We start from the raw sequence: 72,089 nt of genomic DNA, 5'->3' as shown, positions 1-72,089 counted from the left end.
CCATTAATTGATAGTCAAGATGGAATAAAAGAAAACATATCTAAATTGCAAGATCAAGCTGATAAACTTGCACTCACTTTTTCAAATTATTATCCTGAAGCAAATAGAGAGATAATGATAACTGAAACTAAAGAACTATTACCATCTCATGAAGAAAATAAAAGTATGAGGCTAGGAAAAATTACAACAGATTATCTAAGAATGTATGCTAATAGTAAAAAATCTACAGATACTACATTTAGAATACATTCTAAAGATGATATATTTTATATTGGAAAAAAACCAATACATATTAATGATAATGATATAACTATTGATGATGAAACATATTATGGTACTCCTGGTTTTTGGGAGTTAATAGTAAAGTTTAATCCTGAAAAGAATTTATAAACTGAAGATGATCTTAAAAAATATAGAGATATATTAATACTGACAGATTACTTCAGACAATTACTTCTGAAAACCCATACAAACCAAAGTCGTCTCGTACTGGAAAATACAGAGAAATAACAGCTCCTATTTAGAGAGATTTAAATAAGAAGCGTAAATCAAAAGGAAAAGGAGTAGGGAAAAAAATACAAGCTATAATTCTTCCTAGTGACCCTAATGCATTAATTGAAAAGCTTAAATTACGTATAGCTGCATGGAAAACAGGTAACGCTGGAGCAAGAAATGAAGCTGTTGCAATTTGTGATGAATTATTAAGACAAGGTATAATAGACGGTTCACATTATAAATTAATACAAAATAATTATAATATATCATTGCATATAAAATATAATATATAGTACATAAAAAAAATGCTAATTGTTAATAATAAGAGATATATAAAGAAACATGCTATTGGAGGAAGTGGTATATTCGAAAGTATAAAAGATTTATTTAAACGAATAAAAGCGTCAAATGTAACAAGAGTATCATCAGCTACGGTGAAGAAGTTGGCTGCTACTGATATAGGAAAAACTGCAATAACTGCTGCTAAATCAGCAGGAAAAGAACTATCAACATCAGCGATAGAAGCTGCTAGAAATGCTGCAGTTGAAAAGGGAGAATAAATAATTGATAAAACATCTTTAAAAATAGTTTCACAACCTGTTATTAATAAAAAAAGTTGATGAAATAATTTCAAATTTGGTTGCATCTAATGATCTAATGAAATCTGGATCTAAAGATCTAAAAAATAATGCAGATGAGGTAACAACAAATATAAATAAAATAATGATGGGGTCTGCAATAAGATCAGTAAAAAAAGTATCAAATAAAAATGCTATAAGAATAGAAGATCTAGTTAAAAAAGGACGCGGCCTTCGACTTGCGTAGGGTCTCAATGAGCTATGGCTTAGCTAAATTACATTTACGCGTAGACTTGTTAAATTTTTTATATAATTTTTAAGAATTGTCAATCAAAAAAAATAATTTTTATATTGCATATAAAAAAATAAAATGACAACTTCCGAAGTATTAAATTTTACAGAAAAGCCAATTGTACATAATGGAATTGAAAGATTTGAGAAATATCAAAATGAACCAATTAATGGTGCAAATTTAAATTCTGGAGAAATAAAAATCAACATTGAACAAAAAGATTTCTTCACACTTCCATCTAAGGCTTATCTCTTATTTGAAGGATAACTTGTTAAAGCTGATGGAACAGCTTATGCTAATGCAGATGCAGTGGCGCTTACAAATAATGGTATTATGCATTTATTCAGACAAATAAAATACGAATTATCAAACCAAATTATAGAAACTGTTTTTTACCCAGGTCAAGCAACTACAATGTTAGGAATGCTTAAACACTCAAATGACTTTCAAGTATCGCAAGGATTAAATCAATTGTGGTATAAAGACAATACAGCAACAGCAGTACTTGCTGATAACCAAGGGTTTGCAACAAGACAAGGATACCTAATTCAGAAACCAACTACAAAAGGAACATAATCATTTCGCGTACCTTTATGGCACATTTTTGGATTCTGTGATGATTACAAAAAAGTTACTTATGGACTTAAACATACAATAACTCTTGTAAGACAAAGTGATGATGACGTAATTTTAAAGCTTGCTGGTGTAGCTGCAGGAAAAGTTAATCTTAATAAAATATCGTTGTTTATGCCACATGTGTTACCAGCAGATGTAGAAAGGTTTAAACTTTAATGAACAAATCGAAAAAAAAGTGAAACTTTCATAAAGTTTTCGAGCGCGTCAGTGTGATATTTTAGCTGTTACACAAGCTAATTCATTTTCTTGGGGGTTGAGCGTAAAGTCATCTCCTAATAACTCAAGATACATTATTGTCGGATTTCAAACAAGTAAGAGTGGAGATCAAAGTGCTAATCCTTTAACATTCGATCATAGTGACTTGAAAAATATGTACATTTTGCTTAATAATCAAGAAAGATATCCTGCTGTTGATTATAACTTGTCATTCCCAAATCAGCAAATTTCAAGAGTTTATTTAGAAGCAGCTTTGTTTAATGAAAATTTTTATGTAACGACTGAAATGATCGCACAATGCAATATGACTTCTTCTGACTATAAAGATTTAACCCACTCTTTGTTTTTAATATTAGCAATCAAGCAGAAAGATTAATATCATCAACAATAGATGCAAAAATTATAGCAACATTTAATACAGCTGTTTCAGCAGGTACTATGGTATAAGCTGTTGTATTATCTCCTAGAGTGATAGAACTTCAATCCGACGGGAATATGGTATAAGCTGTTGGGTACTTCAATCCGACGGGTACTATGGTATAAGCTGTTGTATTATCTCATAGAGTGATAGAACTTCAATCCTACGGGAATAAATTGAATTTTGTTTATTAAATTTTTGTAAATTAAATTTTTTTGAAAATTAATTAAATTTTTTTCTTTATATAATAAAAATGTATTATACAAGAGAAAACTTGCAGAAGTTGTTAAAAGAAAATAACATTTGACAAACATCTAAAAATTATGTCACATTGTTAATGATTGCTGTAGATAATGGGTTGACAAATAAAGAATCAATCATGTCAAAAGCAACAGAAGCAAAAGACAAGTTGGAAGACCTAGAATACATCCAGTAAAAGAAGAGAAAAAAGAAATAGATCCAAAATATGAAAGATTAAAAACAATTAAGAAAAAACCAGTCACTATTAAATTAACAAACATAGAAACAGGAGAAGAAACAGTATATAAATCCTTATATTGTGCTATGCGTGGAACTGGGCATGGATATAGATATCTTGAATTGCGTGATGGGAAGATTGATAATGGTTATTAAGATTGAAATATTAAATTATGAAAAATTAAACTTTGAAAAATTAAAAAAAAAAAATCTTGATATATAAAAAATGGGATATAATAAAAATCCAAATGCGATTGAAATATTAAAAAACAATTTAGATAAAGTTAATTGGTGGCAATTATCTAAAAATCCAAATGCAATTGAACTGTTAAAAGTTAATTTAGATAAAGTAAACTGGCGGCGAATATCTTCAATTCCAAATGCAATTGAACTATTAAAAGATAATTTAGATAAAGTAAACTGGGATAATATATCTGAAAATCCAAATGCAATTGAACTGTTAAAAAACAATTTAGATAAAGTTAATTGGTCTAGAAATCCAAATGCGAATAAAATATTAAAAAACAATTTAGATAAAGTAGATTGGTATTGTTTATCTTCAAATCCAAATGCAATTGAAATATTAAAAGATAATTTAGATAAAGTTAATTGAATTATGTTATCTCAAAATCCAAATGGAATTGTAATATTAAAAGATAATTTAGATAAAGTAAAATGGGAATGGTTATTTAAAAATCAAAATGCGATCTTTGAACATCAATAAATCCAAATACACTTTGTTCCATCGTCTTCATAAAAAACAAGATATTATATTAAAACTTCCTGATCTTTTTATTGATAACGCATTATTAAAAAGAGAGCAATCAATAAAATTTTTAGGTGTGGTTCTGGATGAAAATTTAACCTGGAGGGACCACATAGGTCTAATTGAAAATAAATTATCAAAAAATATAGGTGTTCTGTATAAAGCCAAGCAGTTTTTAAATCTATCTTGTTTAAAAACTTATATTTTTCTTTAATTCATTGCTACTTAAATTATGCAAACTTTGCTTGGTGCAGCATAAACGCAACAAAAGTAAAAAAACTGTTTAGTAAACAAAAACAGGCTTTAAGGATAATTAAAAACGTAGACCGTTTCTCTCACACTCAAACATTATTTAATAAACTTAATATTCTAAATGTATATAAACTAAACCTTTACCATATTCTTATCTTCATGTTTAAACTTGATAAAAAAATATCACCAATGTTATTTAATTCACTTTTTGAAAAAATAAACCACATATACCCTACCAGATTTTCAAAAAACAATTACATTCAATCCAAAACACATTATTCAGCAACCAAATTCTCAATTGCTAACCGAGGTCCTAAGCTGTGGAATACAATATTAAATAATGAGCTGAAATCTAATTATTCTTTAAACCAGTTTAAAACAAAACTTAAGCAATTACTGATGATACATGAAAATGAATTAAAGTTCTTCTAAAAAGCTTTTTAAACTAGCAAACAAAAACAAAAATTAACCTACTAATTACTCTTTAATATTATATTTAATATTCTAAACAATAGCCTGCTATTGTAAATGTATTTCTTATCTTATAAGTTTTGAATTTACAAACGATTTTTTTAAGTTTTATTATATGAAATACTAATTACTAAAACTATATTGTAAAATTTTATAATTTTAATTTTTATTAAAAAAAGTTATTGTAATATCATCTTATTTTACTAATCAGTTCTTAAATATAAATACTCTTTGAATTACTAAATATTTTAAACGTTATATATTTTATTTTTTGCATTTTGTTAAAACATTTTATTTGATGAATATGCATTTTTTTGGGGGGGGGGGCTTAATGATAAGATGAATTTTGTCTTCTTCAAGCCCCAGTCATGTAAATATTTGTTTTTATAAATTACGAGTGTAAATTATTTTCAATCGGCAAATACAATACTAAAAAAAAAAAAAAAAAAAAAAAAATTGAATTATTATCTTACATATATAAAAATTCTTATGGATACTGAGTATCTACTTGATGATCCTAATCCAGATAAAACATCTTCAGAAATTTTGACTCCAACACATTTTGTATATAGAACATTGACAATTACAAAAGAGCAAGAGATTGCAAAATATCGAAATATTACTTATTATTGTAAAATACGAGGATGGGGATGCATTTAAATTTCATATGAAACTTTACATATGAAATATTGACAAGAAAAAATATTATGAAAAGTGATATAAAGAAATTTTTTCTATAAAAAAAGTCTTGAATATATAAAAATGAAATATAAAACGGTAAAAGAATTAAAACAAATTGCTAAAGAGCGAAACATTAAATATTATTCTAGAATGAGAAAAAAAGAATTATTAGAAGCGTTATCGCACACACTGATGCAATCAGTCGAACAGACGGATAAGAAGTATCTACTAGATGATCCTATTCCAGATATATCATCTTCAATTTTAACTCCTACACCTTAAATTGCAACTAATACATCAGTATCTAAAAAAGAATCGAACAATTCCATTGCAAATTGGATTATGTCTTTTGTTCTTGATAAAATTAAAATATCAGCTAATGAAAAGATTGAAGCATTAAAATCTAAAGTAGTTGAGTTGTATAATAAGTTTTACAAAAAACCAGTAGAATTTAAAATAAATTAAGTAGAATTTAAATAAGTTTTACAAAAAACAAGTTTTAAATTAAATTTAAAAAGAATTTAAATTAAAGAAATCAGCTATAAAAAATGTAGCAAAACAATTTACAGTGAAAGGGATAGAAGGGATAGAAGGGATAGAAGGCATAGAAGGTTACGATGCTTTATCTTTCATAAATGCTGCTAAAAATAGCGCCATTAAAGTACTAAACGAAAATAGATATTCAAAGGTTTATATAGCTCTCACTTGTGTAATGAAGCGTACTGATATTAAAACAGAAGAAACTATAATCACATCGGCTCCATTTAAACGAGTAATCAGGTTGTATTAGAAACAACAGATTTAGATGAGTTTAATGAAATATCAAAGCAGAAAATTTTAGAATCATTATCATTATATCAACAAGCAGGATCAGGTTGGAGTTTTGTTTCAGTTGAAAAGATGGATATAAATATTATTGAGTATAATCCTATTAAAGCTAAATCATATATTCCACTTGATAAAAATTTAGCAACTAAAAAAGCAACAATTAATTTAAAGAATGAAGATAATCAATGTTTTAAGTGGTGCGTCACAAGAGCATTAAATCCAATAGATAATCATCCTGAAAGAGTAGATAAAGAGCTTAAATATTGAAAAGATAAACTGGGATAAAATAGACTTTCCAGTATCATTAAATCAAATTACACAATTTGAGAAGAACAATCAAGATATCAGTGTCAATGTATATGGTTATGAAAATTCATAAGTTCATATTTTGAACGTATCAAAGAATAGTGATCGCAAACATTTAATATATTTACTATTAATATTAAATAGTGAAACTAATTCTTATGGATCCGAAGGATCTAATCATTACTGCTTAATAAAAAATTTAGGCAGATTACTTTCATCACAAACATCTAGACAAAATAGTAATGTGTATTATTGTAGAAATTGTTTGTTAGGTTTTAATTCTGAAGAATAATTATCTAATCATATAACGTATTGTGAAACACATGATTCAGTACGTATCGAACTTCCACCACCAAATTCAACAATGCAATTTACTAGCCACAATAAATCAATGAGAGTTCCGTTTGTAGTATATGCAGAATTTGAATCTTATACTAAACAATATCAGAAACATATTCCAAGTTCATCCTGTTACTATATTAAATGTTTTGATGAAAGTTTTTATCAAAGCAGTCCAGTCACAGTTGCTGCAAGTAGTGAAACTGATGATGTTGCACAAATTTTTGTTGATAGTTTACAAGAAGATATCATAAAAATTTGTGGTATGATTAAATTTCCAAAAAAAATGATATTTACTACTGAAAATAAGCATGATTTTAATGCAGCAACAGAATGTCACATTTGTAGAGAAAAACTTGGAAAAGATAAAGTACGTGACCATTGTCATATTACTGGAAAATTAAAAGTGCGGTTCATTAAAATTGTAACTTAAATTATAAAATTCCAGAATTCTTTCTAGTACCATTTCATAATTTATCTGGCTATGATTCTCACTTATTTATAAAGAAATGCTCAGGAGGAAAATTGAGTTGTATTCCAAACAATGAAGAAAAGTATATTAGCTTTTCTAGAGAAATTAAAATCGATGAGTATATTAAAGAGGGAAAGAAATTTGAAGTTAAACGTGAACTTCGTTTCTTAGATAGTTAAAGATTTATGCCTTCTAGTTTAGATGCTTTATCAAATAATTTAGCAAAAGACCAGTGCAAAAATATCGGAAAATTATATTCAAAGAAAAAATTAGATATATTACTCAGAAAAGGTGTGTATACTCATATGATTGGGTTGATTCTATTAATAGATTTAATGAGACACAATTACCACCAAAAGAATCATTCTTTTCAAAATTAAACGACGAAGATATTAGTGATGATGATTACTCACATGCACAAAATGTATGGAATGAGTTTAATTGCAAAACATTAGATATTATCATGACTTGTACAATGTTTCATGCTTTTACTAGCTGACGTCTTTGAAAATTTTAGAGATGTTTGTATGAAATGTTATAAATTAGATCCTGCTTGGTATTGTACATCACCAGGATAAGCTTGGGATGCCGCATTGAAGATAACAAAAATAAAATTAGAATTGCTAAGTGATTACGATATGATACTAATGATAAAGAAAGGTATAAGAGGTGGAATTAACATGATATCGAATAGATTAGGAACATCTAATAATAAGTACATGGGTGATGAGTATGATCAAAGCAAACTTTTAACATTCATACAATATTTAGATGCTAATAATTTATATGGATGGGGGATGAGTAAACCACTTCCAACACATGGTTTTAAATAGATGGATGAAAATGAAATAGAAAACTAGAAATCAATTTCATGTATACTAGAGGTAGATTTAGATTAACCTGAATATCTACATGATGAACATAACGATTATCCACTTGCACCTTAAAGGATATATATTGATAAAGTTGAAAACTTGCCTAACTTGAATAATAAGAAAAAGTATATAGTACATTATGAAAATCTAAAACTTTATGAAAGATTAGGATTAAAGATTACTAAAATTCATAGAGGCATAAAGTTTGAAGAAAGAGCATGGCTCAATGAAAACATTGAACTAAATACAAACCTTAGAACTAAAGCAACGAATGATTTTAAAAAAGAGTTTTTTAAACTCATGAACAATTCAGTATTTGGAAAAACAATGGAGAATGTTGAAAACAGAGTTGATATTAGATTAGTAACAGACAGAAATGAAGCTATTAAGTTAGCATCAAAACCGAACTTTGAAAGTAGAACAATATTTGATGAAAACTTAATCGCAATTCATATGAAAAGAACAAAATTAAAATATGCTAAACCAATTTACTTAGGAATGTGTATATTAGATTTGAGCAAAACTCTAATGTATGAATTTCATTATGATTACATAAAGAAAAAATATGCTGATCGAGCAAAACCAATACTCACAGATACAGATTCTTTAGCATACGAAACTAAAACAGAAGACTTTTATTCCGATATTTCTAAAGATATTGAAAGCAAATTTGATACAAGTGAGTTTAACCCAAAACACCCAGCAATTAATAATGTAGGCTTTAAAGTTAGTGTTAATAAGTAAGTAATGGGAATGTTTAAAGATAAGACTGGAGGAGCACAAATTGAAGAATTTGTACGACTCAGATCAAAGTTGTATTCTTACAAAGTACACGGAAAAGATAACAAAAAATGTAAAGGAGTAAAGAAAAATGTTGTTAAAAAGTATATAACACATGAAGATTACAAACATTGTTTATTAAGTAAGAGGAATTATATTAGGAAAATGAATGTAATAAGATCCCATTTACATGAACTTTACACAGAAGAGATCAATAAAATAGCATTAAGCGCAGAAGATTATAAAAGAGTTATTTTAGAACATGGCATACACCCATTAGCATACGAACACTACAAACTAAAAGAAAATGATATATAGGTCAAACAGGCAAAAAGGTAAATAAAGAAGTCAAAGATCCCATTGGGTGGAAGCAGCAAAAAAACTAAAAATAAAACATTTTAGAGGTGTATTTGTAAGAGATTACCTAATTCTTATGGATCCAAAGGATCTAAAAATACACAAAGAAAAGAATGTGGAATTTTAAATACAGGAGATTCAAGTACACAGGGATTTCACTGGATTTGCTGATACAAAGACGAAGATAAAAAACTAAGTTTCGACTCTTATGGACTACCACCGCCGGTTAAAATTTTTAATTATTTAAAAAGTCCTGTTCATTATAATAGTGAAAAAGCTCAATTTGGAAATACCTCATTCTGTGGACACTAGTGTTTATATGTTTAAAAAAAACTAGATGAAGCATTCCATATAAGGCCGGATTTGAGATTTGTAGAGATAGAGAATAGAGTTCGAAGTAAGAAAGTGACGAGCTCGATAAAGAGATGCATCCTTAGCAGATGCTAGTTTTGCAACTGATTTGATATATGGTTTCCAAGAAAGATTGGAAGTAAGAGTTATTCCTAGAAGATGAAGAGTAGATGACTCATCAAGTACATCACCGTTCATAAATATAGGAAGATCTAATTTATTGCGATAACGATTAGCTGAAAAAAATTGATTTTTATCTGAATTAAAGTTCACCAGCCACAGTGAGCCCCATGCTGTAGCAGAAAAAAGATCATTTTCAAGGTCAAATGCCCCTCCAAGCAATTAGAGAGTGTTGGTTTCTTGTCACGACAAGAATAAATGGTAGTATCATCAGCAAACAATGCCACCTTAGATGTGAGAATATCTGAAAGATCGTTAATGTAAATTAAAAAGAGTATTGGGCCAAGGATAGAACCTTGAGGATCCCCTGAAGTTACAGAAAAGGAAGAATAGTGCTGTCCATCGAGGACGACTTTTATACTACGGTTGGAAAAGAAGGATTCAACAATCATAAAGAAAGCTTATGGAGAAGATCAGCATGCTAAACTTTATCAAAAGCTTTTAAAATGTCAAGAGCGATGGTCTTAACCTCTCCACCTTTATCTAATGCACGATAAAACCTATCAGATATTACTGTTAGCAAATCAGCTGTAGAACGAGAAGATCGAAATCCATATTGATGGTCAGAAAGTAAGTTATTAGATTCAAGATGAGAAACTAAGTGTTTGTTAATTAAAGATTCAAAAACCTTGCTTATGATAGGAAGAAGACTAATGAGACGGTAGTTAGACGAATCAGATCGCTCCTTAGAATTTTTGAAGATGGGGATAACAGATGCCGCTTTCCAGTAGGCTGGAAAACAAGACTCTGATAAGCACTTGTTGAATAGTTTTGGGAGTATAGATGACAGCTCCGGAGAACACTTCTGCAAGACAATAATAGGTATGTTGTCTGGGCCACAAGCTGTAGAAGAGTCTAGGCAGGAAATCACTTTAGATGCAGAAACTGGAGTGATATGAATGTCAAGCGATGGATCAACCTGTTTGTTGGCAATATCAGGTAGAACGCGACTAGTGGAAGAGATGACATTGATGAAAAGTTTTTAGCAAACAATTCAGCTCTGTCTTTAGATGAGGTGACAAAGTCTGAACCATTCAAGATAGGTAAAATTAAAGATGTGCCCTTATTATTGCTATTAGTAAAGAATCTCCGGAAGTCACGAGAGCCTAAATTTTGAGATTAGATACGAAATTTCATGACCTGAGAATAGCGGGTTTTTGGCGTTATACAAAACCCTTTCACAATTGTTTCTAGCAATAATAAACAGACGTCTGTTTTCTAGAGAATTGTTTTGCTAATAAATATGGATATAACGGTTTCAATTGGCAATTGCAGCTGCACAGTGTGGGGAAACCAGGGAGAAGAGTGAGGCTTGACCTGGATTCGTAGAGAGGGAATAAAAGATTCCATGCCAGCCTGAATCCACGAAGTTATGTAAGAAGCACATTTGTCGACAGGAAGATGAAAGATTTTTACCCAAGGGCCATCAAGAAGAAAATCACGGAAAGAATCTCATTCAGCTTTACTGTAGTTGTTAGAGGTTCGATAATAGGGGGATTCAGGTGATAAAGAAAAATGAAATATTAGTTTTAGAGAGATCAAACTGTGATCAGAAGCACCTAAGGGTGAATGTGGAGAAACTGAGCACTGACTAGGATCGGAAACAAGACATAAGTCGAGTAGAGAAGGTAAATGATTCTGATTGTATGGAAAGCGAGTTGGAAAGTTGATTATTTAAGTTAGGGATTGAGAAAGGCAAAAGTTGTGGGCTTTAATGCCTGCAGACTCAGTGACACTAGAGCTAAGCCATTCAGAGTGGTGAGCATTAAAGTCACCAACAACAACTATATTAGCTGATGGATAAAGAGAGAGGGCTTGGTCAATATGATCAGTAATAACATCAAAAAGAGTGCAGCCTCGAGATGAGGAGAGCAATATAGAACATAGAGAAAGGCAATAGAGTGAAGTGGTGCTAAGCGAAAGCACATGAAACAATAGTCTGTGGATTTAAACCTAGTTTTATGAAAAAAGGGTTGAATTCTTCCGAATGTAAATGCCCAGGCCAAGCATGTGACTATTTGAGTCTTTACGAATTAAAGGAAGATAACCATCAACACTAAGATCACAAGATAAGACAGCTGAACTCAAATTAGTCTCACAAAGAGCACGTAGGTCTGGTGAACTTTGAAAGAGATAAGACTCAACAGAAGAAAAGTTACTTCGAAGACCACGAATATTAGTGAATGATAGACTCAGAGAACTTGGTGATGATATATTTTTATCAAGACACCATCTCTAGCCTTTATTTAAACAAGAGCCCTAAGGCAGGGGTGTTTTAAGTCGGAGTTGGCATTCCCTAGCCTTTGGCTAAAAAGGCGTATTCTACAAGGCAGCAGGACATGAAGCAGATTGTACTTGGTTACATGTTAGCAGTAGCAGGATAACCTGATCTGACAGATTATGCTCAAATATTTTAAGACAAAAGAAAAGCAGAAAGTGCTTAAAATCATGACTTAGCCTTCACAATCACCTGATATAAACCCTATAGAGAAACTATGGGATAAGTTAGACAGAAGGTTACGCATAACGTTCCCAACTATTATAAATTGTCCTTGGAAATGTTGAGAAACCTGGAAAAATTTAAATTTTGAAACGTTAGATAAGTTACTCTCTCGAATGCTAAACCTCTGTAAGCCTGTTACCGGCACTAAAGGTGGTCATATTGATGAGAGTAAAATCTTGTTAAATTATTAAATTATAATATTGTTGAGAATTTTTTTTATAGACAATTCACACACTGACCAAAGATTATATAACTAAATTATTGATACAAACTTAACCTTAATGAGTCAGGAATAATACCAAATTCAAGTTTAACATGCCTTATTGTCTAGTCTAACATGCCATATTCAAGTTTAGCATGCCTTGGATTAAAAGATCAGACTATTTCACCAAGTACAGATTCTGATGCAACAACGGTTTTTGTACAATCTTCTGGTCCTGGTATTCTCAGAAATCTACTCTCGATAATCCTAAGGCAGGTGAAGTTTATGTAATACAAGTGAATCATGGAAAAGGTTAGGCCTCAATATTTCAGTATACTTTTATAATATTTGTATTTTGTAAATATATTTGTATACTAAAATAGCATAATGTATAGAGATAAAGAATAGAATTAGGAGTAATAAACTAGCAAGCATGATAAAGAGATACAACCTTATCAGTACCAAAAAATCATAGAACTTACATCAATGAGGACCTCAAATGTATTATTAATTAGTATAATTACCCGACAAAAAGTTAATAACATTATAACAATAACATTGTTGATTTAACAATAAACACAGAGTAATTACTACCTAGGTAGCAATAAATTTAGTAAAAAGTTTTATAAAAAATTTAGTAAAAAAAGTAAAAAAGTAAAATGTAAATTACTACCTCGTTAGCAATAAATTGATAATAAACTTAGATTAAGGTATTAGTTAACTTTATTATCAATCTTAATTAATTTATTGTCAATATCATTATTTAATTTATTTTAAATAATATTGCATATATGTTCAACATAAATATTATTTATTAATATGTTATCGTTCTAACTTTATCATCAATCTAAATTTATTACTATATCAGTCTTAAACGTTCCACTAATACATCAAACTTTGCCATTTTTAAATTGACCAATTTGCTCGCTTAATTGTTTATTTTAAAATAAATATGTTTTATGACAAATGACCTCATGTCACTATGTAACTAGCATGAGTGCAGTTTTTGCCTTCATGCTACGCACAATTTGTGACATAAGGGCAGATTCGTAAGATGAGAGCATTCCGTGCAACATAATATTGTTACATGGGCAATATTGTAACATGAAGGCAAAATTCGTAGCACCAGAGGTAGGCAATTCATAAAATGAGAGCAACCAAGATTACTACTACTACTACTACTACTACTACTACTACTACTACTACTACTACTACTACTACTACTACTACTACTACTAAAAAAAAGATATTAAATTGATGAATTCCAATAAATTTTGCAATCTCCACCTTTTTGCCTGCCATATCTATTTTTATTTTATACTGTGGAACCTTTTAACTGAACAATTGACGAGTTGTTAAACCATGTTTTGGTGATTCTGGCTATACTTGCTCTTTTTAATTCATACAAAAGTTTAAATTCTCCTTATTTGTTGCCAAGTGATGTTGCATGTAAATATTGTGGTTGTTTATTGTATATGCCATATATATGTGTGTGTGTGTGTGTGTGTGTGTGTGTGTGTGTGTGTGTGTATACATTATATATATATATATATATATATATATATATATACATATATATATATATTTATATATATATATATATATATATATATATATATATATATATATATATATATATATATATATATATATATATATATATGTAAATTATGTTAGTGTATTTTACAAATAGAGTACTCAATGTTCTTAAAGAATAGAGCAAAAATAAATTAGTAAAAAACACTTATCTAACTTTTATCTTCTACTTTAAGTTTCACCATTGCTGTATCATCAGGAAGAGTTACTAAATCTCAAAAAAATTTCAATTTATAGAAAAAAATATTTTTCAGGAAGTTATAAATTATTATAAAAAAATTTTTAATTACTATATTTTTTCTATTAAAGGAAAGTTACAGAAAGTAATTATTAAATAAATTTCTTTGGAATGGGAATAGTTTAATTTGGTTATTTGTTTTTATATTTTTTTAAGAGGTATTTATTTTCGTGCCTACATTTGGAAATTAATTCAGATTTTTTATTTAATAAATTTTCTTGATTTAAATGAGTAATAATTTCAAATTTTTCTTGCAAACATAGCATACATTTTTTGGAAATATTATTATAGGCAGGGGCAGATTTTAGAATAGACCATTGTAAATTAAAATATTTCTTTTTTTCTTTTAAATCCCAAATATATTTTGACAGCATAGTCTCTTTGGAATGTTTTTTGTGTTTAAACAATTGTTTGTGGTTGGCATAATGTTTTTTCCGATTCCCCTCGGTTAAGCCAATATATTATTTATCAGGGTTATTTTGTGAGGAAACAATGCACTTGTAAATTATATTTTTCGAAAGGCGTTTTCTATTTAGAGGACAATCTATTTTTTCTTTACAATTACAATAACCAGTGTTTTTTTCTTTTATATGTTCATTTTTATTAATTAACCCGTAGATGTGGCGTTTTATAATTCTTTCTAAATTTTTTGTACAACTATAACTTACTTTAATGGTATTTCTGTTAAAAATCTTATCTAATTTATTAGAGGGAGGAAAATGTTTGTCTACTAATTTTAGAAAAATTTTACCTATAATTGTTGAAACATTTTTTTCTAAAATTAACAATAAAAATGAATGCACATTTATACAATAAAAAAAAAAAAAAAAAAAAAATTTGATATTATTGATTTTTACCCCTCAATTACAGCAGAAATTTTAGATAAAACAATAGAATTTGGAAAACCCCAGTTAGAAATTACTGAGGACACTATCCGTATAATTAAGCATTGCAGAAAAAATTTACTCTATTTTGATAAGGAAACGTGGAAGAAAAAAACCATGACATTAAATTACTCTGAGGTGCCTAATAAATAAATAATCCTAATAAACGGGGAAACATTTTAGTAAAGAATCTACAATGTTGTTAAACTTGAGGCGGTCTAAATAAAATCTGGATGAATGGGGTAAAAATTTAAATAAATATTTAATATTTGGCATCTCCGAGTACAATGTTAGTTGTTAAAAATATATAATCAAGTATAAATTCTAATCATTGATGACATTTTGGGTTGTGTTTCAAACAAATGTGATTTATTTTAATATCTAACTTGATTAAATAAGTGATCGAAGTCCTAGCTAATTATGAAGGTTTAGCGACCCTGGCAAAACAATAAGGTCACTAGGAGTTATAACCTGGAGCTCTGATATTAATTTTAATACATATACTTGTCCTATTTATCCTTTAAACTTATAATTATAGATTAGTTTATTTATGTATGCAAACATATATATATATATATATATATATATATATATATATATATATATATATATATATATATATATATATATATATATATATATATATATATATATATATATATATATATATATATATATATATATATCATTTATCTATTTTCCATATCTACTTTTTATAATATTATTATTTTTATTTCTTTAGTTCTACCTTGCATTATTACTTTGGTTTAGTTTGCCTACTGATGAAGTATGGTTTAAATTTAGTAAATTATCAAGATTTGAAAATTTCTTTATTGATCATATTCTAACAGTTTGTGACATGAAATCCAATTCAAAATAATTTTTTTTACGGGTAACATTTATAAAAGGTAAACTATAATGTTATCTCTATATGGTTTTAATACATTGCGTTTTTTTTGTATTGTCAAGTAACATTTTGTTTTTAAGCAATAAACATTAAATCTGCATTATCAATCAATGAAGAAGTGCTTGAATGTTTGTCAGGTGAGGTCAAAATTTATTAAAGTGCTGATCAAATTGATACTGATGACCTTAATTAAAGAAATAACTTTCCTGTTGAGTTTTTGAACACCTTAACTCATTCAGGTTTGCCACCTCATTGTTTAAAATAGAAAATTGGCCTAAGCAAATCACCTGATATAAATTGGCTAATCAGGTTTTTTTTTTTTTTGTAGAACAATCATTAAATTTCATAGAGTTTGACTCAAACAATCAATGTGTTAGGCGGATCACTTCATATAAATTAGCGAATCACGTTGTTTTTCGGTAATACAATCATTAAAATTTATAGAATTTGATTTAAACAATCAAAATATTAGGCGGATCACTTCATAAAATTTGGTGGATCACTTTATTCAAACTGGCGGCTCACGTTTTTTTGTAGAACAATCATTAAAATAAATGAGTTTGATTCAAACAATCAAAATATTACGCGGATCACTTGATATAAATTGGTGGATCACTTGATACCAATTGGCGGATCGCGTTGTTTTTTGATAGAACTATAATTATAAATTGGCGGATCACTCAATATAAATTGGCGGATCACATTGTTTTTCGTTACTACAATCATTAAAATTTATAGAGTTTGATTCAAACAATCAAATTAAAAGGCGGATCACTTGATATAAATCGGCGAATCACGTTGTTTTTTGGTAGAACTATCATTAAAATGTATAGAGTCACATTCAAACAATCAAAATATTAGGCGGATCACCTTATAAAATTTGGCGGATCACCTGATATAAATCAGCGGATCACTTTGTTATTTTGAAGAACAACCATTAAAGTTTATAGAATCTGATTCAAACAATGAAAATATTAGGCGGATCAATAAGTATAAATTGGCAGTTCATGTTGTTTCTTGGTAGAACAATCATTAAAACTAAATGAGTTTGATTCAAACAATCAAAATATTACGCGGATTACTTAATATAAATTGGCGGATTACGTTGCTTTTCGGAACTACAATCATTTAAATTTATAGGGTTTGATTCAAACAATCAGAATATAAGGCGGATCACCTTATAAAATTTGGCGGATCACTTGATATAAGTTAGCGGATCACTTTGTTTTTTTGAAGAACAACCATTAAAGTTTATAGAATCTGATTCAAACAATGAAAATATTAGGCGGATCAATAAGTATAAATTGGCAGTTCATGTTGTTTCTTGGTAGAACAATCATTAAAACTAAATGAGTTTGATTCAAACAATCAAAATATTACGCGGATTACTTAATATAAATTGGCGGATTACGTTGCTTTTCGGAACTACAATCATTTAAATTTATAGAGTTTGATTCAAACAATCAGAATATTAGGCGGATCACCTTATAAAATTTGGCGGATCACTTGATATAAGTTAGCGGATCACTTTGTTTTTTTGAAGAACAACCATTAAAGTTTATAGAATCTGATTCAAACAATGAAAATATTAGGCGGATCAATAAGTATAAATTGGCAGTTCATGTTGTTTCTTGGTAGAACAATCATTAAAACTAAATGAGTTTGATTCAAACAATCAAAATATTACGCGGATTACTTAATATAAATTGGCGGATTACGTTGCTTTTCGGAACTACAATCATTTAAATTTATAGAGTTTGATTCAAACAATCAGAATATTAGGCGGATCACCTTATAAAATTTGGCGGATCACTTGATATAAGTTAGCGGATCACTTTGTTTTTTTGAAGAACAACCACTAAAGTTTATAGAATCTGATTCAAACAATGAAAATATTAGGCGGATCAATAAGTATAAATTGGCGGATCACGTTGTTTTTAGGTAAAACAGCCATTAAAATTAAAGGAGTTCAAATTTATAGTTAGATCCAAATAATCAAAATATTAGGTAAATCATTCGATATAAATTTTTTTTTTTTTTTTTTTTTTTAGGTGCCCCAAGAAGTCCTAACGGTCTTGTCACAGAGCACCGCGGAAGTGCATTTAACCAGGAAGTTCACGCCTCCTTCCTTACCGTGACGCAAAATGTTTAGAGGTCGTTTCGAACCTGGATCTCCTACTTATATAGCAAGCGCTTTAACCACTGCACCACAGCCGCACAATGCGATCCGCAATGCGGATACACAAGCGGCCGCACAAGCGATCCGCAAATGTGCGGATCGCTTGATATAAATGGCGGATCACGTTGTTTTTTGATAAGAAAATCATTAAAACTTATAGAGCTTGATTTAAGCCATCAAAATATAAGGCGAATCACTTGACATTAAGTAAGGAATCGCGTTGTATTTGGTAAAATAACCATTAAAATATATAGACTTTGATCCAAGTAATCAAAATATTAGGCAGATCATTTAATGTAAATGTGCGGATCACTTGATATAAACTGGCGGGTCACTTTGTTTTTTGAGTTCATAAAATTTATAAAATATTTTAAAATTATATAGTTTTTTTTGTCGTTCAATAAAATTATAATATGCAAATACCTTCTAAATATTATATTTTTTAATGAAATTAAGCTATATCTAAATCGTTTTTTTTGTTCATTTAATGAAATATGGCTCGCTTTAGTAACGTGCAAATGATCCACCCCGCCGTTTGTACCGTTTAGATGATCCGCCCCTCTAATCCGCTCCGCCCCGCCGTTTTTACCTACTCCCTTAGGGGTCGTCCATAAAGTACTTACGCTCATAGGGGAAGGGGGAGGTCTTCAAAAAACGTACGAAAGCGTATGGGGGGTGGGTTGGATGGGTGGGGGTTAAGGGTTCAATTTAAAAGTACGTACTTCGATTTTCTAATTTATCACAATTAACCAGCTAATCAATAAAAAAGTTACATTCTGACTAAAGATTCTAGTTTTCCAACATATAAAGATGTATGGTATACGGAGTAGAGGGTATAGTTTCTCTCTATGCACACACATGTATGAGCGCCCTCAAAATTTTTTGATGTTCTAGATAGGACACTTTCACACATAGTGCAAACTCCTAACTTAAGTTTGTTTGCACCTATGCCAAATGAGGAGGCCTTGCAAAATATCGGGATGGCGGAGGCCTGTAAACAAAAAGCCCTAAAAAGCTTGCCCTCCCCTGCCCATACGTGAGGGCACTAATGTAGTAAAATTTTCAACTTTACCATCTAAAACTTAATTTAAATTTTTTGACAGATTTTAATTTTTGTAGAAAAATATTGTAGATTACAAAAGTTATGACCGTGCAAATTTTCCGACCCCAAAATGAGAGGGGTGTAAATTTTGCAAGGTTATAACTTTTGTAATATACAATATTTTTCTACAAAATTTAAAATCTGTCGATAAATTTAGATTTAGTTTTAGATGGTAAAGTTGAAAATTTTGTTACATATTTCCCTCACGTTTGGGCAGGGAAGGGGGAGGCAAACGTTTTAGGGCTTTTTGTTCCCAGACCTCCGCAGTCCTAATTTTTTGCAAGGCCACCTCATTTGGCGTATAAACAAACTTAAATTTGGAGTTTGCACGATGCGTATGAGTATTCTGTCTGGAACATCAAAAAATCCTGCGGGGGCCCATGCACACATGCCACCCCTTATATACTGGCCCTGAGTAAGGCCTATTTTTTGAATCGACAAAAAACAGATTTTAGCAGGCCGTGGTTGATGGGTCGGAGTCCCCCATCCCCCACCCCAAAAAAAACGTGTCATTAACGTCTCATATTCTTCCAAATTTGACCGCTAGGTTTTGCTAAAATAAAAAGCTTCTTAAATTAGCAAAAGGGCACAAAATTTACTGTTTCCCCCTCCCCCTCCAATTAAGGAGTATGGGTAGCCTACCCTCAAGACTGGATTTTAGCCTTTGTTTTCAATATTACTGATCTCGCGTAAGACTCCTTTTTTTACTTAAAAAAGAGGAGTGGCTGAAAAAAACGTCCGCCTTAAGTTCAACATCCCTAGATCAAATTATAACAAATGAATTTATAAATGAAAATATAAGAACAGGAATATTTACAACTGACGTGTCTGATCACTTTCCGATTTTTATCCTATCGCAAAAATGCATAGATAATGCCCAAAATGAACGGGAAAAAATAATTAAAACACGTTTAATAACCGACACTTCTATTAGTCATTTTTATAAGCTTCTATCCTGTGTTAACTGGGACACCCTAAAACTAAATCTAAACGCCAATAAAGCGTATGATATTTTTCTAACAGAGTTTCTTAATCTTTATAACAAGGCATTCCCAGAAGTTACTAAAGTAATCAAAACAAAAACACTTTTAAACCCTTGGATCACGAAGGGCATTCTTAAATCTTCAAAAAAAAAACAACGCTTATATAACAAGTTTCTTAAAAAAAGAACTCTTAAAAATGAAACTACCTATAAAAACTATAAACGGCTATTTGAGTCAATTTTAAAACGCTCAAAGAAACGTTACTATTCTGAACAATTAATAAAGCACAAAAATGATTCTAAAAAAACTTGGCATATTATTAAGGAGGTAATTGGAAAAAAAAGCTTATACAGAAATTTACTTCCTCTAAATCTTAAATTTAATAACAAACAAATTGTAAATAAATCCTTAGTCGCTGAAACACTTAACCAGTTTTTTGTAAATATAGGTCCTACTTTATCATCTAATATAGCAACTACTCAATCACACTTTAGTTCGTACTTAACCTCAACCAACCTTACTGTTATGTCTAATTATAAACTTACAGAAAAAGAATTACTAGACGCAGTCTCTTTATTAAAACCCAATAAAAGTTTAGGATTTGATGATATAAGTAGTAATGTCATTATCAAATCAATAAAACAAATTACAATTCCATTACTACATACTTTTAATTTATCTCTAAAACAAGGCGTTTTTCCAGATAACCTAAAAATTGCAAAAGTCATTCCAGTGTTAAAATCAGGTGATCCTTCCGATGTTACGAATTATAGACCAATCTCAATTCTTTCTTGTTTTTCTAAAATATTAGAGCGGGTTATGCATAATAGACTATATTCCTTTTTAAATGTTAATAATATTCTTTTTCATAAACAGTTTGGATTTAAATCTGGTCATTCAACTGATCATGCAATCACTCACCTTGTTCATGATATATTTAAAGGGTTTGATGAAGACAAGTATACCCTAGGTGTATTTATCGATTTAAGTAAAGCTTTTGACACTGTCAATCATCAAATCCTTCTATCCAAACTGAAAAGTTATGGTATAATAAATACTAATTTGTCCTGGTTTGATAGTTACTTGTCTAATAGAAAGCAGTTTATTTCATATGATAGCGGAAAAACGGAATATAAGTCAATCACCTGTGGTGTTCCTCAAGGATCAATTTTAGGACCACTTTTATTTCTCGTTTATATTAACGACTTATATAAATTTTCTAACATTTTAAACTTAATTTTGTTTGCAGATGATACAAACTTGTTTTATTCTAGTAAAAATATCAGTAAATTATTTCAAACAGTAAACAAAGAACTTGAAAAATTAACCCAATGGTTCAAATCAAACAAACTATCTTTGAACATCAATAAATCCAAATACACTTTATTCCATCGTCTTCATAAAAAACAAGATATTCCATTAAAACTTCCTGATCTTTTTATTGATAACGCATTATTAAAAAGAGAGCAATCAATAAAATTTTTAGGTGTGGTTCTGGATGAAAATTTAACCTGGAGGGACCACATAGATCTAATTGAAAATAAAATATCAAAAAATATAGGTGTTTTGTATAAAGCCAAGCAGTTTTTAAATCTATCTTGTTTAAAAAACTTATATTTTTCTTTAATTCATTGCTACTTAAATTATGCAAACGTTGCTTGGTGCAGCACAAACGCAACAAAAGTAAAAAAACTGTTTAGTAAACAAAAACAGGCTTTAAGGATAATTAAAAACGTAGACCGTTTCTCTCACACTCAAACATTATTTAATAAACTTAATATTCTAAATGTATATAAACTAAACCTTTACCATATTCTTATCTTCATGTTTAAACTTGATAAAAAAATATCACCAATGTTATTTAATTCACTTTTTGAAAAAATAAACCACATATACCCTACCAGATTTTCAAAAAACAATTACATTCAATCCAAAACACATTATTCAGCAACCAAATTCTCAATTGCTAACCGAGGTCCTAAGCTGTGGAATACAATATTAAATAATGAGCTGAAATCTAATTATTCTTTAAACCAGTTTAAAACAAAACTTAAGCAATTACTGATGATACATGAAAATGAATTAAAGTTCTTCTAAAAAGCTTTTTAAACTAGCAAACAAAAACAAAAATTAACCTACTAATTACTCTTTAATATTATATTTAATATTCTAAACAATAGCCTGCTATTGTAAATGTATTTCTTATCTTATAAGTTTTGAATTTACAAACGATTTTTTTAAGTTTTATTATATGAAATACTAATTACTAAAACTATATTGTAAAATTTTATAATTTCAATTTTTATTAAAAAAAGTTATTGTAAATTCTTTTTGTAATATTATTACTTATATATCATCTTATTTTACTAATCAGTTCTTAAATATAAATACTCTTTGAATTACTAAATATTTTAAACGTTATATATTTTATTTTTTGCATTTTGTTAAAACATTTTATTTGATGAATATGCATTTTTTTAGGGGGGGGCTTAATGATAAGATGAATTTTGTCTTCTTCAAGCCCCAGTCATGTAAATATTTGTTTTTATAAATTACGAGTGTAAATTTTTTTCAATCGGCAAATACAATACTAAAAAAAAAAAAAAAAAAAAAAAAAAAAGTTTAGAAAAGTAAGAAAAGTTCATATGATTTCTCCGGGAACCGAACTTGGGTCTCCGCAGTCTATTTCGTCCGCATTACCCTCTCGGAAAACACGTACGAGATTTCATGATAGTTTAAGTTTATTAAAATTAATTTTTGCATATATATTGAAAGACGTTTTTAAAATGCGCAAACAAAGGGCTTTGGGGTCGTATAAAATATCTTTAAAAGAAATATCTTTAAAAGAAAAAAAGGTGGAGGTACCCTCCACCTTTTTTTCTTTTAAATAAACTTTTGTTGAGGGGGCGGGGGGTGATTGAGAAGCGTATTCACTTTTTAAGGGGTGGGGTGGGGTGGGGACATAAAGTACGCTTAGCATCAGGGGAGGGAGAGGGTTCAAATTTCAAAATTTTTGGCGTACGTACTTTAAGGACAACCCCTTACTCAAAAGACCGCATGGAACATACAACCGCGCATGAAAAAAACTACTTAAAAACTAAGAAGTAGTGTATTTTACAGAATACAGAACCGTAATTAATTAGCGTATTAGTATTTAGATGTTTGAGATGAGAAAATATTTTATGATGAATATTAATGTTACATAAATTATTTAAATAGTTTTATAATTTTTAGTTACTTTTTATCTTCAGATATAATAGCCTATAAAAATATTCGATCAGTTATGAGCAATAGTAAATATGTGGAAAAATGATGAGAAGTTTGATAACATTCTTGGTAAATTCTATGGTAAAACCTACCCTTGAAGCAAAGATGTATTGTCAACTACCAACAAATAAAGATGTTGTACGCCATTATCTTTACCTTGCAAGATTTGATTTGAAATTAACTGGTAAAAAAAGAAGTTGCATTTGTAGTTTGGAAAAAAGTTAATGTTTTTTGGCAGGAATTCCAACAAAACAGAAGAAAGATATTGTTGGAACGATATTACATCTGATTCATCTTAGAGAAAACTTGATTAAAAATGCAAAAAAAAAATTGTTATGCAGCTCAACTTCTGAGTTTTACAAATAAACTATCATCGTTGTTTGATATTTCGCCATAAAATGCAGAAAATTTGATAAGAAAAGATACCTCGCGAGTATGAAGAAAGTTTTATAGAGAGATAATCACGATCTTGTAAATTTACTTTACTATTTTATGTGAAAATATGGCTTACGTGTGCAAGCACAATCGATGTCCCATTTAATGACTTAAAATTCTACAAAGAAATGCTTATTTATAAAATTGACAATGATGTTGCTGTTGCTGCCATGAAAACATTTAATTAGCATCTTTGGTATTTAACCGAAGATATATCCCCTCTTTCATTACTTTCTGAAAAAGTATCTGATCGTGATAAAACTAAAATTGCTGAAGCGATTCTGAAAAATATAAAAAAAAACTGTGAACATGATTTAGGTTTTCCGCAATTTCCATTTCTGAAACAGAGTACTTGTTTGACTGATTTAATTGGACCAAAATTAAGCAACATGCTAAATTTATTCGGATATCGAAACGAGGATGGTGGTTGGTTGGCAAAATCCCCAAAATTTCGGAAAGCTAACTCAAATTTTAAATACATGTTTGAGCATATCAAATCACAGAAATCTGTAAACGATACAGCAAAACGAGCTGTTAAACTAATTCAAGACTATGCAACATCTATTACAAAAGATGAAGAGCAGAAAGAATTTCTTTTACGTGCAGTAGAACACCACCGAAAAGTTCTTCCTCAAATAAATAAACAAGCAATTTAAAAACTTAATTTTTGAAAATATGCTCTAAACAATCTATTTCTTAATATACCTTTAAAATATTGTTATTTTGTTGTTATAATTTTAAAAAAATAAGATTTTAAATTTCTTAGTAATTGTTCCCATTGTGCTATAATATTATAAATTTATACCAAGGGGTCATCTCTAAATGATGTCAGTGTTTTTCCTCAATTATTCGAATCCCCCTCCCCCCTTTGTCAAACTGTCAATTTTTGGCCAATCCCCCGTTATATATGATGTTAGTTTTTGTGTACTCCCCCTCCCTAAAAAATAATAAAAATGCCTCAAAACCATTGATTTTTTTTCTGACTAAATTATACATTTATATAATAGTAGATCGCATCAAATTATATTATATAATAGTCGATATCTCATTAAATAATCAACTAAGCAAATAGTATTATATATCTTTTATATAATCTTCCCATGGGTTGTTGAAGTAATCATCGATTGAAACAATAGGTTGTGAATGCTCTCCGCGCTCTAAAAGGATATTGTATTCTTGAGGTACAATCAAATTCGTTGCGTCAACTTCATTTTTATCTAACCATTAAGCAGTTTCCGAACTCTTCTGCAATACGGTATATGACGTTTTAATGATTATAATATTTTTACACATACTATAAAAGATGTCACTTAAAAATTATATATATATATATATATATATATATATATATATATATATATATATATATATATATATATATATATATATATATATACATATATATATATATATATATATATATATATATATATATATATATATATATATATATATACGTAAGTGTATATATATATATATATATGAATAAAGAAAATATCTTTATACTATCATGTATAATATTGTATACTTGAAAGAATGCTCAATAGATAAACTAGAGCTATATAATAAATATGTTACTGTTACCCGCAGTACCAGGAATTAGCTAAATGCTAATGTTTATAATATAATTTAATATTGCAACTCTGAGTTTCATGTGTTATCACAATCATCAGGCAAGTAGTAAAAGTTTAATTTTGCTACGATTTGTTTAGTGGACGTTACGGTTTATATTTGTATTTTAGATCGTTACGGGACGGAAATTGATTAGTAGTTAGGTTAATAATATTATTAATTTTTTTTTTAGTTGGCTAATAACTGTGAAATAGTTATATGTTTAATGTTGTTTAAAATATTCTTTAGGTGTTAATGTGTATGTCTATTATACCCCAGAAAAATCGTAAACGCAATATCATATGGTTCAACCCCCCCATTTAATAAAAACGTCTCCACAAATGTTGCAAAAATATTCTTGTATTTACTAGAAAAAAACTTCCCTAAGACACACAAACTTCACAAAATCTTAAACAGAAACACTGTAAAGGTAAGCTACAGTTGCACTGAAAATAAAAAAAATATATAAAAAACCACAACAAAAAAAATTATCTTCCGTAGAATTGAAAATAATGATCCAAAACGCAACTGTCGAAATAAAGCAGAATGCCCCCTGAATGGTAAGTGCAAATCCACAAATATTATATATAAGTGCATCATCGCAGCAAAAAACCAACCCAGCAAAGTTTATATAGGATTAACGGAAGGTGAGTGGAAAACCAGATACAACAACCACAAATCATCATTCAACAATATTAAATACAAAAATTCTACCGCCCTATCAAACTATGTCTTGGATTTAAAAAACAATTTTAATGAAACCCCAATGCTTACATGGTCTATTCTCAATTCAGTACCCCCCTACTCAAATATTTCCAAAAGATGCCCACTATGTCTGTATGAGAAATTTACTATTATATCATATCCAAAACCTGAAGAACTGTTAAATAAGAGAACCGAAATTATATCAAAGTGCCGCCACGAAAATAAATTCTTATTAAAAAATTACAAAGCTCGCTACAAACCTGACTAACAATTATAAATAAAAATAACTATACTAATCTGCTCCATATATCTCTAGGCTAACTAATAAATTACACACATAGACAGCTTTTGTAATATATTTCATAATATTATGTATATTTTTATATCAATTTTAATTCTTATTTTTATTTTATTATTTTTTAATACACAAATAATATATATATATATATATATATATATATATATATATATATATATATATATATATATATATATATATATATATATAACGCTATTTGATCGCAAAGCAGACAGTATTAAAAAGTTGACCTAAAGCAGACACTTGAAATCTTGGTCCTAAAAACAAAATATTAATTAAGTTCCTAGTAAAAACATATTATTTTTGCTTTAGAAAACAAATTCCGTAATTAAAATTAATTAAAATACAAAAAAAGTAAATAAAAAATTTAATGTCAGCTTTACGTAATATGAAGGATAATTTTCATACTATAGGTCTGCTTATATACTATAAATCTTAACGTAAAACGTACTTTTATTCAGTGTAGCGTTTTCTTATATTTTAGATCTCTTTAATGGTATCTCGCTTGTGATTTTAATGCATTTGTAAAATTGTTTAATCAAATCACGAAGTTTTAAAGCTGCATATAAATAAATATTTAAAATTAAGTCACTAATTTTTCCTTAACAGTTCGTGCAAGAATTTATTTAAAAGTTTTGTAACTATTATGTAAATGCTACAAATTAAAAAGGTTTTATTTCTATATTTTAATAATATTCGAATTTACAAAAGCCATTTAAAACAGAGGTTCTTTTAAATAGTTTGATATTTAATAACATAAAACACAGCTACTAACTAATTAAAAATAATCACCGTCCAAGAGAGTTTTAAATTTAATCATGTAATATTTCAATATAATTAGGTCAGACCGTCATCAGACATGATATAAGTATTAAAAAGAAGATTTTGTAATTAAGAAATGTGCCCGTAAGAACTCGTTCCTATTTTAATGAGAAATCGTTCCTGTTTCTAGAAAATAGTTCCTGATGAAATAGTTCCAGTTTTTGAGAAAACGGTCCGATTTTTCAAGTTGATAATTAGTAGAGCCCTAATAGGAACGATTTTATTTTGGTACCAATATATATTTCGGTACTATTGTGTATATTTTGGTATATTGTGGTATATTTCAAATTTTACGCAAACAGCTAAGCCGGTTTAGCTATTTGTTTACAACATACGTTAATAAATAGCAAAGCTTGAAAATATGATATTTGATTTCAAAACATCATAAGTGTAGTTTTTATGTACTGGAACTATTTTAAAACGAATGTCTATTAATAACTTTATTTTATATTGATCAATATTTATTTGGAAAAGCTAAAATTTTAATTTATTCGAAATGAAAATGTAGGTTTATTTAATAGAGAATTTCCAGCATGCACAACTGTCAAAAATGATTTTGTTAGTTCTTTGAAATAATTATAACGTTTTTATGATCATAAAAGTTTCATATGATACTTGTAAAGGAAAAACACTAGTTTGCATATCAATAAAATACAGGGGCGGACTGGGGCCTTGACGAGGGGAGGGAAAAGTTCGAATAAGAAGGGCATAATTTAGAAGATAGGGCTCGTCGGGAGAAGCAATCGCTCTTAACTATCGTGCAGGACAAGGCAAGGGCTAAGAATTTCCCGTTTCTCTCAAGTGTTCAGCCGGCTTATGAATAAAAAAATGATGTTTTAATGAACATTTGGAAATTCAAACCAATCGCTTAGTATCATAAACTTAATATATTTATAAAACAATAAAAAAAATTGTTTCAAATGATTTAACTTTTTATTTGAACTCTTAATGCTTAACCTGATTTTATGAGCTTATAAAAAATGATGTTAATCAAAGTAAAGTAAATTCAGGAATTCAGTTCAAATAAAGGAAATACTATTTACTGAATGCTATTTTTGTAAATATTACTTTTTTAATAGTACAATTGCCATATATTACTGATGTACAATACTTTTCAAATGTTTATTCCATATATCACTAATGTATTCCATATATCACTATATATCACTAATGTATAACAACATATTATTTTGATGTAAATACAATTACACTGTAAGCATAAAATGATAACATTGTGTAGAGATAAAATGCTGGAGGATGGTTTTAAAATAACTTATAAACAGCATATAAATATTAATTTAACTTTTGTCTTATCTATCAGCAATTGTAGTTAATGTAAACAATTTTAAAACAATTTGTTTGAACACTAAATCGCAATTAAGTTTCAGTCTAGTAAATAATAAACTGCTAAGGTATTAATTTTTTGGTTCATCAGTTTCTCATCTAAGAAAATAAGCTCCATATGATGTAAATAGACAAGAATTCAATATAATAGAATTAGTTCCATTTATCTCAAAGCAGGCTGTGTGCTGTCATATCATTACTTTTACTTCGTATTTTTTTACCTAAAATTAAAATTTAATTTTTGGGATTTCGGAAAGTTGACAATACACAGCCAAAATCTTTTTGAATAAATTTTTACATTAAAAGATCCTTTGTTTATCGTCGTCATTAGTTGGGCAGAATTTGTAACGATTTTTCGATTTAAGAAAAAATCTCCTTCATTGCTAATAAAATAAAAAAGGCTCTGAAGAAAAAAGTGAGGGCATGAGCATTTATAGTGACCTTCTTCAAAATTTTAGTTTTTTAACATGTTGTTATAATTCATACTAGAATCAATATTCCAAATTTTTTTCAAAATATTCTTTTTGGTTCTCAAGATACTGAGTTTTTACTAAATTTTTAAAAAAATTAAATAAATAATCAAGTCTCAAAATCTAACTCAAAAACGGAGTTTCAGACAATTAGCGCCATCTGTATGACGTCATAAAACTGTCCCTGCCCTGGGTTTACGATAAATATTTATTTTTTCAAATGGGTATCGATCTTTCATTTACAATATTAATAAAAAATACCAGAGGGAATTTAAATACCATAAAAAAAACCACATATATTTAAAATATATAATTTCAAAATTGATTAAGAGCTGCCTTTTAAGAAGAGCTCTTCTGTAAGAATCAAGCAGAGCTCTATAGTAACTAATTTTAGGTTTAAAAATTAGATAAAAGAAAGAAAGCATTTTTGCATAGTTATTTCATTTTATTATTTTATATTAGCTATTTGAGACTTAATAAACAAAAAAACGTATATGGTAGACATAAGGCTTGTCTAAATGGCATACTCAAAAACTAATTTTTCTTTTCTTTTAATATTCAATTTTATCGAAACACTTTAGTAGTCTATACTTTTTTTAAACTATAAATCTTAATTTGGTAAAATACCTCAAAATATAAAATACATTACATTATTTACGCAAAATAGATATATCTTCAACCTCACTTCGACAACACAATCTAATTTATAAATAGCCTTTTCTTCCCAATGGGTATTTTTATATTTTAAGATAGTTGAACAAATGAAGATTATATATTAAAAAATAATAGACTAACAAAGTCTTCTTTTTGATGAAAATTAAGATTAAAAAAAGTCATTTTTTTGCGTACTTTTGAATCATGACGTTTAGAGAAGCCATATGTCTACCATATATATTTTATCGCCTACTAAGTCTTAACTAGCTAATATAAAGTAATAAAAAGAAACAACTATGCAAAATTGGTTCTGCTGTTCTAATTTCAAATTTAACATTACTGGGTAAGTCTTCTTAAGTTACTATTTCAAACTTTTAAAGTCCAATATTTAGAGAATGTATAATTTTTTTTTGATAATTATTTCTGAATCGACTTTCTAAAATAAATAGCAAAACCATAATAAATAAATAACAGCTGTAAAGAGTTACTATCGAAATCTGAAACATAAGTTGTTGTTTTTATAATATTTAAATAGTATATAAATTTTATAATATATTAAAAAAATCCATAGTTATTTTTTATAAATATGCCGATTTTCAAAAATAAAATTTTACTGTAAACCCAGGTCTTTAGCCATATTTTTTTAAGATTAAAAACTAGTCATCAACAACAAAACGTTTCATTTCCAGAAAATTTAAAAAAAGTAAAAAAACTACCCCATGGTCATGCCATGAGGAACTCTGAAAGTTTATGTTGATATTGTTATTTCTGCTGTTTGATATTATATGCCCTGCTTTCTGCTCGATAAATTATCTTTAAACTAAAGGAAGTTAATGCTTTTTACTACATACAGAAGGAGTTTTCTTTGTATTATTTAAATGTAATAATTTATGATTTTAAAAGCCTTAAAAAACTAATCATAACTCCTAATATTAGAAGTTAATTACTATTATAAACTTATCTTCAACTATACAGTTAGTTATTTTTCATTATTTAAAAGTGTTATCGAGGCAGCTCATGTTCAGATGTTTCTCAATATTAGGATTATTGGTTCTTACATTTTATGCAAACAAGTGATTTTTTAACAATCTAACAAATTCAAAGGTTTTATGGAAAATACGTTTCCAAACAAGATTTCTTCAACATTTCAGTTTCTTATATATTAAATCTGTGTCCTTATGCCTTCTACTCTAAAGAAATTGTTTATTTATTTTCATAAAAGCAATAATTTGCTTTACTTCTAACCTAGTAAGGTGGCGATATCACTACAGCACCACGATGCTTTGATAAGTGATGGAGAAGGCGGGGGGGAAGAAGGGGAGAGGATAACGTTGGGTTGCCTTATCCACTTTTGAAATCGCTCCGACCCCGCTGAAATATGCTATTTTTTAAGTTTTCATTAAATACAAAAATAGAGATAGTTTTTAAATAAAAAAAACTTTTTATTTTTCAAACAAAAAATCCAATCGCGAGAAATGTGTGATTTTTGACTATTAAAATACTATTTTCGAAACAATATTCCGTAATAAAACAAAAACAAAAAACTGTAATAGTATATTATACTCCGGGTTTGAACGATAGAATTTGCATAAATCATTTAACTGTAATAGCTAATACAGTTTGTCCACTATCATTATATTTTACAATAAATTTTGATATAAATTAGCACTTTAACTGGATTTCTGCAGATATTAAAATCTCTCATGTAAAATCTATCGGTCGTCCAGAGTAAGAAACACCACAAGCCAGTAACTTAAGGTGTTTCAATACAACGCACGCTGTAAGGCCTGTTTTTTTTTTTTTTCTGGCTGCAAACAACCACTAATTAGTTGGGAGTTACTAGAAAAAAGAAAGGAGTTATAGACCAAGAAAACGGTTGACAGAAGACTTAAAATGTTGAAGGTTGTATAGGAAAGCATAAAGGTGGGAGATAATTCCAAAGGGGTAAGGCGTGCGGTAAAAAACTAGACGAATAAAAGTTTTTAGACGAGTCAAACAACAATGAATTTTAGCTAATAGAATTAGGGATAGTAGCTCCTTTAAGTATCAACCATGATAGTATTTGTTGAAAAGAGAAAGAGATACAACTTTAAAACAATGGAAAAAAAATTCAAGCTTAGTGGATAGGGCTGTTCCAACTACGTTTACAATGCGTTTTTGGACCTTGCCTAGAATAATATAGAAATGTCGACAGTACTACGATAGTCGTTTGCAGTAAATAACTGAGTTTTTTTGGAGTTAAAATTTACAAGTCACTGTAAGCTTAAATCTGTTACAGAAGTGAAATTAGATTCAAGATCGGCTGCCGGTTCTATACGATCGAAAAGAAAAGACTTTTTGTCAGTACAGTATAAAGTTGAGTCATTAGCAAAAATTTATTTGATTTATTAAAAGAACTTTCATCTAACCAAAAAAAATAATCGGTGCTTGACTTATTTTAGTAATAAAGTGGGTTAAGGTTTTTCTGAAATGACCTGTTGTTTTGTTTTATCGCTACGCCGCTTAAGCCGAACGTGCTTTTTTATTGTAACTAAATTAGCTCAATATTGTTTCTAGTTTTGATTTAAAAATGATTCTATTTAAATAATTGCCTAATGAAACAAGATAATTTTTAGTAGCGCTCTTTATTCAGAGTTATAAACTTATGTTTACAGAAAGAAAAATTTAGTTTGAAGCCACAAACTTCAAGGTGGTGGTAGTGTAATAATTTTCAAGGCAGTTGCCCCTCATGTTTAAATTGGGTGAGTCGTTCGTAAACTTAACGAGGCATTACATAAGAAGTACAGAGTAAGTCCGGTAAATTATTTTTACGGATTATATATTATTATTTAAATTATACGTACGGATTAAATTATCTTAACAAAGTTTGCCACCAGACCAGTCCGGTATAATATTAAAAAAAAAAACTTTTCAAGATGCTTTGTCAAATCTGTATTTTTAATGCTTTTAATAATTTTTTTTAAATTAAAGGCTAACTTTCAAAAATAATAATATACAAAAATAACAAAAGAAAAAAGCCAGGTTTATTTTCACAAAATAAATTTTACTTAATAGAGATAATATAACCAGACTAAATTATATATAAAAAAATAATACGGGTTGCAATATTAAGTTGATTTCTGGATTTACAATAACACAATCGAAAAAAAGAAAGTTTAAAAAAGAGGTAAAAATAAGAGCAACAACTTGCTATTTAAAACGAAACTACTTAAGTATAAGCATTATAATTGTCTGTTTCTTAAGTACCTTCAACCACAGCATGAAGAAGACAAACAGATGCTGATTGCGACTGTCGAGGTGGTAGATGAACTGCAAAAATTTAAAAATAAAATCACGTTTTTCAAAACAATTTGTAAAATTTCAATATATTAGTTGAAACACTTAAAGACTTTAAATAAACGTTACATACCCTCTTCAATTAATGACCCAGACCAATAAGGACTTCTAAGCAGCAATTTTACCAAGAAAACATTGCAACTAATATTACCTTGTATAAAAAGCAATGAAAACGGTTTTAAGAAATTTTCTTCAGCATTAATCAAAAATTTTTTTTAAACTAACGTTCAGTTAGTTGCTAAATAAGAGTTCATGGCATGTAATAACTTTAAAATCCATCGATTGTTCTAAAAATATGAGCTAGCGAAAAAAAACATAAACTAGTTATGCACTACTACATTTGAAACAAAAAAATACAAAAAAGCAGAACACTTTTTGTGTTTTTTTTTTGGTGCCCATATCAGGCCAAGGTTATCAAAACAGCTCCATGTATGTTTAAAATTTATAATCTAATTAATAATAATACAAATAAAAGTATTAGTAATACAAATTAAATTTCGTGTTGAAATAGGAATATAAAAAACACCTTAAAATCCTTATTAAATGGTCTTTAGTCATGAAAAGTGGAGAATTTAAAAGTTAAAAGTCATCAACAGCACAAAGAATCGCAGTAGTTCAATAAATACTTAGTTAAAATTGTAGCAAAAATCAACAAACTTTATACAATGTTGTAAGAGTCTGTGAATGCAGAAGACAGGTTCTTGCATTGTAAGTCTAAGCGCAAGGCAAAACAAGATGTATACAAAGTTCAATCAAACAAACAGAAGGTATAAAATGAATGGAGAATTCAGAGTTGTGAAGCAAATAGTTACAAAATATATAGATTTTGTTGAAGGGTGTAGTAAAGGGCTAGATGGAAAAATATATACAAATAAAGTTTAAGTAAAAACAAGTTGGATGGTTCATTTTGAAAAATTGCTAAATGAAGAGTTTGAAATGATCAAGGAAGGCGAATAAGATTAGAGGACCAGAAGATAACAAGCAGTGAAGGAAAATGAAGGATATTCAAAAGAATCAGTTAGACAAGGCTGATAATCCTTCCAGTGAATTGAGGTAGGTTTTGAATGCTTCAGGGATGTGGATGTTCATTATGTGTGAGATCTTTGCAATAAAATTGTTAAAATATAAATCCGGAATGATTTAAAGCATAAAATCAAGCCATGGCTGTTCTAATTATTAAATTTTAAAGGTTGGCAATCATATCATGCTTGGAAAACTTTTTCAGTGTTGTACAGAACAACTGCAAAAAAGATGTTGGATAAAAAAAATTAATGTTGGATGGTAAAGATTTGTAAATGTAGGGTGGTTTATATCAAGTAATAAACCTGCTTGAACAAGTGATGAAGGTTTTAGAAAGAACTATTGCAAGAACATATAACAATATAAGAAGCAGTGTGTGTACAGTAGCGTGCAAAAAGTTTAGAAACACCAACTTTTTTTTAATTTTAATTTTTATTTTATGTGCTCTATATTATTTCAATTTAAAATACAAACCACAAAAGTTTTAAATTGAAAATTTAATTAACTTTTAATTTTTTTTTTGAAAAAGCTTCCACGCAAAAGTTAAGATACAGTATCATACCCCGCAAATAAATCATGTTTTTGTAAACAAAAGCAAAATTTAAGGTCAAAATATTGGTGAAATTTAATAACTTAATTACTTTGCAATATTTCAAAGGTATTAAAATATAACTAATTGCCAAAATAATGGCAAAATTTTATACAATTACTTTGCAATATTTTAAAAGCATCGGAAAAGCTAAGGAAGTTTCAAAGGAAATAAAGGAATTAATTATAAAAGCTGTGGGAAATAAAATGTCTTATAGGCAGATTTCTGAACTTTACAATGTTTCTAAACCAGGAATAAGTCACACTATAAAAAGATTTTGTCTGCGCAAAACTATTGAAAGCAAAACTTGCTCTGGAAGACCCAAAGTTACAACTGAAAAGTCTGATAGATTATCAGTAAGGTATTCCAAAATAATACTCGCAAGTCTGCTATCTAACTTAATGCAATTTCATTGCACAAACTGTAGCGTCAATACAACTAAACGTCAATTACGACAAAATAATCTCTATGGCCGTTGTCCAGTTAAGATATCGCAAATATCTGCAAGAAATTTAAAAACCAGAACAAAATTTGCAAAAGATCATATTAGTTGGTCAGTTAATGACTGGTCAAAAGTCTTTTTTTTTTGATTAATCAAAGTTTATGCTATAAAGTGGTGACAGAATTAAGTATGTTAGGGGCCCAGTAGGAGACAAATTAATCCAAAATATCAGTTACCCACTGTTAATCATGGAGTAGGAAATGTTATGGCTTGGGTATGTTTAGTCATGACAATGTGGGTTCCATGTATCACTTAGAAGGTTTATGGTCCTGAGAGTTTATTTAGACTAATGTCTATATAAAGTCTCTGGTCAATGAGAATGTTATGCTGCCAATGCAAAGCATAAAATGACTTGCAAATGGATCTTACAACAAGATAATGATCCAAAGAATTGTGCCAGATCTGTTAAATAATAATTTAAATCACAAAAAATCAAAGCCCTTAAATGGCCCTCACAAAGCCCAGATCTCAATCCTATTGAGCATCTTTGGGAGTACATTAACCAGCAATTAGTTGGCAGAAAAACAACTAACAAAGACCATTTATTTGCATTGGTTAAAGAATATTGGTATAATATTCCTCAGGATGTACTCATTAAATAAGTAGATTCAATGCCTCGTTGTTGTGATGCTGATTGAAAGGCATATGGATATGTCACCAAATACATAGAGTTTTATTAAAACTATTTTATTGTTAAAAAAATTTCTATTATGTGAATTTTAGAAATTTCAGCTTTTTTGAAATAAATTTCAGCTTTTTTGAAATAAATATTAATCAAATCTAGTTGTTTTTAAACTTTTGCGCGGTAGCTTTCTCGAGAAAAAAACTAAATGTTAATTAACCGTTCAATTTTGCAACTTGTGCGGCTTTTATTTTAAATTGAAATAATATAGAGCACATTTGGTAAAAATTTTAGCCTATTTATGAAAGTTTGTGAAAAGTTATGCACTAAAAAATGAAAAAAAGTTGGTGTTTCTAAACTTTTGCACGCTACTGTATCAGTAAAATGCTGTTTGTTTTTAGGTCAGAGAAGAGGACAATAGGTGCAATTTTTATTATTAGGCAAGTTCAAGTTAGATTTTTAGTAAAGAAAACGGATTTGAGGATGAAATTTGTTAACCTCAAGCTTTGGACAGATTACTAAATGGTGGTCTTAAAGGCATTTAGATATTAGAGGAATGGCATTATAAGAAACATGCAACCTGTAGAAGCGAAGAAACAAGGACGCTAAAATAATGATGAGGATTATCATTATAATTGATTTCTAAAAATTATATATAAATGCTGATAAATTTTTGCAAAAAACTTTGTAAATAATCAAATAAAAGTATTTTGTGTTAGTATTCCTAAGAATACTAATACAGAGTAACGGTATGGAAATTTAAATGTTGTACATAAGCAAAGCAGCTTAGGTATTTATGCTAAAAAAACACAACATAAAGACCAAAAAAATAACTTATATTTAGAATAATAAAGAATAAAACCTTAACATTTATAAAATTCTGTTTATTCATATTGATAAAACAAATACATTTTTTACAACTACATGCTGACGTTAATATGAAGCAGGTTGTAGTGGTTTACATGTTATTAGTAGCAGAGTGACCTGATCTGAAAAATAGAAAGTGTATTAGGGATCGTATTATTTCTTTTGTTTGTGATATTGATTTAACAAATTGAATAGGAAAAGGAAAAATACTTCAAGCTAAAAACAAACTTAACCAAGCGAATATTAGTCAAAAAAACATTCAAATAAGTGAGATTAATAAATACAAGAACAAGTAAGATTAATAAATACAAGAAAAACATGGGTTTGATTGTACACCTTATAATTTAAGAGCACTGTATAGCGCATATAAGGGTTATACAAATATTTTTAAGTCTCTACAGGATTCAATACATTTAGTACATCTATATACTGATAGATATACTTTTAGCATGTGTAAATTTACACACTCAGTGTGTCAATCTACAGCGTGACACTGCATCATGAAGTGTCCACCCCAATGTACCAACAACAACAACAAAACAACAACAACAACAAATGGCAATATATTTACCAGAAATATATATGTTTTACATAAGAATGTTATAAGTTGCAAAATATATGTACAGTCTACATTCTGGATGGTTCACTCTCATATAGCTCAGCTTAATTGAGCGGAGCAACCATAAACAAAACAAAACAAAAACAATGCATATAAACAATACACTCAGTAAGATGCTATTAGTCAACATTCATATTTATATCTTATATATCTTCTATAGTGAGATATCTTTTATCACTAGTGATAGAACTGTTATTTCTATTTATCTTAATGTAACAAGTAGTATTTTAATTTGGCTTTGAGGACATATTTTTTAATGTTGTTAAATGGGATTGATTTTAATTTATTTTGAAATCGATTTCAGTACATTAATGCAGAGTATTTAAAGGAATGTTTACCTTAGGATATTGTATTATATGTTTGCACACTAAGTGCACCTCTACAAAAATTTCTTGTAAGTTGACAGCTAATTGCACTGCCTAGAGTAAACCATTTATTAAATATAGGAGGTAGCTTTTTGTTTAGGCAGCTGTGAATAAATAAACAATTTTCAATTTTCATTATATCATGCACTTTTAAAATTTGTAATGCGTTAAAAGATGTGAATGTATGTGAATTTTTTGGTAGAAATTTGATAAACCTGACTTCTTGTTTCTGAAAAATAAATAAGCGAAATACAATTATGTTTATGATAAAAGGCAATATGACTATTCCTATCAGTCAATATTGATATGATAGAAAGCAATATATCCAACCAATCAGTCAATATTGACTGATAGGTTGGGGTGGAGCAAGAAGTCTTAATTTTATTTATTTATAATTTTATTTAGGAAGTCTTATACCCTTTATTTACATTATATATATATATATATATATATATATATATATATATATATATATATATATATATATATATATATATACAGGGTGTATACTTAATTTCTGACCCCCCACATGTTACAAACACAAGATTTTGAGTTGCTCTCTTAAATGCTACTTTAGCCCGAAAAATACTATAGTATGTATTTTGGTGTAACTATACTTTCTGCACGTAAAACGCTCACTTCAGATAGGATATGACTTCAGAAAATGTTTATGGGAGCCATTTTGTCAACATACATAAAAATGATATTTTCATTCTCCTTGTCTTCCACGGCCTTTGGCATTATGACTATAGTTTTAGCACGATTTTTAAGTAAATTGTCCTTATTATTCCTTAATATGTGATCTTAGTTTGCCAATTAATAACACATTTTTTCTTCACTGTTTATGACGTATTGCTACTCTTCGAAACCGGGGTCAGAAATTAAGTTAACACTTTTTTAATGTTTAGCATTTTGGCTACAAGAAATAATCAGCATTATTTTTATTTGCCTTATTTATATCAGTGATACTTGGTGTCTGTTTATGATTTACATTAATTACTCTGTGTGTATTTATATGTATTATATGTATATGTTACTAACATGTATTATATAACATGTGTTTTTTAGCAATTTACTCTGAAAATGAGTTCTGATAAACAGTTACTTCGTCACCGAATTCAAGTTTTATATAGTCAAGGATTAAGCATTAAAGAAATCACTAGACAGTGTAAAGTTTCTCGAAATAATGTAAGGAAGTGGGCAAGAAAACAAGAGGGTGACGTCACCGATGCTCAGCGCCCTGGAAAGCCAACAAAGTTTTCACCAAGAACCAAGGACAAGGTCAGAAAGTGGGTCAAAGACAAAGTCGGAGTTGGAACGAGAACTGTAGCTAAGAAACTGAATTTTTCAGACAGTTACAAAGAAAAAAGAAAAACAATTTCACACAGTGCTATCAGTAAATACTTGCGCAAGACCACATGGGGAAAGCATGCCTATACACAGAAAGTGAAACCCATGTTGTCGCAGAAAAACATCACTGATCGCGTACATTTTTGTACTCGTTTGGAAGAAGAGGGATTCGCAGATGACTCACCGGATGTTAAAGTGAAACGAGCTCACGTATTGTGGACTGATGAGAGTCCAATTGAATTATATCCGGCTCCAAACCGTCAGAATCAAAGAGTACGTACAGCAACACCAGAGTCAATACCTTATGTTCGACGTCCAAAATTCGGTCTCAAGATTATGATAGCCGGCGGCATTTCTCGATATGGCAAAACTGATCTGGTTGTTGTTAAGCAAAATAAAACTGTTGATGGAAAATATTACCGTGATATTATTCTACCTGTGTACAAACGTGCAGCTGATGATAAGACCATCTTTCCTGTGAGAAATAAAGTTATTCTGATGCAAGATGGAGCAACTTGCCACACGGCAAGAGCAACAATGAATGTGATCAACAAAGACTTTCCAGCAGTGTGAACCGACTGCCCTGGCAACTCGCCCGACTTAAATGTCATCGAACATATTTGGTCAAGACTCCAGGACAATCCTCGACCTCGCAATCGTGAACAGTTGATCAGACGTGTTGAACAGGAGTGGGCTCCCATTACGCAAGAATAGTGTTTTCGCTTAGTAGCCTGCCAAGGAGAATTACCCAAGGCATAGAAAAAAATGGACAAAATACTGAATACTGACTATTAACATATATTCTTTGTCTAATTAAATTGATATGACAGTAATAAAATGGTATGTGTTGAAATACCGTATTCTTAAACCGAGATCTAGGGGGTCAGAAATTAAGTATACACCCTGTATATATATATATATATATATATATATATATATATATATATATATATATATATATATATATATATATATAAAATTACTGTAAAAAAAACAGATCAACATGTTATAATAAACAACATACCGACTACATTATCTTTTAAGAATTTCTTTGAAAATGTGTATGCTTTATTAAACAATAACATTAGGATATGTTTTAAGACAATTGTTTTTAAACACTTTATTAAATCATTTAAATTATAGTATGCATTAATCTATACTTTAACTTTATATTTGGAACAAGATGGCGGCTTTAATTTTTTTTAGCTAAGATTTGTGCAAGAAATCGTTCCTGTTTTAAAAGAAATCGTTCATGTTTTTAAGGGAATTGTTCCTGTTTTTGTCCAAGTCATCGTTCCTTCGGGTTTTTTTTTTCGGGAAATTGTTCCGGTTTTTTAGAAATTGTTCCGCTTTTTTCAGTAATCGTTCATAGGAACGATTTCTTTGGGGAAATCCTTCCTACGTTTTGAGAAATCGTTCTGTAAACATACTTATTATTATTGTTATTGTTATTGTTATTATTATTATTATTATTATTATTATTATTAAAACTATTGTAAAAACGATTTACGGAAAATAAATAGCTTGTTTTTTTGTGTTGTTGTTGTTCTTCAAGGTTTGTTACCACATTAAAAAAAAATTAAAAATTAAACTCCTGGAATTTATCGGCTGCCTCAACATTATGGATGTGCAAAAAAAAAACATTTTTCTTTTGAAAAAGTATAGTTTTTTAAGCAATGCGATAAATTCATACTCATAAAATCTTAGTTGAGGGGCAACGACCCTCAAATTTCAAAACTACACATAAAAAGTAACTTTTTCTTTAGTCACATAGGAAATATTATACTGACATTAAAAATACCAAAAAACACATATAAAATTGCAGCTCGTTGCTATGGTAACCAAAAAAAATAGCTGAAAATACCACAAAAACTGTCTTTACGCCGTAAAAAGATAAAGACTTGTGAGTAAAGCAGTGTCAATGAAGTTTTGCAGAACTGTTTTAAATATCTAAATTTTTGTGATATGAACGAAGCAGATTTTTGAATAAATATTTTTTTCCATAAAAAGCTAGAGACAAATTACGTTTTTTAAAAAAAGGTCAAAATGCAAAGAAAAAAACTTATTAACTCAAAATCTTAAGTCATATTAGAAATTCTACTCCGATCATATCATAAATATTGGCAAAATGAACAATCCCTGAAAAATTCATAACGATAGCATGTATACTTTTCAAGATTTTTTTATCGGTGTGTTTAAAAAGCAAACTCTCAGAAAACGCAAAACAAAAAATAAAATCATAAATTATTGTTAATTTCATAAATATTTCTTTAAAAAAATTACTTTTTAAAAGAATATTTTTAAAACTACCAAATTCATAATATTTCTTGGCCTTTTCTATTGACTTTTGGTGATCATTCTTTGACAATATTTGACGTCGTAACAACTTTCGTTTAATCTTAAAACTTTCACTCGATTTAAATGATGATAGATTTATTCGTTTTTTGTTTATGAGTCTGCAACCAGCTAAAGTAAAATGTCAATGTTATAATTTGCAACAGCATCGTTCACTCCGAACTCTAAACTGGCTAAACCAACATAATTACTTTAATTTTTCCCATATTCAATTAAAACTCTCATTACAGTTCTGGGTTTTGCCATGCAGACACTTTACTATTTCAGAATCTTTACTTAAATCAGCATATATTAAATCAGCATATATTGGCTTGATTTTGTGAATAATATCAACAGGAATTCCTGGTCCAGTTTTTGTTGCTATTTTTGTATAATATTTGGGTGTCATGGATTAAGGTATATTCATAAGCTGAGTAAATTTTTCAATTCCAGTATGACCATGTCCTAATACTCTCATTGCATATATTGTCCTGTTTTAATATCAAACTCTTTAACACAATTATCTGATGTATAAAATTCATATTTATAATCACAAGATAGTGTAGTACACTTCAAATATAGCAACGATGCTAGTCCTTTCTTTTTTTCATGGTAATAACCTTGGTACAGTGCACAGTTTTCACATTGAGGACAAATTAACAATGAAAGAACTTTAGATAAAATTTCAGTATCTGTAATACTGTAACCACTAATTTTTTTAATGTTTTTACTTGGTTCATTTGTAATGAATTTATTTTTCTTAGCAGTTGCGCCTAAAATATTACTGCCATTTAACTCACATGCTCCATTACATTACATGCATTTTTATCTTTCAGCACATTAAATACTCTGCTTTTTTTGTGGTACTTTGTTCTCTGCTTTACTCTATCATTCATTTTTGTGTTCTTAATAACATCCAAATCATCCAAAAAATCTAAAGGATTTTATCATATTTTTTTGTTTCTGCTGTTAGATAAATTACCTTTGATAACTTGATAAAATCGCAATAGTAAATGGCCTATGTTAGAGTATAATAAGAAACAGAATATTATTTAGCAAAGAAGATATAAATCAAAACATATATTTGAAACAGTACTCCAGAATAAGTTCACTAACAAAATATTCACCCCCATAGCAACGCGTTGCTATGCAAATATTTTTTTACTTGGGTTCAAAAAAACATAAATTAAGCAAAAACTTATAAAGAAATCTATAATTTTTTTTTTAGATTCAAAATCTACATAAAACTTTGGTCAACAATTACTAAAAGAAAAAAAATTCAATTTTTGAAAAAATTTGAGGGTAGTTGCCCCTTAAAAACGCAGAAACTAAATGGGAAGAATACAGATATATGATTAGATTATTGTATTGTCGTATTTGATAGCAACATCAAAGTTATATTAAAATATTAGTATCAAGTTAAAAAACATACTACTTGCCGTAATATCAACGAGCCTCTCATCACAAATACAAAGATATTGCATCAGTACAAAAAGATTTATGTTCAATTTAAATTCTGACCATCAAAACGAAGACATTCTTTGATGAAGTCTGAATTCTATTATTGAATTGTAATTTGTAAATTTAAGATAGCGTTGAAAAGATTTTTATCCCCCTCTCTGGTGTCTAGTGGTAAAAAAGTTTCCAATCTCCAAATATATCTCTAATATATTTACACTTCATTACGTTACAATTCTGTTACTTAATATAATGCAATGTATAATATACAAATGTAACATCTTATCAAAAAAACTCAACATTGCTTTTTAAAGAAAAATAAAACAATTGTTTCTTTAAATATAAACATGTTATTGTCAAGGAAACTCTTAGAACGCTATGAAATTTTATCGATAAATGGTATATTATAGTTTCAGTGATATATCAAGTTTTATATAATATATCTTTGTTTTAGTGATAACAGTAACGGATCCAGGTCCTTGTCCTAGGGGGGTAATTTGACCAACAACAAAAAAAATCCGCGTTTTTTTCTTTCAGATTTTTTATTTGATTATTTAGAACAACTTAAGAAAAGTTTGCTTATAAGTATTTTGAATGTTTCTGTATATAAATATCTTGAAAAAATCAAAAAATGAAAGTAAGTATTTAGTCTGTTATAAGGGACGGATTCATATCCTCGATTGCCCTAGAATGAAAAATTTTTGGGGCCCTAAACACTTCTAAATACCACAATTTTTTTTCAACGATATCCCATTTAAAAATTGAGCCCGCTAAAATCATGGTACACAGGCTGCAGTCCTGTCTGCCTATAGGTAAATCTGTCCCTATCTGTAATGTGCAACAAAATAATATCTTTAGTATATTCTTTTTATTAATAAAGACTTTTATAAATTTAACAAACAACAATATAAAGTTGAGCTTTCTAGTTTTCGAAGATGCAAAACTATCAATAATCTTTTCGACATTTACGATACAATCTCTATGGATATGCATCCTTGCTTATACTTTTAATCGTTCTTATCCTATATTGGATCTCAACCAAGTTTTAAGTCTTTTTTAGTTAGACATTCTCATCAACAGTGTTTATGTTGGGCAGCCCTTTCATAAAACTCAGTATATTAGTTATGGATGCTGTTAACTCTGTCTTTGTTTTATTTAATAAATTTCTTGGTATTGCTACATTTAATGTTTTAAAAGAGTTTAAGGTTTCATCAGAAAATCTGAAATGTAAATCTAGAAGTATGCTATCAAGTAACGGTAAATAAACATTGACTCTATAGTAAGTTAGAGGATCATTGGTATTGAGGTTTGCGCGATTAGTTTGTTTTCCTGTAATTCGTGGAATCTTGATTTTTAAACCTAAATCTTCTAGCAACTTTGATGTAGTCATACATATAGCATTTAAGTTTACTTCTGACGTCTTTTACTTAATATCTTAATAGTATGTTTAAGAATAGTTTTAGCATATTCATCACCTATATAAATTATACGACAAATTAAAATTAAATTAATAAAAACAAAATTTACTATTAAAATCAAACCTATATAATATTTTTCGTAAGTTTTTCAAAACTGTTTTAGAAAATTTTCAAAATAGAGCGATAGTAATTTACAGTTTTTTATTGTTATCTAAATATATAATAGAATGAATTAATGATGATAAAATGTTTCGAAACTTTCATCGTTTTTCTTCGATATAGTAAAAATGTTAAAAAAAAGGCAACAATTTTTTTGTAATGCTATGTACTAGTTTTAGTTTTGCTTTAGTTTTAGTTTTGCTTTAGTTTTAGTTTTTGTTTTAGTTTTAAAAAAGTAAATAGTTAGCTGCAGAATAATTTTTTGTATTTTGTTTTTTCTTTTAAAAATTTTTCAATAATATTTTGATGTTTGATATTTCTTATTGGGGTTAGTTACCCCACCACCATACTCTTTGTATCCCCCACCACCTTACTCTTTGTATCCGCCACTGAGTGATATATCATAGTTTTAAATGATAAATCAAGTTTTATCGATATATGATATATCATAGGGTACCACTTTAAATAAGGCTGTTAATGGGTACCCGGTTAATGCCCGGGCACCATTATCAAATAACGGTTATTGCCCGGGCACCATTATCAAATAACGGGTAACCGTTGTTAATGCAAAAAAGCAAAAAGTTTCAATTTACAAATTATTAATTCTAATTTTTTTTTAAGTTTTTAACCATTAATTGAAATAAAACAATTTAACAATAAAAAATTGAAATGTAAAATAAGATCTTGAAGAAAAAGTTCTGATTTCTTTATCATCGTTAGCATTTCTGAAAAATTTAATAAAAACGTTCGGAAAGTTGTTTGATTTTCTGATTCGGAAACCCACTTTTTACTCTTAACTTTACGTAAAATGTTTTCTTCTAAGTAAATGAGAACTCCTCCAACTAGCATGTCTCTAAAGCAAAATTTCATGAAATATGGAGGATGGAGAGTAGAATTCTCTCGAAGATCTTTCAAAGAATTCCAAGTTTCAGTTAAGCAAATTATATATAAAATGTTTTCAGTTTCTTATTGAAAAGGTATGCAGTTTTTCGAAAAAAAATTTGTAAAAAGAAGTTTAAGTGCGCGTAGTAAGTTTATTGTAAATAAATAGAATGTTATACAAAAAATTTGTAACCGATTAAAGTTTTGTAAAAGTAGTTGTTGTTTTTTCTTCTTCATGCTTACTTTTAAAAACATTAATTATGTTTTAAAAACATTTTAAAACACTAATTTATAGAAAAAAAATGGGTAAAGTATCAAAAGTGTGGTCTTATGCAGACCGAATTGATAAAAACAGGGTGAAGTGCAAGCAATGTGAACTAGTTTTGGATCAGAAAATAGCAGACTTCATTGCTCGTGATGCACACCCGATAAGTTTAGTTGAAGGTGATGGATTTCTTAGTTTGTTGATCCAGACTATGTTTTTAAAACTCATTCGACTACCACAAAGCTGAAAAAAAAAGATACAACGAGACGGTCATGTCACTAAAACTGAAATTAGGGAATAAGGCACAGATTGTCGCTTTTACAACGGACATGTCAAAACATTGCATATATGTGTGTATTTGCGCATTGGGTTAACACGGAATTGGAGCTGGAATTTGCAATCTTGCAGACACGAGAATGTCCTGAACGGCACACTGGAGAAAACATCAGTATTTGTTCGCAGGATACTGCTGACGAGTGGCAAATCCCTGTTCAGAAAATCGCTGCTACAGTCTATGATAACGGCTCAAATATAAACCGAGCAATGGACTTTCTTGATGAATGGCCGGATCAGCGCTGTTTTGCTCACACGCTACAGTTAGCCATTGGAGCTGGTCTGAAACTTTTAGCAATTGCGAATATGATTCGGGCTGCAAGGCAATTGGCTGCACACTTCAAGCGAAGTAATTTAGCAATGCAGGAATTGCGTAACAATCAAGTAGCACTGAGATCTAAGGATGATAAAAAAACATTAAAAGTCATTATAGACTGCTCTACTTGATAGAATCCCACGTTGGACATGTTAGAACGATTAGTGAAGCTACGTTGGGTGATTGGAGCCGTGCTGTCTGCCCTAAATTTTACAACAAAAAGAAACGCAACGACTCTACAAATGACGGATGAAAACTGATTGCTTACGCAAGCCATTATACCCATTCTGAAACCATTAAAGCAGGTAACAGCTATGTCATCTGGTCAGAAATATCTTTCGTAGTCTTTAATTTATCCACTACTGTCTATTGTTCTAAGAAATGTTCGAGCAGCAAAACCAGACGAATGCACTGCTGCCAATAATTGCAGAAATGTCATTGCTACTGAAATAACAAAGCGAAATTATCCGGAAGGATTCAGTGTACTACCTGGACCAAGAGCGTCTGTATTAAATCCACGTTATAAGCTTTTAAAATTTTTTGAAGTCCCTATTCGAAATGAAACATACTCCGCCATTAGAGTTGAAATGGAAGCTATTGTTATGCCAGTATTAGAAGAAAATTTAGAAGAACCGATGCCAAAGCAAGCACGGGATCATTTAGAATCGGACTTACCAAAGGATAATGTTTTTGATGAACTAACATTGCTGTGCACAGCCAACGAAGAGTTTGGACAAATGGATGAATTGGCGTCTCTCCTTTGGGAAACGCCATTGACTGTCAGCGGAATTATCTTAGAGTTTTGGCAAAATAACACCAAACGTTACTCAAAACTTTCTATTTTGGCTCGCAAGTACATGTGCGTACCTGCGACTTCGGTGCAGAATGCGCTTTTTCAACTGCTGGACATGTAGTCAATTGACGGCGTGCGTCATTGGCACCCAAAACAGTAGACATTTTAGTTTTTCTTAACCGTAATTAGAAGTTGAGTAATGTGGACACCTAATGTAAAATAAATTTTAGATTTAAATGAAATTTTAAATAAGTGACATCATTGATTGAGACGTTTTATTGTTTTTTATTATTTATAAGTACAACTTTTATAAAAAAACATTGTTTTTTAACGGGTACCCGGGTACTCGCCCGATCGTTCAACGGGTACCCGGGCAAGCATTTTTGCAATTTTTGACAGGCTTAACTTTAAATATTAAAATTAAATCTTAATATATAAACATATATAGTCAAAAGTGCCTAAACAATATAAAGTCACACAAATTTTTTCAGTTTAAATTATATTTATAAGTTTAATAGATCGCGACGTTAGAATTATCTTATTCTATTTCCACATTTTTGACTTTTGAAATAAAACGATTAAAAGGAAGGACTTCAGGAGACGGTTTATAATTTTTTTTTATAACTAATGTTTTTTCCACAACTTTTTTACTTATAACTTAGGTTTTAATACAATGGAAAAACATTATTCTGAGGTAGGCAACACTTTCAATAACTCAAATTTTTCAAAAAGTGGAGATAAAACAAGATAGTTATAACAAAGCGACATGTCGATATAATTGTCGATATGATTGTTGATAAGTACGAGTATAGACGTCCAATCATTGTTTGTCGGATGTCTTGAGATGTTCAACACCCATTAATCTAGATGCAAAATTATAAGGTTTTAAAAGCGACATATTCCAAATTTCTATACTATATCAATGTTTAATGTTTACAGCCATTTCCAAAAAAGAATGCTTTGGAGGTATCAATACACATATATGTTTAAATTCATACCTCCAATATTTTTAAGGTTTTAAGTTTAAAAAAATTATCTAAATGCTTTTTATAAAACCGTTTTTAAATTGTGGTCTATTTATAGTCATTTTCAACAACTAGGAATAAATCTAAACTACAAAGTTTTAGCAAACCAGGTGTTTATTAAGTCGGTTTATTAAGTTTATTTTTATTTCTTATTATTTTTTATTTATTATTATTTTTTATTTATTATTATTTTTTATTTATTATTATTTTTTATTTATTATTATTTTTTATTTATTATTATTTTTTATTTATTATTATTTATTTATTTATTTATTATTATTATTATTATTATTATTTATTAAGCTGCGGAAAACCTTATTTAGGTAAAACAGCTTTAAACTGTATCAAGAATACTTTATCATGTAAAATAAGTTAAGATTGAAAATGTGGTTCCTCTAAAATATTTCATCATAAAAAATTCTACCAAGGAACAATAAAATGGGATACAAAATAATTAATATTTGTCTTTCAACAAACTAAAACGCTAGAGAGGTCTCAGAAATATTGTATACGTTTTAAAAAACTTAAGAAATTTAAGAAACCATGATGCGTTTTTAAGCAATCTTAAAAACGATACTAATGCAGTGTTTTTTCTAATTAATGCTTTTTGTAAAAATGTCCATTAGTGTTAAAATATAACAAATATACATAAATATAAGTATTGAATATTCTTTGTAAAAAGAAGACAAACTAATATATTTAAACTCGTTTATACAAAACATTAAAAAGTATTTTGAGTTTCTTATAAAAACTCATATTTTTTTAAATAAATTAAAAAAAAATTAACAAAAATATAATAATAATATTAACAATAATTATAATAGTAATAATAATAGTAATAAACACTGGGGAACCCAAAGTTTTTTTGAATAGAATCTGAAATAAGTTATTGATTAATTTATAGGTGCTAAATTAAAAAATGATTTTAATTTTTCTTTATCACGTCAAGTTTTTAAATTTTTTAAAAAATATGATAAAATGTAAATTATAAAGTACCGATATAAGCTTATTTTATCCAAATATTACCGTACAAACGAAAATAAACAATTGGGCTAGACTGCAATGTTTATGTAACCCAAATAATATTTTTACAAATAATACGGCTACTGAATACATCAATTTTAAAAATAGTTTAGGTAAAAATGTACGTTTATAGCTCTTTCCGGAATGTTCAGATTGAGAAATATGGCGTTTTATGCTCCAAAAAAAGTCGGCTATCATATGTACATCCCATCTACCTTGATAACATTCTTCTACAACCTTCAAGTCTTGATGAAATTGTTCTCATCACTGACAGCACTAAGATTTTCACGAAATTGGCGAGATGGCAATGCAGAAAATGCAGAAAATTACAAAGAAATTGTTTAGCAAATTTATAATTTTCCAAAAGTTGCTTAACAATTTCTTTGTAATTATGTGTGTAAGTATTTCCAAGAAAGTTCTTAACGATGACTTTAAATGATATTAAAGCGTTCTTCTCAATATCCGACATAGTTCTGGTAAAATATTTATCTTTGATAAGCTGTCGAATTCGTGCACAATCAAAGACACCGCTTTAATTTTTTTAATTGACAGTCTAGAAAATGCAATAACAATGTACTTAAAATAGTCGTCATTAGTTACCAGTGCTATCACAAGTTGCTTCATGAGACCTAGTTTTATGATCAAAGGTGGAAATTTTATTTTCTTTCTGTCAACAAGTGTTTCATGTAAAATGTTTGGATCTCCAGGCTTAAGATCAGACCTTGGAGGCCCGTTTGTTTTAACTCAATGCTTACCTCGAGCTCTTCTATGTAATATATAAAGAAAGCAAGGATACTTTGAGTAAAAACGTTGCTAACCAAGAAGGAAACACACCATTTTAGGGTCAACACGTTTTGTCCAATGATGCTTCTTATATTGTAATAACTCAATATCTCTCTTTAAATCACAATATTCATCACAAAGACAGACAGAATTCCCAGTATACACTGCACTAAATAAATCGCTATTATGTAGCAGGACGCACTTGAAGCTCTTCTTTGAATAATCAATGAACATTCGTTATTCAATTTAGTTTTAGTCTGAAAATCCCAATTCCTTAAGTAAAACAGAAATGTTATGGAAAAACACAAAACCACTTTAATTTGAAACTACTCCAGAAATTTATTTTCTCTAGTATGAAAGTAAAGTAGTTTTACTCCTTTTTCAACTATATTTTCCTCATTTAGTCTTGACGCTAGAATTTCTGGAGCCCAAATCCTTTGCCAAATCATTCAACTCTAGCTGATCACATCTCTTAAGCTGAATTGTGGTGTTCAAAATCATTCCTGTCACTGTCTTCTTGAACATCACTAATTTCTTCTTGAGAAGATTGTTGTTTGAATACTTGCACTGGAATTTTATTTGAATGACACGTTGGTCTTTAAGCTGATGGTAAATTGGATAAACTATTTTCCTTTTGAAATTTTTTGGTTTTTTTTTTTTGTTTTTTAAGCCTTTCATTAGACAAAAGTAACAGCCTGTTGAATAATCTTTTTCCTCACACTAAACCTTAGGAATACCGAATGCTAACTTGGCTCATGACTTGTCTTGATCACCAAATTTCATCAGGAACATTTAAACGTAAAGCTCACATGTTTTGAAAACAACAAAAAATTTTAGCAAAATAAAAATTCATACAAAAAATAGCTTGTAGCCCAGACAAATTATTTTTGTAGATTCTAGGGCAGACGAACCAATCGTAATCAGCGGGAAATATCCTATATATCTAGAAACGTTAGGATATTGATAAAAACAATGTTCTAAAATCATTTACAAAGTTAACATATCGTGAAAGTCGGGATCTTTTGTTGAATTTTTTCAGTTTGATAAAATTAAATTAAAATAATTTTTTATCCCAACTCTCTATGTATATATGGGCGTATAGGTTATTTAAATGTATCGTATATATGCGCGTTTTAGGTTTCTTTAAATGAATGCATACTATGCATGCATTTAATTAACCTATCTGTGCATACCTACGCCGTAAATTTATGCAATGAACTCTGTATATGTGGAACTGGACTATATATATACAAAGACTTTAAGAATAGACAAGACGATAAACAAGACAATAGAACAGCAAAAGAAGTTGCGAGAGAAGATTTCAAAAAAGACTTCGAAGCGAAGATAAATGCACAGTTACGAAATATAAAAAAATATTTTTTGTCAAGATTTTAATAAGTGCTATAAATTTTGTCAAGATTTTAATAAGTGCTATAAATTGGCTATTTAAATTATAAAGCTATAAAAGCTTTATAATTGAAATAGCCAACTAACAAGTTATTAGCTTGATAGCAGTTTCAATGACATTAAAACGCAATGATTCAAAATGCGTTTTAATGTCTTCTAAACTGCTAATAAAAATTTTAAAGTCAGTTTTTTTTTTTTTTTTTTTGTTTTATATTTGTGCTATACTTGATAACAAGGGTTTCTATATTTCCTTAAAATTTTTTCGTTTTATCAGTTTTACTTCTTTAATATTTTTTTTCTGATTCTGATTTTTTTAAGTTTTTGAAGTTTTTTCTCGTAATCAACAAATCAATAAACAGATAAATTAAATCAATAAACGATAATCTTTTCTCCTAACTAAAACTCTCCTATTTACAAATTTTTCCTCAATATATATACTCTATGCTTTTCCTAAAATATCCTTCAAAACACCGTCATAAGTCACCGCAAAAACATATTTACAATTGTTATTGGTAAAAACTATTAAAGCTATTAAATCTCTAACGTCATTAAATATTCTAGAACTTTCCGGAATTACACTCCTCCTTGATCCTTACGGATCATCCAAATAGCAATCAAAGTATTTCGAAGGCATGCGCCGTTCCCGACCACTCCGTCGCAAAAGCATGTCGATTTCTTGGGGTCTATCTTCAGCTTCGACATTTTCCTCGTTCGTCTCATCTTTAACTTGCTCTCCTTGATTTTTAGCGTTCTCTAGACCAGTTTCAGTATTCATCTCTATTTCCACATCAGGGATAATGCAGGACTGAGTATCATTTCGAGGTCTAACGTGTTTCACATGACGCGGAATGCCGTTCACTTCTACGATTTGTTTCGACGCATTCCGAGTTATCGTAGCTGGTTGCCACTTTGTATAGCACCTCGCATTTGGTGGTTTCAGCCAGACTTTATCGCCGATTCGAAACCTCTTGTTCGTGACATTTTGCGCAGGAAGATTCTCTTTTCCCAATCCTTTCACACCAATGGTATAACTGTATATTTTGTCGATCGGACTTGCACCATTTTTGTCGGTTGAGACATTGTACCAATATAGTGCTTTCGGTATCGACATTTTCAATCGTTCTGCTATTCTCTTGATCGTACGGTGGTTTCTTTCTACAATTCCATTTCCTTCAGGATAATGAGGGGATCTAAATCTAATTTGTACTCCCCAACTATCAAGGAAACTCCTTATCTCTTTAGTTTTAAATGTCGGCTCATTGTCAGTCAATATTTCAGACGGTGCTCCACGTTCACAAAAAATAAGACGGAGTATTCGGACAATGCAAGACTTCCGTATGAGCTTGATAATTGTCGCCACAACGCGTATTTTGAAGGTCCGCAATTAATTAGACTCAAAAACTTGACAGTGCCATAATGCGTGATGTCCATGGCCAATCTCTCCCAGTTTCCTTCAACATCCAATTTCCCTTTTTCCCACCGTATTGGCGCTCGATCTATTGACTGACATGGTTCGCAACTTTTTATCACATTTCGAACATCGTTTTCAGTAGCAGTCGGAATTGCTTTACGAACAAAGTTTAACGTTCGATTCACTCCGAAATGTCCAGTTCTTTGGTGTATTTCGGAAATAGATTCAGCCTTCGTAGCTGCGATTCCCATACAACTATTCCAACACTCTGGCACAGTCAGTTTGTTGAGCCATCTGCTGCGAACTCTTGTTAATGCGTCAGCCAAATTATCTTTAGAAGGAATGAGTTTTACCTCAACGCTAACATTGTATTCTTCAATTAGCTGTTGCAACACGCTCAGTCTTCTTCGAATCAGCATTTCACCCGTCGCTTTTGATCTCAACCTTGATTTTCCTGTAAGGGCAACAGACTGTTTTTACCGATTCCGTGACAGTATTCCAGTGGAATACTGTCACGGAATCGGTAAAAACAGTCACTTTTTTCAGCTTCCACATCAGAGCCACATTCATTCCACGTATCACAGCGTCTAATTCTGCCATGTTTATATGAATACCAGACGTTTCTTTTCGCAGCCATGTTGCATCCTCCACAGTAGTTTCCCCAACTTGAATAAGAGCACCCATCGCATCGAAGATAAGCCTTGCGTAAATCAATAATTGCTGGTTTGTTACCCATTCTTCTCCATTCTCTAAGCTTTTCGACACACACATCTGCATCTCTCGTGTATGTCTCAATGAAATTGTTAGCTTCTCTCCAGTCCAGAACAGGTCGGATTTTGTGGTCTTTGTTTCTCTGAATGACAGCCATTAAAGGAATCTGCCCTTTGGGCGGCCCCAATTCATTTCCGTCATGCTCTAACAGCCACTTCCGATCAATCCAATCCTGTAGTTTGTTTTCATAGTCTGCTCTAGCGTGTTGTGGAATTTCGTACTGTGCCACTTTATTGCGCAATCGGTCAGGGCTTTCTCCATCTCTCCATTTCCATTTGACTCTCCATTCAACACCATTAAAAACTGCTTCGTGATCTTTCTTTTTTATTTCGATTTTCTTAACTTTGTCCTTGTTCAAAGCCGATGCTCCACAGTAACTCAATCCGAACTTCGCTTTTCCCAAAGGAGAAATGGATACTCCTCCTAGTAATTTAATGGAACTCAGTCCGAGCACCATATCAACTCCAAACGGTTGGAAGTCCACTAAAATAACTTCATTACGTGCTTTAATGCCACTAACCTCAAGAATCATCCTTCAAACGTTACTACCTTTTGAGAGTTTGAGTACCTTCATTGACTTTTGGGCAGGAATTTTTTATTCAAAATCGTCTTCGAACATCCTGTGTCCACTAAAGCTGTCGCAACCATACCGTTAACTTTTAAACGAATAACAGATAATGCGCTCATTCCACCGTTGTTCAGGAGCGAGGTAGCGCAGATTCCTCGCTCCTGCAATCGTTTCCCTGCAGCTTCCAGCATTTCGATGCAATGTGTCCTTCCTCACCACATTTAAAACATCTAACAGTCTTCGGTGACAAGTTCTTCGCAAGCAAACAATTCTTTGCAATTTGATTCAAACCTTTGCAGTTGTAACACACTAACGCGGTTTTTGTAGCATGGCGTCTAGATACAGCGCCAACAGCGTCACTGTCAATCACATTTCACAGTTCAAAGCAGCTCTCACTCTGGGTAACATTATATCAATCGGGTCCATTACGGCTCGAAATCTTGATGATAAAACTTCTGGCAAACCCACAACAAACGCCAAACGCACAGACTCCTCTGATAATTTAGCAAGATATCTGATTTTGGCTGATTTAAGGCTAATCGTCTTAAATCAGCCAAAAACACGTCGGCTTTTTCTCCGTCACATAATTTTCGTTTTGTAAACAGTTCATATGCAGTATAGGCATCTACAGAAAACGCCGCTAATAACACACGCTCGACTTCCACAACATCTTTTTTATCTTCCGTGGTTAAAGCATCGAACACTGCATAAGCAGCTTCTCTGAAAAGAATCGGAAAAAGTAGTTCAAGCTTTAAGTTCTGAATTTCAGCAATCACTTTCGTTCGTTGAATCCAAACAGCAGCATCCGAAATGCCATCATACGTTTTAAACATATCAAATAATCTCATACTTGGTTCCATGCCCGGTTAGCTTGTAGTTTTTTCTCGTAATCAACAAATCAATTAACAGATAAATTAAATCAATAAACGATAATCTTTTCTCCTAACTAAAACTCTCCTATTTACAAATTTTTCCTCAATATATATACTCTATCCTTTTCCTAAAATATCCTACAAAACACCGTCATAAATCACCGCAAAAACATATTTACAATTATTATTGGTAAAAACTATTAAAGCTATTAAATCTCTTACGTCATTAAATGTTCTAGAACTTTCCGGAATTACAATTTTATTGTTCCTATTAATTTTTTTTTATTAAATGTGTTACTGCAGTTTACTCCGTTATTTCTTTGTCTTAATATTTTTTTATTTTATATGTTTATAAAATAAAAAAATATGAAGACAAAGAAATAACGGAATTATTCTAGTTAGTTTGGAGTTATATTAGTTCTAGTCCATTGACAAGTTTTTAACAATATGATTAAAATCGAACTTAATTTTATAAAGTATAATTAGGTTTTTAATTTTTAATTTTATGGTTAAATAAATAGAAATGACTAATATTTTACTAAAAGATTTTTCAAACGTATAAGCGCATAATTTTTCAAATAAACGCATAATTTAAGGCATAAACGCATAAAAAACGCATAAACGCATAAACGCATAACATAAATTTATTTATACTTCTAATATTTATGTGTATTGCAGTGAAACTTTAAAAAAGAGTTTCACTGCAATACACATAAATATTAGAAGTATAAATAAATTGTTTAACAAACTAAAACAGTTCGTAATACAATGCAACTACTTATTTATATGATTTTCCTAAAATAAACATGGCGCTCCGAAATCGCCTCAACCAAGGTTCAAATTGCAGATTATACACCAATAACTTCTGAAAGAAAAAAAAAAAAAAAACAATTGCAGGAGGAATTTCCGAAATGATCAAGCGAATAAACTAGGAAAAGTTCTATGTTGACAACCAATTCTTTACAATTGAGATAATCAAAAAATCAGAAAATCTTTTAGTCTTTATTTTAGTCAATAAAAATTTTTAAAATATTTTAGATTTCACCTGTTTAAGACTGTTATGTTGTATTTAAGGAAAATAAAGATTTTATTTTTATCGGGTATTCATAAACTATTTTTTTAAAACATTTCTGGAGAATTATTATTTTTGTTTTATACGAAACTTATCTTTGTTTTAAACAAAAACATAAAAACTTGGTGTAAATTTATTATTAGTAAATTGATTATTAACCTTTATTAGTTCTTCCCCCTTGAAAAGGCGCATTACCAAACAACCAGGCTAAATAAACTTTTCCTGTTTTCAAAAAAACAGACTTTTTTTTGGCATTATAATGACTTCACTTATTTTATTAATTCTCTTTTGAGCATACTCTATTGAAACCGTTTGCGACTCTATTGAAACCGTTTGGGACTAAATAAGCTACAGAAATAGTTGAACCATTTGGAAATGAAATATATTAAAGAATCCAATGCATTTAAAATAAAAGTTGTTTACATTATCTTAAAAACTCCCTATTAATATGAAATATGAAATAATGGCATTGTATTTTATTCATATTCTATTTAAAATTTATGGAGTGTTAAGAACATATAAAATATAAATAGAAACATTGGTATAATTTACTTTTGCAAGTAAATGTTTTTGAGCATATTATGTAAATTTAATAGTTGTGTAACTTAACTGGTTGTTTTGATTTAGTTTATAGGAAAAATTACTGTGATGTACTTTATCCATATAAGTACATTCTTAAGAAACAATTATATTATAAAATAACACAAATTATAATAAAATATTGTTATATTAAAATATACAATTTTTAAATTATGTAAAGAGATATTTAAATACACAATCTTAATGCCACGTTTTGTTAAAAAAAGAAAACTTTAAAACTTTATTTTATTAAATCTGGCTAATAAATACATGAAATCTAAAAAAATCAATTCAAAAAACAAAAACATTTACCAATGTAGTAACTTCAACAGCATTTTAATATAAAGAATGATAACAGCAAATTGGTGTTATTGGTGTCACAAACAGCGATATATCTGAACCCAACTTAAAAATACAATGAACTCCAATAGTTACTTTATGCAACTGGTCTATTTCTAATTAAATATTATTTATATAATATTACTTTAACTACTAGTTAAGAAATATGCTTTTTATATAAACTTTAAAAACCGTTCTAAATAAGAAGCAATTTTTTTTATTAGAAGTGTTTTTACAAAATAAATCCGATAATAAAACTTAAATCTATTTCACTTTGGGGTTAAGGAAAAATTATTATTATATGCAATATTAAAATATTATATTAATTTTATTTATTTTTAGATTCAATTTTATTCTTGGGTACTTTTACAGACGTACTAGACGTACCCTAGATCCGCCCCTGATTTATATTAAATTTATATATAAAATAAAAATTTACGTTCTCAATTTAATGAAATAAAATATTTCGAATCGCTGCGCTTTAAGGTCTTCAAAACTATGATTTTCAATGCTTTTTTTGCGCCAAAAATATTATAAAATATTTAAATGTAAATAGTTGCGTTTCTGATAAAAATCTAATAAAAAAAAGAAAAACTAAAACACTTTCCTATTTGAATGACTAAACAAGTAGTAATAAAGTTGACTTGCTAAAATATTTTTTATGTTATATTTATCAAATCCCCTCCCTTTTATCACAAATTGTAACAAATTTTGGCCTTCCCCTAAAGCGTGACGTAATTTATAGACTTCCTTTTTATAATTTTGTTAAGTTTGCTGGCTTGTAGGCCAGGGTAAGCGAGGTATAGCTCGTTTTCCCCAGCGCTTTTTTTTTATTACGTTCTCCCTTGCGCTTTTTTTCTATTTTCTATTTAAAATATCGCAATAGAGTATTCAGTAAGTTACAAGTTATAAATTAGAAATATTTTTTTAAATTTATAAATTCAAAAGTTATAAATTACAAACATTTTTTTTTTTTTTCAGTTTACAATGTTAGTCGTGATACAATAAAATAAACTGTTAAAAGTCCTTTGCAAATATATATATATATAAAGCGTGAAAACAGTGTAAAAAAGGTTTTCGAAAGAAGATCACTAAAATCTTATCATCGGAACCTTAAAAAAACAAACAAACAAACAAAAATATATAAAAAAACTTCTTACATAAGCAAAACTGTAAACAATATAAATGACATATATAATTATAAAAACAATATAAATGGTTGTAAACAACATAACTACAAAACTTTAGAAAAAAATAATAAAAATTACAAAATAATGTTAAATAATTGATAAAATAATTAGTAATACTGTAAAGTTATATTGATGGAAAGAATTAAATTTGTCATTTTATTTTTGAAAAGATTTTGGTCGATCAAAATCAAAATTTGACAAAACAAGTTTATTATATATGTGCGGTGCACGATAGACAAGACAAAATTGATTGAAATTTGTTTGTTAAATAGGTTCGTTAAATTTTTTTTTTTTATTGGTTAGCATTTGTTTTACTTGTTTGAAATAGTTTAAAGGATAGAAAATAGTTTAAAAATATATGACACAGTAGAGATAAAACACACAGATAAAATGTTACTGATTTAACTTTTTTACCAAGCGTATACAAGCAATAGAGATAATGAAGATTAACTGATTATATAATAATCAAGATTTGAGGCAAGTTTGAGGGCAAAAGTTTTTTTGCCAATGAAAGAGGATCCATTTAATTTTGTCAGTATTTAATGTTAATTTATTGGATTTGAACCAGTGGGATAGAAGTTTAACGTCTTTATTTACGGTGGAGAAAAGTTTGCTAATATCACTCTGAGAGATAAATATATTAGTATTATCAGCAAACATGATGCTTATCAGATTAGGAGCTTTACTTAAATCGTTTATATCGATTAAAAAATTGAGAGATCCGAGAATTGAACCTTGTGGAACTCCACAGGTTATATTTAAACAATTACTGAGATATTTGTCATTACCAACAACTAGTTGTTTTCGTTTACTCCCTAATTTCCTTTTTTCAAGTTGGATGTGATGATCAACCGTATCGAAGGTTTTCGAAAGGTCGACACTTGAAATAACATGAATCCCAGAAAAATCCAGAAAAACTCAGCAATTTTTTTACACTTTTATAAAGTTCAATTAAAATTTTATTTTTTTTAATTTAGTACAAATATTTTGCATATATTAATAAGTTTACGAAATGTAGGTGTAAAAGATTTAGTTTATCAAATATAAAAAGTGTGTTTAAACAAGGAAAATGGTGATCTCGTTGATAAACTTGAAAAAAATATAAAGGTCATGGAAAACATTGTGAATTTAAAAAGCTCAGGAAAACGTTCTTTAGTCAGAGAATGCTCAGATAAAAATTTTATAAATTAAAGTGGCAAAGCTAAAATAACAACAATAATATCACGATAAATGAGTGATGTTATGATTGTTATAAATGATTGGGAGAAGGCGGAGGGGGAGAAATTCCGAAAAAGTACTGTCTGACTTCCCAAAAAAAAACAGGTCCCCAAAACTTTAACCTATTGACTAGCCGACCATATTCAACAAAAAAACAACTAAAGGTTGAAAATTATTTTTCTATGAGGAAGGGGGGGGGAGCGCCACTGTTAAATTGCCCCAGCGATTATATAAAGGAACTGGACCATATATAAAGGAATATATCTAAAAGAACTGGAACAGAAGAAGATATAAGCTGTCTTTTTAACCAAGTCTCGTTTACATTAAATTTACATAAAATTGTCAGTATGTATACAGTAATAAAAGTAATATTTTTTTTTTAATAAAAATAGAAAAACACGTCTAATTGTACATGTTGAAATATAACGCTAGAGGAAAAGCGCCTACGATGGCGTATTTAACTTTGAAGCTTCATTATTCAGTATCCCGAAGACCAATAATGAAAGTTTTGATATGGATACATACCTTGTTACATCTAGAACAATAATAATTCTCGGAAGTTTTTATCAGTTTTGTTTTTTTATAAGTTATTCTTATTTAAAAAAAAACAACAGAAAAAGTATGCCATCATAGGCAACCACTGCTCCTATGATGGCATAGGGGAGGATGGGGGCTGGTTAGGATCAAGGGTAACCTGATGATTTCATATAACTTTAGAGTCTTACCTCAAAAAAGCCAGAAATTACTCGCAACTATCTTAACTTAGAATTTCATTCTACACAGCAGCATTTTCAAGTTTTGCGCATGCGCATTGGATATATTGCGTTGCATGTATTTTTTGGACAAAAAAAGAAACTTTTGAAGCATCGCTTTCTTTTTAATTTAATTGAAAATAAGTTTTTCTTGAAAAAAAAGGTTTTATCAACTCATCAATATTGCAACACACCCAACTCGTCAGTATGCCATCATGGGAAGAAGTCATCAATTTCATTTAAACAAGCTGTATCTGCCTTGTTAAAAAGATAAAATTAAAGTAAATACTCCGCTAAATGCACAAAATATAAATATAAAATGCATGAAAATTCCCTCCCTGCACAGTTAACAATAAAACCACAATCTTAAACATTCGAAGGGAACAAAACTACAACAGCACATTCCAAAATCGATTTTCGTTGATTATAAAAGCAAAATTTGTGCACAAGTGACGTATTTTCTCTAAATTTAATGTAAAGTCAGTACAGTCATGTAGATCTAATCACTTTTTCACCAAAACCAATTTTTATGGAAATATGACCACTATCCCGTTACAGGCGCCATGTCACCATAGGCGTCTTTTCCCTATACGTTAAAGATTAACAGCGATTTAAAAGTAAAATAGTTTTATAACAAAGCAAAAAAAAAATTTAACAACACATAGTTTTAAAAAAACTAAAGAAAACTTTATCAACTTTTTTCATTTTATTCAACAAAAAAAGTTTTTGACTGCAATTACTGTGATAACCAAGCGTCTAGCATGTTTTCTAGAATAAACAATGAAACCTTAAAGTCATTATTATCTCGATTATCAATTCAATTATCGATTCAACTCAATTCAATTAAAATTGCAACAGCAGAGAAGTAGAATTAATAACAGTTTAGACTTTTAATATTGCAATAACTTTTATATAACATAATATACAATAACTTTTTTTTTTAAGTTTTTTTTTAATGAGCACTGACTTACTGAGTTTTTATTTATTTATTGGGAAGCTGTGGTGTTGTAGTAGCGCACTTGACTCAGAAACAAAAGATCCCTTGTTTGAACCCCACCTCTGGGCAAGTTTTATAACATCGGTAAAGGAATGAGGCGTGAACTTCCATTCAGATGCTCTTTCGCGGTGCTGTGTGATAAGTCCGCAAAGAATTCTTGGGGAACACAAAATAAACAAATAAAATAAAAAATAAAAAGGAAAAGAGGCGTGTACTTCTTATTAAATGCTCAATTGCGGTGCTCTAAGTTGATATAGGTGACAGCAAATCCTGGAAGGACTTCTTAAAACAAACAAAAAAAATTTATACTACATATGCGCTGGTTTTTATATTAATTTAGGTAATTTTAAGTAAAAATTTCACGATCATTGGAAACTTAACAACCTTCCTTATTTCTTCAAAATTTGTAAGAACAATGCCATGTTTTATCTAAGTCAATTCAGTTCTGTTGGTAATAATTCTTTAATTAACCAGAATAAATTCGATGGAATAGACACATTTAAATTTAAATTAAGAGGGGTTAGGGGTAACAAAAAATGACTAAAGTTCAGCACCAAATTAAAAAAAAAAATTAAAAAAAAAGATATTAAAATCTTATTTAAGAAAAAATTTTATTTTAGCTTTTTGAGTTTCAAAAGTTTTTCTTTTGTTTTATATTTCATGTGATATTTATATTGTGATAAAAGGTTAAAACTTTTTAGTTAGGCACATAAACTAATGTGTTTTCATTTGATGCATGCATGCATTACTGCTGAAATATAAAACATTATATTAAACTATCTGCTAGCCTACCAGTGAGCTTGCAATGAGCTAGTTATAGCATCAAGTTTAGTGTAATTAGAACTCTTTTAGTATAACTGGTTTATTTGAAAATAGCGTGACGTCACGTTAACTTAACTAAGCCAACAACGGTAAATATGCAATTATCAAATTAGAAAAAACATCGTGGAGTGTAGGCGGAGCACGATATTTTCGGACAGTGTGGCATTGCGGCACAGTTATACATGAAGCTTTATACCTCAGCTGATAATTTCTTTTTTTACAATTTGTTTAAAAAAATTTAAAATTTTTTTGATAAAAAATTTTAAACTTTTTTTTTTCATTATGAAAATAAACAAAAAATTATTACGAACTTTTCTTTAAATACCAAAATGCCTTTAAAGTAAACGTATTAGCAAGTTCGCGAAAAACTAAATTTTTGTATTTTCTTATACGATACAGTGACAAAAAGTATCTTGTACAAATGGTAATTTGTTTTACAAATAAAAAGTGAAAGTTTCTTTAACATTATATTTTTTTATCCTCTTTTAGAATCTGGTTTTAAAAATGTATCTAGTATTGAACTTTTTGAATACAATTATTTATATTTAAGTGATTTTTGTGCGTCTGCTGTTAAAAAATAACTGTTATATTTTAAATATTATAATATAAGATATTTTAAATACTATAATATAAAATACTGTTATAAAAATATATTTTGGAATTTAAATATTATAATATAAGGTATTTTAAATACTATAATATAAAATACTGTTATAAAAATATATTTTGGAATTTAAATATTATAATATAAGGTATTTTAAATACTATAATATAAAATACTGTTATAAAAATATATTTTGGAATTGAGTAGCGCAACAATTGTTTTTTGACTTTCTTATTTCATATTTTATTGCTGCGCTGTATCCGTTTAGAATGTTATTTGATGTATTAGGAATTATTATTTTTGGTAATGAATAACTCCATTATTTTTAATTTTCATTCTCTACTCTAAAGCATAAAGCAGCTTTTGTTTATGAACATCTACATTGTTTATGAACATCTACTTTGTTTATTGATACAATATTTTTGTTTAAAAAAATAAAAAAAAATTCTAATTGTGTATATTCGTCGTTCTTTTAACAATTTGTTGAACTCGTGCAGGCAATCGGAAGCTTTCGATAACTATTTAAAAAATAAATTTTCCTTGTATAATATACCTTGTTTAATCTCTTTTGTATAATATGCATTTTTTACTCTGCATTCTTCTGACTGTAAAAATAATTTAAATAAAGTGAAAAAAACTATAATTTTTCAAAAGAAAAAAAGTCTGAAATTTGCCTTTATTAAAAAACATACATACATATTTTTTCAGTTTACATGTCGTTTAATATAAATTTGGACTCAGCAGATTTTACTTAACCATATAATAATTGAAACATAAATATAATATAAAAAAATACACGAAGAAAATAAAATCTCAAAAATAATATCTCAAAAATAATTTTGTATACAATGAGTGACGGCTCCAGTGAAGTTGCATAACACCCGAGCAGAATATTTAAGTCCTTCAATATCAAAGAAATCGAGAACCTAATTTTTATAAAAATATATTTTTGTATCACCATTCTTCCTAAAAATATTTGTGTATCCGTCACTCTACTACCCGTTAAAAAAATATTTCAACATTGAAGTAATCCGTCAGGGTTAGGGTTACTTCTTCAAATATTAAAGTAATTAGCTAGAAAGTTGGCATATTTAAATGCAAAGATATTCGATGCAAAATTTGCAAACTATACCTTCAAGAAGTAAATGAGTTTAAAACATCTAAAGGTACTATTTGGAAAGTGAAAAGTCACATAGCATACAACAGCAAAAATGAAATTTTTTACCTAAAGTGTTTAAGATGCAAAAAACAAACATATACTGGTAAAACTAATAATTTAAGATTACATATAAACGGACATATTTCCAGTTGCAGAACTGGATTATCAAATGATCGATTTGACAACCATGTTTATAATTCTCAATATGCCCACAAAAGTGTAATTAAACCTTTTTTCCAACCCTAACCCTGACTGATGATTATTTAAAAGGCCTCTAGTGTTAATTATATTTTTAATATATAAAAAAATATTTTTTATAAATAATTTTTTTGGTAATTATATAATTTTTAATAAAAACATTTTGAGAAAAAAGATTTACTGGATTTTCTATTTGTTTCACTGTTCTGACTATTTTTGAATTTATTTGGTTAAAATATCATATTTCAAGTTCATATACATATATATATTAGGGTGTCCCGAAATGACATGAAATTTTTTCATTTTCAACTATTTTTAGATTTTCAATCAGTTTCATATGTATTTTTATCTACTCAAAACAAAACAAAAAAAAACAAAAAAAAAAAGTTTTCATATTTAATACCAACCCCCCCAACCCCCCGCCGCTTTTTTTTTCGCGTTTTTTTTTTTAAAATGACACAAAGGATTAAAATTATTTTTGATAATCAACTATGTTTGCATTTTTTATAATTTTCTTGTGTAATTTTGTTTAATAAAACTTAATCAAATGTTATTTGCAAAAAAAATTTCTTATTTGACCACCTCATAACCCCTTTAAAGTGTTTTTGCCCCAAAACAATCCTTAATATACTCCTTTCATATAGCTATTATTTATATCTTATATGTCTAATGAAATTAATTTCAAATTGTTTTTTAATAAATAAAAATAAAAATTTGTTAAAAATAAATTGTCACCTGATTTAGACCCCTTCCCCGTCCCTCATCCTTTCTCATAATACCCTTTTCGTATGACTTTTTTCCTGCTTAATATGGAGCTTTATAAATTATAATTTTTAATTTTAGCTTTTTAAACGAAAAATACTCCGATTCTGCATATTTTGATATAAAAAATTTTAAATTTGCACTTAAAATGGCTATAAATAACATTACGGTAATACACATAAACATCAGAAGTTTACTTATTAATATAGACAAATTAAAAAACTTTTTTCTTGAATGCAAACATACTTTCAGTATGATCTGCCTTACAGAGACTTGGAGCTCTGACAAAGTAGCAGAAACAAAATCTGACCTCTAAATTCCAAACTTCAAAATATTTTCTAAAGAAAGACCAGTTAGCAAAAGAGGAGGAGGAATTGTGAATTATATACAGAATGATCTAAACATTAAGATAAGAAATGATCTTTCAAACTCTGATGGCGATAGTGAGGTCTTCACAATGGAACTTATGAACACTGCCTCAAAGAACTTTCTAGTTTCTACAGGCTACAGACCACCTAATGGTGATACTTGTAAATTTTCGAATTATGTGAAACGTATAGCTACAAAAAATAGGGGGCAGAAAAAATTATTCATTATTGGAGATATAAACATAAATTTTTTAATGTACAACAAGCATGCGATTATTAAAAATTTCTTTGACGACATGTTTCAACTTAATATCTTTCCCATTATCAACAAACCAACCAGGGTAACTTCCAAATCTATTACTGCTATTGACAATATATTAACAAACTCAATACAAGATCCTCCTATAAAATCAGGAATAATAAAAACAGATATTTCAGATCACTTTTCAATATATTTCTCTTTGTGACAAAATTCCACAAAATTTAATAATTCAAAAATCTTATGTTATAAAAGAATTATCAATGAAACGTCTACTCAAAAATTTAAGTACTTGCTATCGGCAACAAATTGGCAAAATGTCTACCAAGAATGTAACCTAGGAAACACAAACTCTGCGTACATTAACTTTATAAATTTATTTATCCTACAATATAATAAAAGTTTTCCAAATTAAGAAAAAGAAATAAAAACAAAATATTTAAATTGTCCATGAATAACAAATGAAATAAGAAAATCCTCAAAACAAAAACAAAAACTAAACGTAAAATACTTACAAAATAGAAGCGAAGCGAACCCATTCCTCTCCAAGCAATACAAAAACCTATTTGAAAAAATAAAAAAAAAACATAAAGTTTTATATTATTCTAATCAAATACAAAAACTTAATAGAGGCTCAAAAAAGACATGGGACATTATGAAGGAAATAATTGGTAAAAGTAAAGCTAATTTTAACAAAATGCCTTCTAGAGTAATAATTACTGAAAGTGAATCAAACAACAAACAAGATATTTCCAATGAATTTAACAATTACTTTGCCAACATTGGTGCTGATCTTGCATCAAAAATTCAATGCCCAAATAATACATTTAAAAGATACTTAACAGGCTCACACTGCTCTTTAAATTTTAATGGAATAAATCAAGATGAACTTGAAATAGCTATTAAATCACTTAAAATTAAGTCCCCAGAAATCGATGATAACTCTTGCAAAGTAGTGTCAGATGTTTTTAAGGAGATACGTAATTCAATTTACCAAGTTTTTAATTCATCAGTTACAACAGGCATTGTACTTGATAAACTAAAAATCTCTAAAACTATACCAATCTATAAATCAGGAGAAACCAATTCTTTAAACAATTATAGACCAATCTTTTTGGAATTCTTAAAACTTCTAGAACAAAGAATCTAAAATAAAATAAATTAGTATTTAAAAACTAACAAAATTATCAATAAAGGTCAATATGGTTTTCAAAAAAAAAACACTCAACTAAGCATGTAATCCTTGACCTCTAAAATTAGATAAGTAGATCATTTAAAAAAAAAAATTCTCATTGAGATCTTTATTGATTTTTCAAAGGCATTTGACATCGTCAACCATAAGATTTTACTAAGAAAAACGAAAAACTATGGTATAAAAAATCAAACTTTAAATTGGTTTATAAATTACCTTAATAACAGACAACAGTGTGTTATTATAAATAGAAAAAGCAACTCAAATTTACTAAAAACAAAATGTGGTGTACCCTAAGGTTCCATTCTTGCTCCTCTTTTGTTTCTTATTTATATAAACGATCTTCCAAACGCCTCTAATATCTTTAAAACTATAATGTTTACCGACGATACAAACCTATTTTACTCCTCAAAGACAATCGAAGATCTCTTTGAAAAAGCAAATGCTGAACTAAAAAAAAATTATATATGGTTTAAATCAAATAAACTGTAACTCAATAAAGCAAAAACTAAGTATATATTATTCCACTCTAATCAACAAATTAAAAAAATACCCCTGAACCAACTATTAATATAGAAAATATAACCATTAAAAGAGCTCTGCATACATAATTCTTAGGAGTTCTAATTGATGAACACATCTCCTGGAAACCCCACATAAACAACATAAACTCAAAAATATCAAAGAACATAGGTTTACTTTACAAGGCAAGACCATTTTTGTCGCAAAAATGTCTAAAACTTATCTCCTTTTCATTCATCCATAGCTATCTCACCTATGCCAACATAGCATGGGGCAGTACCCACAAATCTAAATTAGAATCACTTTACTTACCTTAAAAACACGCTTCAAGACCAGTAAACAACAAAAACAAATTTACTCATGCTCAACCCTTACTGGAGCAAATGAATGCACTAAATATATTTCAAATAAATATTTTTCAAAATATACTTTTCATGCTTAAGTATAAACTAAATCTTGTTCTGAAATATTTTATAACACATTTTTTTAAAAACAATACAAATAAATACAATACAAGAACAACAGGCAACTTTGAAATACCTTTTGAAACAACAAGACTCTGAAAATTCTCAATTACATATCGTGGTCCCTATTTATTTAACAAATCAGTTTCCAGAAACGAATCACAATTAAACTTAAACAAACACTCTCTGAAAATAAAGCTTAAAGCTACATTAATCAAATTAACCCTAACCCTAACCCTAACCCTGACAAAACTTAAGTTTTAATACAAATTGATTTAAAAATAATATTAATAACAGGGTATATATGTAACACAGACATATATACCACGTATGCAACTGATTTTTTATGTGTATTACATGTCTCTGAAAAAGGTTCTTAATGACTAGACTGGCTTAAGTCTACTTCGAACTTCCTATAACTACAAATAATTTTTTTTATCAATCTTACACAAAGTTCATTTTTATCATACTTATACACTAACATTACTTTGAAATGTGGTAAATAAACTTATAGTGAAACATCTAAACACTTCTCCGAAAAATCAGCAGATTTATTTTTATTTTATTGTATTTTGTATTTTAATTGGAATAATATTGAGATATATTTCTCTGATTATTTTTACGTACACGTTATAATATTGTTGTAATTGGTATTTGTTTTAATCACGTTTCGGAGTTGTATGCAACTATATTTTTATTTACTTCGTATATTTCGAACTTTATTTTTATGATTTATATTTGTATATCTTAAACTTGTAAATAATTTAAAGTTGTAAAAAAAAAAAAAAAAGACCCTGATAAATACTCAATTGTTAAACAAAGAAGCAAAGAAATGATTGGGGGTCATCCATAAATGGTCAGTAAATATAGGGGGGAGGGGGGGAGAGCGCTAGAAAGTCTGATATTATTTGAAAATGGGGAGGGGTGTTGAGGCCAAAATGATGTCAATTTAAATTAAGTTTTTAGTTTTAATGAGCAGATTTTAACGGTATTTACATCTACTAAATGGTATAGAAATGATGTTTTAAAATGTCAGGGTTAGGGTTTAAAATGTGGTTTAAAATAGGGTTTAAAATGTGGTTCAAAGTAAACTCATAAAAATAAACTCATAAATTTGTCATTTTTTGAAATTAGATTGTCGTTATTTCAAATACGAAACTCTAATTGCTCTCTAGTTGATTGTAAAACGTGATGCAATGCAAACACATAAAGTCCATTGAAAATTCGAAACGCTAATTTCTCCCGAGCGGGTTGAAGAAACTCTTTTAAAAAGCTTGCGCTAACGATGAGCAATATCATTATTCTGATTGTGATGTAAACAACACTAATAAATCAATATTAAAATATGGATAAAACCGCATTACTTAACTTATTGATGGTCTCGTATGGAAATGCTCATCCCGATAAAAAAAAGGGTAATATCCAGAAAGAAGTCCAAAGTATATGGAATTCATTAAAAGAAGAGAAACTGGTGCATAAGGATCTTGAATCAAGAGTAATGTATTTAGTTAATTTATTTAATGAAAAGACAATGAAGTTCAAGAGCAAACAATTATCATTTTGGGCCAATACTCCAAAACAGTCTGCCCCCAAGTATACTCCACTTGAATTTGACAAAAATTCCTCACAGTTTGTTGAGTCCACCAATGAGCGATAAGTTATTGATGATTAATAAAGTGCATTAACTTTTAGTTTGTTGACCACGAAAAAATCAAAAAAATGCAAGAACAGTGGCTCAAGATCGATTCAATTCTGAGATTGCAGCTTTAAATTGTGAAGTTGCTGGACTGAAGACTAGAAAGAGAAGTGGATTCATTGCTGAAGCTGAAGAGGATGATTTGAAAAAGAAAAAGAAGAAACTAGCTTAGCTATGTAAAGGAAAAAAAGTATAATCAAGCTCAACAGAAGAAAACTAGAGAACTGAAAAAAGCTAGAATGGAGGAAATCTGCATGGAGCATCCAGAAGTCAAAGAAAAACTAAAAATCAGAAAGTAACCTGGTCGACCATTAGAAGTAGATCAACTTCTTCTTTTGAAGGCAATAATGGATATTGCTCTCCATGGTTCGTCCGCTGATGAAATACGTCGGTCAGAGGTTCTTCGGGTAAAGATAGCTTAGCTATGTTTGTTAATATTGTATTTGTTAGAATTTTACTCTTAATTAGTACCTACACTATTTAAATATCCTTGCAATGTTAACAACTAATTTCAAGATTTGATTTGAATATAACTTACGAAATAAATCCCGTTTTCTGTAAAAAAAGTTAATTATATCCAAATATATTTCTTTATTATTTAGAGCATTAAAACTCTCGACAAATTGACATCCGAGATGAACAAAATTGGATTTACAATCAGCAAGAGCGCCCTCTACTTTCGAGAAGGTACAGAAAATTAGAAGGCAAAAGGCACGTCAAAACAGTTCCTGTTAGATTGATCAGTCCTCAGAATAAACCTACATTGCTGTTCGATCAGGAAAACACGCATCCATGACCACCTTCGCTCATGGATTAGACTTTCAGCAGCTCTTGGATTTCAAAGACTTCGACTCTATTACCAGAGATCCTCAAACTCATATATGGTTAGGCCTATCGTTGTGTTTAGCGTTGATGGAGAACCCGACGAAAATTCCAGATACCAGAAAGTAATTGAAATTGGGATTCACCATTTCTTGACGAATAACCTTGACGCTCTTTTCATTATGACGAACGCTCCAGGCCGCAGTGCATTCAACAGAGCTGAGCGACAAATGGCACCTCTAAGTAAAGATTTATCTGGGGTGATTTTTCCGCACGAACATTACGGAACTCATCTTGGTTCTCAAGGTAATTACATTGACAAAAGTTAATTTGTAAAGATATTAATATAATTTTTAACCTATAATAACCAGCATATTTTTTTAAATAAGGCAGGACAATGGATGAAAATTCAGAAAAACAGAACTTTGGTTTTGCTGGACAGGCTTTGGCTGATATTTGGTCTGATCGACAAATTGACGGTTATCCAACCATTGCAGAGTATATTGATCCAGACAAATCAGAGCTAGAGTCAAGGAGCCTTATATTACAAGATCAACGTTGGATTGCCGATCATCTTTGTAGAAGTCAATATTTTACTTAAATTGTGAAATGTGAAAATCGTTGTTGTTGTCGGACTATTAGAAGCTTATACTTTACTCAAATTCAAGCAAGATTTTTATCCGCCACCTGTCCAGGTCAACCAAACAAGAGACGGGCTCAAAGCAGTAGAAGGAGCAAAAGAATTGTTTCCATCATCCGTCTTTATGCTTATCGCATCAAACATTGCAAGTATACTTCCTCGTACTGCCAAAGGATTTCTTTTTTTGCCGCATGATGCGTTTTGTCCATCAATTCAGTCTAGCCTAGCTGATAGAATCTGTAAAAAGTGCAATATCTACTTTACCTCTCAAGCTATGTTGAAAAAGCACGCTTTTATCCATTCTTCTGCTATAATACTCCCTCTAATCAATAGGGTCCAACCTGTTCGTATTGCTGCCAAGCGTCAGACAGAATTTTCGGCAGTCATCGCCTAGCAGAAGGGATCGGAAACTGCTTAATAATTAGATGAAAATAAAGTTGACGCAACGAATTTGATTGTACCGCAAAAATACGATATCTTTTTAGAGCGCGGAGAGCATTCACTACCTATTGTTTTAATTGATGATCACTTCAACAACCCATGGGAAGGTTATATTAAAGATATATAATACTATTTGCTTAATTGATTATGTAATGAGATATCGATTGTTATATAATATAATTTGATGAGATCTACTATTATATAAATGTATAATTTAGTCAGAAAAAAAAACAAAGGTTTTTACGCATTTTTATTGTTTTTTAAGGGGGAAGTACACAAAAACTGACATCATATATAACGGGGGATTGGCCAAAAATTTACAGTTTGACAAAGAGGGAGGGGGATTCGAATAATTGAGAAAAAATACTGACATCATTTAAGGATGACCCCTTGGTATAAAATTATAATATTATAGCACAATGGGAACAATTACTAAGAAGTTCAAAATCTTGTTTTTTTAAAATTATAACAACAAAATAACAATATTTTAAAGGTATAATAAGAAATAGATTGTTTAGAGCATATTTTCAAAAATTAAGTTTTTAAATTGCTTGTTTATTTATTTGAGGAAGAACTTTTCGGTGGTGTTCTACTGCACGTAAAAGAAAATCTTTCTGCTCTTCATCTTTTGTAATAGATGTTGCATAGTCTTGAATTAGTTTAACAGCTCGTTTTGCTGTATCGTTTACAGATTTCTGTGATTTGATATGCTCAAAAATGTATTTAAAATTTGAGTTAGCTTTCCGAAATTTTGGGGATTTTGGCAACTAACCACCGTCCTCGTTTAGATATGCGAATAAATTTAGCATGTTGCTTAATTTTGGTCCAAGTAAATCAGTCAAACAAGTACTCTGTTTCAGAAATGGAAATTGCGGAAAACCTAAATCATGTTCACAGTTTTCTTTTATATTTTT

This window comes from Hydra vulgaris, chromosome 12 (assembly GCF_038396675.1).
Source record: "Hydra vulgaris chromosome 12, alternate assembly HydraT2T_AEP".
Classification (NCBI taxonomy): domain Eukaryota; kingdom Metazoa; phylum Cnidaria; class Hydrozoa; order Anthoathecata; family Hydridae; genus Hydra; species Hydra vulgaris.
The sequence above is the reverse complement of the archived record's forward strand: the minus strand, read 5'-3'. Positions refer to the sequence as shown.